Source organism: Silene latifolia, chromosome Y (assembly GCF_048544455.1).
Source record: "Silene latifolia isolate original U9 population chromosome Y, ASM4854445v1, whole genome shotgun sequence".
Taxonomy (NCBI): domain Eukaryota; kingdom Viridiplantae; phylum Streptophyta; class Magnoliopsida; order Caryophyllales; family Caryophyllaceae; genus Silene; species Silene latifolia.
This window is the reverse complement of record NC_133538.1, coordinates 226,665,636-226,737,724: the sequence shown is the minus strand read 5'-3', so window position 1 is coordinate 226,737,724 and position 72,089 is coordinate 226,665,636. Positions and strand designations below refer to the sequence as shown.

At 40.6% G+C, this 72,089-nt stretch overlaps 2 protein-coding genes and 2 non-coding genes across 4 annotated transcripts; 2 read left to right on the top strand and 2 right to left on the bottom strand.

Moving 5' to 3' along the window:
* Positions 1–9,901: 9,901 nt before the first annotated feature.
* On the bottom strand, positions 9,902–10,008 carry LOC141636281 (small nucleolar RNA R71). Its single transcript, XR_012540902.1, has one exon. It is a non-coding gene; the product is annotated as a small nucleolar RNA R71 (small nucleolar RNA).
* Positions 10,009–39,531: 29,523 nt separating this feature from the next.
* LOC141630166 (uncharacterized) lies at positions 39,532–40,404 on the top strand. The gene has a single exon (XM_074443031.1). The coding sequence runs from the start codon at positions 39,532–39,534 to the stop codon at positions 40,402–40,404; it is 873 nt and encodes a 290-aa protein (XP_074299132.1).
* Positions 40,405–55,200: 14,796 nt separating this feature from the next.
* Positions 55,201–55,307, bottom strand: LOC141636122 (small nucleolar RNA R71). The gene has a single exon (XR_012540756.1). It is a non-coding gene; the product is annotated as a small nucleolar RNA R71 (small nucleolar RNA).
* Positions 55,308–56,159: 852 nt separating this feature from the next.
* On the top strand, positions 56,160–64,915 carry LOC141630165 (uncharacterized). Its single transcript, XM_074443030.1, has 2 exons — positions 56,160–56,778; positions 64,218–64,915. The coding sequence occupies exons 1-2, from the start codon at positions 56,160–56,162 to the stop codon at positions 64,913–64,915; spliced, it is 1,317 nt and encodes a 438-aa protein (XP_074299131.1).
* The last annotated feature ends 7,174 nt before the right edge of the window (positions 64,916–72,089 follow it).

Sequence of the window (72,089 nt, the reverse complement as noted above, 5' to 3'; positions counted from 1 at the left end):
CGACACTTAGAAGAAATAGATTTTACTGTGCGAAGGCCCAACGATAATAAATGATCAAGCGAAGATATAGAACACTGAACAAGCTCATCAGCATCATCAGAATAAACCGAAGTAGAAGGAGCCAAAGGTCTTGGAATACCATAAATATGAAAACTGTAGAGGCCGTTAACACACTCCGGAGCAACCACAATATCACCCCGACTATGCCGACATCTAGCGAGAGTGGTACGGGTCATAAAACACACCCCACACAACCAGAGCCCCATCCGTCTCAAAACACTCTCGGCATTGGAATAAACAGTCAAACTATCAGTAAGAGTCTGACGCGTAAGTTCCAACGCACCATTATGACAATGTCGGTCCTGAAAATATTTCTGCCAAACTACCTTAGTAAGGCCCCTACCAAAACCATACAGGCACGCATGAAGACTCGAAAAAGGACAATGGTATCGCACAAGCTCGGGCATGAAGGAACACACCACCAACCAGCACAAAAAAAAAGAGCCACCACACACCACCCGAACAGAAACCACTTAACAGGCTCACGCACAAGCAGCTAGAAGCTCAAAAAGTACCCGCTACTAGAAACCAAAAGGGCAGCCCATCTGACCACCAACGCACCACCCACTCCGGTGGTGATCAATAATCAACCTAGAAACCAACACGGCCACAAAGGCCGACCGGAAAGGAACCCCAACTCCACAGCAGCCGTTGCCCGTATCACCCACACAACCAGCCCAACAGCAGCGACAGAGATGGCAGAGGTGGCCGGACAACGGAGAACAAAGAGCACCACAACCAGCAGCACGGGATGAAGAAAGGAAAAAAAACGGTAACCGAAAAACAAAAAGGAACGGGAAACACTTACCAATCAACAGGTCGTAGGGCAAAGTTGTCAAACCACCCCTTTAGGCCGGCGACGTGAGGTCTGGTAGCTCAACGGTGGTGGCGGAGGGGAGAACCGGCGCAGAAACGACAGGAAAATCCCGTCAATGACAAACTCTCCCAACAAACACCCCTGGCAACGACGGTAGCCGTAGGAACCACCAACAAACACCACCCTGACCGGCGGCGTGGTGTGGTGGTTTGCAACCTACAACGGCAGGAAGAAACACAATGCCCTAAACTCCGAAACCCCTGAAAAGAAACTACTCGCCAACCCTAAAACGACAATCACCGATGACCCCAAGGCCGACGTCCATAAAGGCCGGTGAGAGGCGGCAGTCACGATGGTGAAGGTTTGGGTGGTAGTAATCGTTGACGGTAGGGCAGTTAGGAATCGCGTTCACAACCGCCAGAAATCGCCACTCACCCCCTCTCTCTCTATTATTATTATTATTATTATTATTATTATTATTATTATTATTATTATTATTATTATTATTATTATTATTATTATTATTATTATTATTATTATTATTATTATTATTATTATTATTACTATGCCATGCATATACCGCGTCAAATCCACCACATTATCACACATGTGTTTCCAAACTCGTTCCCTTTTATCATCAACACTTCCGCTCCACGGAAGACTACAATCACAATCATGCAAATGATCACTATGCAACACATAATTTGCATATTTCCTCTTACTTTTACAGAACCAAATAGAATCACGTCGATAAACATACATCAAACAAGGTTATCATATTATTTCTATCATAAATCTACTCGTGTAGAATCAACGATTTCCATTACTTGCAAAATTCTACACCATATGGTCAAACGTAAACAATTCACATATATCACACATCTAAGGTCAATCATGGTCATCCAACATAAGTCAACTAATATAAACCGCGAAATGAGGGTACATGCTCAATATTTGGTTAAATATCGACAAAACAAGGGTCAAGACAGACCACTCGGTCGAGTGTAGGAAGCCACTCGGTCGAGTGCGTAGTGCACTCGGTCAATGTCACCTGAGTATAACATTTCCGTTCTCAAACCCATTCTCGAACTTTTCTATCCCATCACATAGATGCTAGAAAAGCCCGTGGGTGACTCATATACCATTAAACAACTGAATCAAACACAGTTGTTGGCCTTATGGCCATCACTACTATACAATCTAAACAAAACATCCAAGGCATACAGCAAACACAAACATACTATTTCATCACTAACAACTACACCGTGGTGCGACACTCTAGTCACATCGGTAAACACAACACTTACTCTAACTCAGGGGCACGACCTAATCACTTATCATTGTCAAGAAATAATAAAAACATCATCACTCACTTAATAGCTACAACAAAATCACTACGTACACGTGGGCGTTTCACAACAACGGTTGGGAGGTAATTTTACAAATAAAATCTATACTACAACTCTTAGGGCCAGAACCCGACACAACCATTTTCTCATATCATGCCTATGTGCTTAGATTAACGATTACATTACGTATAACAATGATCAAAATCATCAACCATAAGATTTAATCCTTAAGCATTAAATGCCCCACTCTTACTCTCATGCCCACAAAACCAAACTTGGTAATATCGAATCTACAATTATGCCACATCACACGGCTTCACTCGAAAATTACAACAAATTCCTTATTGAATGTCGGATTACAACTCGCAAAATCTCCAACTCATCCCTTGCTCTAGTACTCTATATCTAGTATTCCAGACTCCTAACTCTTATCACCATTTATTCAACTCACCTCGTTCCCTAAGCCAAATTTCACACCCTCCAACTACTTTTACCATCCATATTATCGTTCCTCTTTCAATTCTCAGAGTACCTCAACTATTCCCTCATCTTTCACAAGTTCTAATCCAACCATATGCTAACCAAAACATCTGAGTTGTGCTCAAAAGGTCATCGTCACATGTTCTGAAATTGCGCTACTATCTATGAGTCCACACAGCCGCTAAGTATCCAATTTTGATTGCACTCTACTCATCATTTGTAAGTCGTCTCTCATGATTAATTCGCCATACTTAAAACATTAGATGGGCCAACTACCGTCCTAGTGTTCCCCATTTATAAAACTTGATGACTATGTCCAAAATCACTCGTCTTGTCGGAAACATATGCCTTAGGCTAGGGTGAGAAAACACTGTTTTGGGGATCTCACGGAACTCTATGCCAGGATATCACGGGTTAAATCAATGGGTAAGGATGATGAGAATAAAAAAAAGCCTGAACGGATATGGAAAATATAGGGAATCAAATAACATACACGGGATAGAAATCCATGACTGACACCTTAAAATTTGCCCTAATAGCACACTTGGAATACGATGAACTTTGTAAGACGATGCAATTTCAAAACTCAACTCTAATGCAATTTTACTCAAACTTGACTCGATGTGAAATGCTATATTAAAACTTTTAGCATAATGGTCATTTATTTCAAATTCCTCGAAAAGTTTAGTATTAGGTGGTCCGTCATAGGACAGTACATGCCTCTATGGGCCAAATTCATAGTATTACTGTTCGATTGGTGCAAAACATAACTTAGAAAAGTCAAAAATCCGGGTAGGTATACCATTCTTTTTCGAAAAAAAAACTTTAAGGCGGAAAAATTCCTTATGCATGACTTCACAAAATTATACTTAAAGATGAATAATAAGGAGTAAATAAGGTGCATCACGAGCGGAAATATCAAAGCTTATGTATACTTTTCACAAATTTTTCAGGAAATTTGTCAACCTTCATGACGGAAAATTTCGGTTCACACCATTTTTATAGTAAAATTCCAAAATAATATTATTGTTTCACTTTACTATTAATCCATATTTGGGTAAAAATCAAATTTGTTCATATTCCTCCCTCGGTTCAAAATTTAGGCGAAAATTTACAACGAAATCTTCATTCTTAAAACAATGTACCGCACTACTAGGGATGATAGTAGTCTTTGTAAGATGATTAAAAACTATTTCCAACTATGAAAATCAAAGGTTAAGGTAAACTTTTAAGATAGAATTTTCGTATACAAGACAAAATCCGACATTAACACAAGTGTTAAGCCTTTCTTGTCCAACATGACCCAACAACGAACAAGAAAATATCGTTGTCGACTCCGAAGCACAAGTTTCCAAGCTTATCCGTGGTGGAAAAAAACATTTATCGTAAAAATCCGATTTTTAGCCACTCCAATGATATAGAAAATTAACCATTACTATGAAATTGAACAAAGTCATGCAATTATTTGATAAAACTCTAATAAACATGTGTATTTATAAAACTATTTCAAATTGCAAAATGAAGAAGATGACTGAACTACATGGTCGAAACTCGAGAAGACGGATAAGAAAAAGTGGAGAAGCAAAGTGTAATTCAAACAACAAATCACATTATGAAAACTTTGAATCATTTTAAGATAAATCGATGTCGAAGTTAAGAGGTTCGAGATAGAAATAAAAAGATAAGGTAAAAAATTTATTTTTACACGAATTTCTCAGCTAAACAAGCCCACTCGGTCGAGTTCAACTCCATTCGGTCTAGTGACAGGTTACTCGATCGAGTGGAAACCTTTTAGAAGTTTTCCAGTTTCTTAAATTAGCCCACTCGGTCGAGTGACAGGTCCACTCGGTCGAGTTATTCCACTCGGTCGAGTGAACTGCCCACTCGGTTGAGTGACTCATCCACTCGGTCGAGTGACTGGTCAACACGCTCGAGTACTACTGTACTCGATGGGGTTTGGTCTCACACTCACTATCTTTGATACATTACTCGCATAATCATATATACTCTACCAACAATTATTACCATTCATGCTTTAAAAGCGACACTAGCAAGCTTAAATACGCATATGATATATACATGCCAAGATTCGGGACTACCGTCCCTCATATCAACACACACTAATCATATCTATAGCATATTCACGTTATTCCACTCATTCATCAATCACATGTTATCATATTCTATACAAACGATTCTATCATATGATAAACCTATTACGAGTCACAAAACACATGTATGCATACCACTTTCACTAATGATCATATTCCATGCCATATGCAAATACACATTAAAACCATAACACATATGCATTCATATCACGATTCATGTAACGGTTCCCATACTCCTAACCACCCACGTAGTGACCAACTGAGACGATAGGCACTAGCTTTGGCATGACGGCGCCTACTCATCGAAAATCGATCTCCTATTGTATAAACGTCGGTTTCATTTTACTTAGACTCTCCTAAATTCATTTTTGGTTCATTGGTTTTGGTTCCAAAATCATCGCTCTGATACCACCTTGTAACAACCCAACTATCCGGCCAAGATAATAAGAGCGTTACCATCTCGGTTTCCCGAGGTAGGCTTTCAAAACTTCAATCTAAGAACATTTTATTAATGTAAAGTTTAATGATTTACATAAACGTAAACAAATGAATAAAAGTACAACTCAAGACATTTATACTCTTCTAGCCAATTAGACTCGTCTCGTGACTTATCAAGCTCGTCCCGTCTCCCACTTGCTATCCAAACAACCGGTACTTAACCTGCTCCCCATATGACCAAAGGATATCATATGGATCGACACAGGCCACCCCAAAAGAGATAGGTGACAATTACACAGACACAACAAACGTCAGTTTTATTAAATAAATAAAGTGTGACACGACTCTAGTGTGTGAGCATCCAACATGACTATAACACGAATGAACCACCATCAACAACCACCACCATGATACCGGGACACGCCCAGACATACCGACAACCACATTGGTACCGGGGCACGCCCAGACATACTAATAACCATAAACAGGTACTGGGACACGCCGAGACATACCGGGTCCGGAAGCCAACCGGATCCCCTGCCAGACGTCGTGTCTCAAGCACACGAGTCCCTGCGTAACTCAAGCCATTAATGTGCTCATACCTCTTTGAGTGGGAACCTCCAAGAGGAGACTTAAGGGCAACACGGTTTTCCAACCGTCTTACTTCTCGAAAACAACAACAACAACACGAATCCTCCAACCTATACAATCACAACCGTCACAATATGAAATGGATGATAGACAATATACACCATGACATGCCAAACATGCCATGGATACCATTTCCTCAAATCCCGACTCGTCGAGTCGACATAACCAACAACATGCAATACGACTCACTCAATGCAATTAAATGACAAAGGACTCATTTTAAAAACAAATACGATAATGAAAACTGAGTAGGATAACCTACCTCACAGCAAATCCATATAAGGAATCCGTCACACAAGCTAGGCCCGTCTCGTAAAGCCGTCTCACAAAACACATTTCCTAAAATACGATAATAATACAAATATGTATAAATATACCAGTCTAATACGTATACAAATACGTATAAATATACAAATATAATATGTATACAAATACGTATGCGACTAATTGAAACTCACCGTATACTCTTATCCCGAAACCCGACTCAACCAACCACCACTGTTCTCCCCAGCGTGACCACCACCTAGCCACAGTGGCCAAGTCAGCACATAAACACCACTCACCTCACGCCCCAACCACCACACCGAGATACAACACCAAAAAACACCAACAACATCAACAAACAACACCTCAACCCGACACCCCTCCTTTTCTCCCCTGAAACTGCTACTTTCGGCCACCATATCCACCACCCCTGACCACCACAAGACTCGCCCCCTCAACCCTCAACTAAACCACCCCACCACCGGACCAAGTCAGCCGACAAAAAAAGGGAGAAAGTCGAGCCCTAAACCGGTTTACCAAAAGCATAAAAACCCTTAAAATCTCTCTGTCAAACGCCCTTATGGTGGTCAACGGTTGTTGCCCGCTCAGTCAAGGTGGTCACACAGCGGGTCTAAGTCATGGGTGAGTCAACGGTATAAAAATAATAATATAAAGGCTAGAATAAGGCGGTCTTACCTTACAAACTCGAGGCGGAGGGACAAAATCTCCATCTCTTCTAAACTCTCTCTTTTCTCTCTTTTTCTCTCTATAATTTCTCTCAATTTTGTATGGTGGAAATGTGGTGGAAATGTGATGGATGAAAGGATAAGGATATGGTAGTATGGGTGGGGGTATGTATATGAGGGTAGAATGGTAAGTGAGAGTGGTTTCTAGAGACTGTTACAGGGAGACCTATCTTGGATCCTGGGGATTCCCCTCAAGATCATAATCAACATCGCTTCACCCTTAAGTCTTTCTAGAGACTGTTACAGGGAGGCCTATCTAGGATCCTGGAGATTCCCCTCAAGATCATAACCAACATCGCTTCACCCCTACGTCTTTCTAGATACTGTTACAGGGAGACCTATCTAAGATCCTGAGGATTCCCCTCAAGATCATAACCAACATCGCTTCACCCTTATATTCTTCTAGAGACTGTTATACGGAGAACTATCTATGCTTCCGAGGATTCCCCTCTGGCTCGAAACATCACACCTTAACCCTTAGGATGCAAACATGGAAATCAGATCCCGTATTATTTACCAACCGTTTCATGCTCGGGCCACATCAAGCTCGGGACCCCATTCCGCACCACATCGTAAGCCATAACCCATCAGCCTAAACGGCACAAAATACAAGCTCCAGATTTATATATGTCAAACAAACCTCTCATTATCAAGCTTCACATTCCAAAATGCCAAATTCATTTCCACCCTGACACGGATACGGAGTCTTCAAAACTTTGCTACCCAGAATAGGACATACCTAATGTACCCTTAGGGTCCACTTTTTAATGTGCTCACATGATGAGGAACATTTTCACAAAACTATATCTCTTCGACTCATAATCGAGGGGTGATACGTGCCTAATATATAGTCTTTTTAGCCTATTTCAGCACGTATTTCTATGCTTTTTTATACTGTTTTTATGGTATTTTGACCCAAATTGGCTACTTTGGTTCGTTTTTTCCATTTTGTAGAAATAAACGTGAAAGTAGTGGAATCGTACTCTTTATCGTCATTTTTGCATGCATTTAGAGGAGACGGGATTGTTCCAGAGTGAGATACTGCATTTGGAAGCATCATGGCATGGATTACGAGGCATTCGGTGACGGACTTGAGCTGATTTGAGTAGAAAGTTACTCGATCGAGCTGTTTTACCACTCGATCGAGTGGTTTTTACGTCCTCTGGTGGTCGATCGAGTGGTTTTCCACTCGATCCTTATCTTGCAAAAAGGCCAGTTACTCGATCGAGTAACTTTCTACTCGTTCGAGTAGATTTGCTGAGGTGTTTGCTCGATCGAGTGGTTTTAATCGACTCGATCGAGTGGCTTCGCTATTTATGGGCTTTAAACAGCCCGTGTTATGTTTCATTCGGCAAAACTTATTTACTTTGCTATTTAAACCAACATTAGTTAGGTTATGAGTATCAGATTTACTTATTGCTTAACATCTATCAAAACTTTTACTGCGTACTTCATTCTTCTCTACTGTAACTTTATTTCGGGATTCCTTTCGCTTGGAAATTGTGTTCTTTACGCCGGATTCGCATCGATTGTAATTCTTTCTCTTCCTTTATTAATAATTAATCTTTTGTTTGCTTTAATCTCTTGTTCCGTTACCTTTACTCCTTGCCCTAATTTCTCTTTATGCTTTTTACTTGCTACTTCATTATGTTTACTGCTGGAAATCTATCTGCTGTTAGTTTAATTAGCGATATGAGTAGCTAAACCCCACTCATGTTGGGATTAGGGGATCTGCGGTAGGATTGTGACGATGTACTAAATGAAACAGACGAAATAATTACGAGACTATGTCACCATAGCAATTTAATTGTATTTATCGACTTAGTTTAGTGCACACTTCTGAGTCACCTCTTTAATCTGGCTAAAATTAATCCTAGATCGAAAGATTGGACTAAATAGGCTTGCTATGAACAGTAGACTACCCTGACGAGAATGAAAGTTTAGTTAGTGGTTTTTTTAGGATAGAAAGTGGACCGTAAGGACCTTTCAACATCCGTCTTACATTAATTCGTCTGAGTCATTTACAGCTGAGTCACTGAACTAACGTAGTGAACCTAAATCCTCACATGTCTCTCTTTATCTGATAGTTTAAACTCATTTCCTGCCTTTATTGCTCTCGCCCTTTATTTCTCTTTCCTTTAAAACTCGTAGTTTAGATAAAAATTCAAACAACCCCCCCCCCCCCCCATTTGTGACCAAATAGACGGACTTCTAAAGATATTTTGCCTCCCTGTAGAGATCGACCTGACTTCCCTAGCTATATAGTTAGTCGAGTTAGTTTATTTTTGACAGGTACACGACAGACGTGTCAAATTTTGGCGCCGTTGCCGGGGAGGCAATTGCCCTATTTGTTTTCCTTCAGTTTATTTTATCCGTCTCAGGGAATTCCTATTCCTTGAGGCCGTTCTTATTATTTTCTTTCAGTGTTGTTTATGCCCAGGTCAGACAGGTGTGAATTAGTTTCAGCCGATTCAGAGCCAGAGATATTATTCAGGCATAGACTCCGTCTGATAAGGAAATCACGAAAGGAAGACTTGATTACTTTCGAGCCGGAGTTACATCATTATCTTTTCGAGGAAGATAGTCCGATTTCTACAGTAAAGATGCCTAAACTTTCTAGTCATTCAGTGCCTAAAGCCTCTTCTATTCCCAAAGGTTTCAATCTCCAAACTGAGGATGGGAACACCTTTGATATCCGTCCTTCTTATATCAATATGGTGGAGAGAAACATTTATAGAGGTGCAGCTGGTGAAGATCCGAGGAAGCATATGGAGACCTTTACCGATTACTGTTCTACTATCCCCGCCACTAAGGGGGTAACTCAAGATAAGATTAAGGAGGTTCTATTTCCTTTCTCTTTAGCTGACTCAGCCAGGGGAGTGGTGGCCGATTTGACTTGGACCACACATTTCTGCTGGGGTTACAGATTGGGAGTCTCTTGCTCTTGCATTTTACAAGAGATATTTCCCTCCACAACGCACCAATTTGCTTAGGGCCAAGATCACTAGTTTCAGACAGGCTCCCGATGAAAGTTTTTATGAGGCATGGTCGCGATTCAAGAAGTTGGCGAGGTCTATCCCTTACCATGGTTTTGACCCATGGTTTCTAGCTAATCAGTTCTACAATGGGCTGTATGACGACCAGAGAGCCATACTTGATGCGGCAACTAGTGGAAGATTTCAGGAGAATACAGATGATGATAAGGGATGGTCCCTTATTGAAGAGATGGCGAATCACAGTGCTGAATATGGTAACCCGAGGGATGGGATTAGGACAGTTCATGCAGTTGATAAGCAGGTTTTTGCTCAGCTGGAGACCATGAATGATAGGTTTAACAAGTTGGAATTACAAGCTTCTGGGGAGCCTCAGACGGTCCATGTTCTTACTAGAGGAGAGACCGTTTCTTGTGAGAGATGTGGGAGTAATGATGGCCACACTGCTGTTGGCTGTCTTGTAGAGAAGGAACAAGTCCTTGCCTTTCAGCAATATAGGCAAGGAGGAGGTTCCTATTACAATAATCAAGGGGCAGTCCATCCCAACCTGAGGTGGACTAGTCAGAATGTGCTCAATCCTACACCTCCTCCGCACCAGCAGCAGCCTTATGTCCCTCCATACAAGAATCAACAAGGCTTTTAAAAGCCCTCTTCTTTTACTCCTCCTAACCATGGTGCATCATCTTCCGGTGGGGTGAGTGAAATTGGTGAGCTTAAGTCTATGTTTCAAGCCTTCACGAAGCAGTGGCAATTGAGTGATCAACAGAAAGATGCGTCCATAAAGGCACTTAAAACTCAAGTTGCCCAATTAGCCACTAATCAGTCCACAAGAAAGCAGGGTCAATTACCGACTCAAAATGAGAATAATCCACACGGGACGGTAAATTTCATCAATATGAGAAGCGGTCGTTCATATGAGGGACCGGAAATGCAGAAAACAGACCCAAGGAGAGCTGTAAGTGATGAGGAACATTGTTCTGGCGAAGAAAATGAGCTCACGGCAAAGAAAGTGGTCGATCGATTGGTTTCAGGTGGTCGATCGAGCAGATTTGGGGACGAAAGTAGTCGATCGAGTGAAAATACCACTCGATCGAGTGAACAGGAAATGTAGAATGGTCGATCGAGTAGTTTTTCTACTCGATCGAATGAAGAGCAAAGTGGAGTTGATCGATCGAGTGGAAATTTTACTCGATCGACTGACATTGATGAGGAAACTGCTCGATCGAATGGGTATATTGGTCGATCAAGTAGTTTTGATGAAGGGAAGCTTATTCGAGAGCCTGCTAGTGCTCGTTTAAGCGATAAATCACCGGAAAGACCTCGTTCGAGAGGTAAGAAGCGTCCAAAGGATACAGAACTTGCTCCGGAAGATACATTGGAGGAGAGAAACAAGGGATTTGAGATACCTATTACAGTTCCCTTCCCGAGGCGTCTGCAGAATACAAAGGCCAATCAACAATTCGTTAAATTTGTTGAACTTCTGAAAATCTTGAAAGTCACTGTGCCATTCACCGAGTTGCTGACAAAGGTACGCTCTTATCATAAGTTTATGAAAGAAATTTTGAGTCGTAAGTGTTGGAGCTTGTGTCCTCCAGTTAGTGCGGATAACGTCATTGCACATACACTTGTACGGACAAGTGGGAGCTTGTTGGGGCTGGTGTCCTCTACAGTTAGTGCAAGGACATATAAATCTCTAAAAGGATCAAAGGGTATACTTTTGTATTATTATCAGTTGGTCCACGTTTATCAATAACGGTTGGCTTGCTAGATAAGTTTGACGTTATTGTCATACTGATGGCGGTGATCAACTGGTCCCTAAAAGTCACACCTATAGGATACGTTTGAGAGATGTGACGGTATGAAAATACAGTCATGTTGATGCCTAATTTGACTAAGCAGTTAGTCGGAGTTATTGACTAATAATTAGTCAAACGCGATGTTGAGATATTTTATTTAATACGGATTAAATAATAATGGCTAAGGCGAATTAAACAGTTAATTCGTAAATTAAATATAAACGATTATATTTGATTAATGTATATTGAATTAATTATACAATATTGTCTTTGTCGGACATGTATTAATATTTCGACTAATCCGTGTTATTAGTCGATGTTTTAATAACCGATAACCGATGACGATTTATAATAAAATCCGTCATATACATTTTAGCGGAATTAATCGGACCACTAGTTAAAAAATGAGGAGGAAGTGGAAAAGCCCACTCCCTCCCCATGTACACGGTTCGAACCAAGGAGGAACAAAAACGAGAGCCTCTCTCATTTTTGACCTAAGCATTTTCATTTGAGAAAAAAAAACTAGGGTTTTTGAGAGCAATTTTTCTCTGAAAAACCTAGAACTCACATCTAGCAAAACTCACACAAAATTCTCTCAATATTGCAAGGCAATTAGAGAATACTTTCTAGCACAAGGGGCATAGTCTCAGACGGTCTTGGGTGCAACAATTAGGTGGAAATCTACGTTGATTTCTGTTCATTTTGCCAAATTGCACTAGGACCCGAGGTTGATTCTTTACCTTTATCGTTTCTCTTGTATTTTAGTTTTATGACAATAATCACATGCTAAATCTACGTTATAGTCCTAAAATTTAAGGGAATTTTACGGATATTTCCCTGCAAGTGGTATCAGAGCCAGGCCACGTATATTTTTCAATGTGATTTTCAATAAAACGATTTGAAACGATTGCTTTTGTCTCGAAAACCGTGCGGCCTCATGTGTTACACGGCTGTTTGGTGTTTGTTTTCGATTTGGTTTTTGCATATTGTTATTTTAAACGATAATCATAACAATATGTTCATGTATTTTCAATTGTTGATTTGATTTTATTCGAATTAGATCAATATTGCCATTGATTTTGCTTTATCAAATGTTTTCACGAGGGTTTTAAGTTTTCAGATATGTTTTGTTCTCGATCGAGCATGTTTCTACTCGATCGAGAGCTTTTCTGTCTTGTTTTTACTCGATCGAGTCCTTGCAGTACTCGATCGACCACTTTTAAAACCCTGACTGCTCGATCGAGACCTCCTTGTACTCGATCGAACAGTCTTGCTGATATAAGTCCTTGATCGACCTCGAGTTTAGTCGATCGAGCACTTTCTCTTTGGCAATCCTCTCGATCGACTTGCAGTTTCAGTCGATCGAGCCCTTTTTGTTTTGGCAGCGCTGAAAATTTAATTTTTGTTGTTTAAATTTTCTTTTGGCCATAAACTGTACTTTATACGGATATTGTACGCTCGCTTGATTGTGAAACGGTTCACACACGTACCATTTAGCACATTTTAGCAATTTAAAGTAATGGATTATCATGGATTAAAATTAAGTTGATAGAACCGGTTTTGTCACATAATTTTAATCGTTAAAAGGTGGTTTGGATAAATTTAACATAATTACGGAATTATGTCACGAATAAATTTGTTTTAGTTGATGCATTTTATTTATCGTTATTGTTGAATGCCTTGAATGCTTTTAATTACGTATTTAATTTTTACAAGCGGTTGTAACTTAGTGTGCCCTTAGTAGAACGTGTTACCGTAATGATGGAACACGGTCTTGGTTGTATTTTGAGATCTCGCATCTCCGTTTTGGTTTTTCCTTGTAATTACAGTTTTTTTTTTATTATTTAGAATGTAAATAGGTTTATATTTTGTAATATTTAAATTGTAATTTTGAGAAGACCAAAGATGGAGAATCGGATGCTCACTCCCGCTGCATGGATCAAGATGGAACATCAAGACAAGCTTTTCGGGTCCAACGGTGGATTCCAAAGTTGTATTATGTTCATTTTTACTAGGATAGGCCACACTAGGACTTTTATTTACGTTTTGCATTCTTTTATTTTTATTGTAATGATAATTTGCATCATATTCCGCCTAAAACCAAACCACCTAATATTTGCATGAAAACTGACTCATATAGAGGTCACGCGTTAGTTTTCTATGACATTCTTATGTCACACGATCATTTTTAAGCCATCGCCTAAGTTAATTCATTCACGTAATGCTAGTTATTCGTTCACTTAAAATGAATTAAAACTAAGTTGATGGGATCTTCCTCGTATAAACAAAAATTGAGAATAGTCTTTATAGGTCAAACTCTAATGAATCCCTTCTTCGTCGGTAGGCATAATATGACGCCTTCTACGTCGGGTATGTTGGAACTGATTGACCTATTTTATCTCAACACTATGGTCACTCGTACGATCCTGTGATTATGGTTGACTATAGATAGGATTTACGGAAATCTATCGACCAAGAGTTCTTACGGAAGAACTAGCTAAACAGTTTACGGAAATTGAGTATTGGGATCACTTGTATAATTCTTGAGGGAGATCAATTATGCAAGTGCAATGAGTCTACACAATTAAAATGAATTTTAAATAGACTTAAATCACCTCGATGAGTTGCTTATTTCGTTTTGTTTTTCCTTTCTTTTTCAGTGTAGATCACGATAATTTAAACTGCTAATAACATAATGGTTGGCCGTGCTGACGACCCAATGCCAAGTGCCACATTGGACCGTGAGTCCTGGCTTCGGATCTTCATGAATCAGATGAATCAGTCAACTCGACTGAAGAATGATGGATCAAACTTCACGGACTGGGAGGCGGCATTACGGAATGCCGCGGTGACGGAAGCTCAAATTTCTGACAGAGCCCATCCCGTCAAACCCAGGTCCCACGGCTGGCGCTAACGAGATCGCCAAGTATAACGATTTCGTCATGGAAGCGGGTGCGATTAAAAACGTACTCATTTTTGCAATGGAATCCAATTTGCAGAAACGCTTCATAGCCCTAGGTGCAAACAAGATTTTCACCACGCTCACCAAGGAATTCTCGAAAGCACCGAGAATCGTGACCTATGAGCGTACCACTCGCTTCTTTGATGCGAGACTCCAGAAGGGCCAACCGGTTAGCCCACACATTCTCAGCATGATTGAGAATGTCGAGAGACTGGAGGCGCTTGATTGTAAAATCAGCGAGAACATCGTGATTGACCGCATGCTTCATTCACTCCACGATGGTTTTGCGCTCTTTAGAGCGAATTACTATATGAATGATTTGAAGAAAAGTCCTCATGAACTACACTCCCTTCTCGTACAGACCGAGAAGGACATGAAGTTCAGTGGGAGCTTGAAACAGGAAGTTCTCGTTGTGTCAAACAAGGGCAAGGGTAAGGGCAAAGCTCAGGCAGACCTAGCGGTAGCTAAACCGAAGTTTAAGAAGTCGGGATCAGGTAAGAGTGGGCCTGGTGAGGCAAGTAACTCATCAGGCGCGACAAAGAGCAAGACCGAAAACATGGAATGCCATCACTGCCACAAGACTGGGCATTGGAGGCGTACATGTCATGTTTACCATGAGGACATAAAAGCAGGTCGCGTTAAACCTGTTGGTATGTCTTCTTCCTCTTCTACTTTTATTCATATGATTGAGATTAACCACGCAAGTTACGGAACTTGGGTACTAGATACTGGTTGTGGTTCTCATCTGTGTAATCATGTGCAGGGGCTCCGAAACATCGAACCCCTCGTAAAGGGTGAGGTGGACCTGCGTGTCGGGAATGGAGCACGAGTGGCTGCCGTCTCGAGGGGAACATACGTGATCCAGTTTCCTAGCGGATTTGAGTTATTTTTATATAACTGCTATTATGTACCCAGTCATTCTAAAAACATTATTTCAGTTTCTGCACTTGACAAACTTGGTTTTTCATTTGTAATAGAGAATAATACTTGCATTTTCTCATTACACGATATGATTTATGACAAGGCAGTCTCCATGAACGGAATTTATGTTTTAGATCAGACCACCGAAATATTACACGTAATGAATAAAAAGTTAATGGTTGGTGACAAATATCAAACGTATCTATGGCACTGCCGTATGGGACACATTAATGAGAAACGCGTTAAACAGCTCATACAGAATGGAGCTATCTCGGCCTTTGATTTTCAATCATTTGGCACGTGTGAATCATGTCTCATTGGTAAGATGACTCGAATTTCCTTCAAAGGTGTTGGAATGCGCGCTACTGACCTATTAGGACTCATACATACGGATGTCTGTGGACCTATGTCAATCACCGCACGAGAAGGCTATAGGTATTTCATCACTTTCACGGATGATTTAAGTAGATATGGCTATGTCTACTTAATGAAGCACAAAAGTGAATCCTTTGAGAAATTCAAGGAATACCAGAATCGGGTACAGAACCTACTGGGTAGAAAGATTAAAACACTGCACTCAGACCGTGGTGGCGAGTATCTTTCTCACGAGTTTGATCAACACCTCAAAGACTGTGGGATTGCCTTGCAGTTAACTCCACCTGGAACACCTCAGTTGAATGGTGTGTCCGAACGGAGAAATCGAAAACTACTTGATATGGTTCGATCCATGATTAGTCACACCGTGTTGCCTGACTCATTGTGGGGTTATGCTCTTCTGTCAGCTGCTCTAATACTTAACCGAAGTCCATCTAAAGCTGTTGACAAGACTCCATATGAACTATGGAAGGGAACGGTCCCTAACTTGTCCTTTATACGGGTTTGGGGCTGCGAGGCTTATGTCAAGTGGAGACACGAGGATAAGCTTGGCCCGCGATCGGTCAAGACATACTTTATAGGTTATCCTAAAGGAACACTTGGTCATTACTTTTATTCGCCAACCGAACAACGTGTATTTGTTGCGGCTAGTGCGACATTCTTAGAGAAGGAATTTCTCGAGAATGCAAAGAGTGATAGAACCTTCGAGCTGTCGGAGGTTCCAGAACCAAATACCGAGCAACCATTGGAGGAACCTATTCCTTCAATCCCGGCTGCGGTTAATATTCCTGAGGAACCTAGGAGGTCGGGAAGAGTCTCTATTCCTCCGGACAGATACATTGGTATGGTCGAGGAATATGACATAGATGACATTCTACTCTTAACGAGTAGTGAACCCGCAACCTATAAAGGTGCCATGACCAGTTCTGACTCAAAGCTATGGCTTGAGGCCATGCAATCCGAGATGGACTCCATGTATGAGAACAACGTATGAGATCTTGTTGACTTACCTGCTAAGATTCGTCCCCTTCAATGCAAATGGCTTTACAAGATAAAGCATTCTGTAGAAGGTCAACAAGACATCTATAAAGCACGACTAGTTGCTAAAGGTTTCACCCAAGTTCCAGGTTTGCACTATGATGAAATTTTTGCACCCGTAGTCATACTGCGTTCCATTCGGATTATCTTAGCGATTGCCGCTTTTCATGACTATGAAATTTGGCAGATGGATGTGAAAACCGCCTTCTTAAATGGCTTTTTGGAGGAAGAGTTGTACATGGTACAACCCGAAGGTTTCATCGATCCAGAACATCCTAAGAAAGTGTGCAAGCTTAAGCGTTCCATCTATGGACTTAAGCAAGCTTCTAGGAGTTGGAATCATCGTTTCGTCCAAGTGATAAAAGAAAATGGATTTACTCGATCGGTCGAGGAACCATGTCTATATATCAAGTCGAGAGGGAGCAAGATTGTCTTCCTAATATTGTATGTTGACGACATACTCCTGATTGGGAATGATATACCTCTCTAAACTTCGGTAAAAGTATGGTTGAAAAAGCATTTCCAGATGAAAGATCTGGGTGAGGCACAAAGAATTGTGGGCATCCGTATCTACCGAGATAGATCACGTCGGATGTTATCTCTCAGTCAAGAGTCTTATATAGACAAGATACTAGAGAGATTTAGCATGACTAACTCCAAGAAGGGGTTTCTTCCTATGGCTCCAGGGGTGCATTTGAGCAAGTCTCAGGCACCAGAGACACCGGAAGAGAAAGAGCGCATGACACGGATTCCTTATGCCTCGGCTATAGGATCAATCATGTATGCCATGATATGCACACGTCCAGACGTGGCATATGCATTGAGTATGACAAGTCGATTCCAACAGCATCCAGGTGAATCACATTGGATGGCTGTCAAGAACATTCTTAAGTACCTACGGAGGACTAAAGATTGGGCATTGACTTATGGAGGCGAACAAAAGCTATGCGAACCGATTCTGTGAGATGCTATCTTCCAAACGGATCGAGATGACTCGAAATCTCGACCTGGATTCGTTTTTACTCTTAATGGCGCTGCGATCGGTGGAAGAGTTCCAAACAAAGTGTTACAAAGAGATTCTACGATCGAGTCCGAGTACTATGCCGCGTACGAAGGCGCAAAGGAAGCGATATGGATGCGTCAATTCTTACAAGGATTATCTGTAGTGCCTAGTTCGAATAACCCGATCACCATCTATTGCGACAATAGAGGTGCCATCTTCCAAGCTAAGGAGCCTAAGTCTAGCAACAAGTCTAGACATGTACAATGGAAAGCTCATCTAATCCGAGATTACGTGGAGCAAAAGGAAGTAGTGATAGAAAAGATTGCTACAGATGATAATATAGCAGATCCTCTCACTAAACCATTACGACAAGATAAGCATGAAGGGCATGTTAATTCCATGGGAATTAAACGTGTTCCTGAGTTGTAGTACTCTTTTATGGATTAGATTCATTCTCTTTTGTACTCTATACGACATCGTCGTTCTGATATTTATATATTTTGTTTTTCATGTGGAATTGTACGACAATTTTTGAACACCACAAAGTGAACTGAACAAACATTATATTTTGGTCCTTAATTGCCCACATGAGCTGATAACTCTGGCAATTATTTTGTGATGTTGGTTGATGGTGGGTTCAACGAGCCATAAGTCAAACGGTTGACTGACCAATCACAGAGGCGAGTTATACGGATATCTCGTAGGACACAATTGTGACATCGACGTGGAGTCCTAAATGTTTTATAACATTCGATGCCAGGTCGTGGGTAGGACCTCCATGGTGATCCTAAGAGTCGATTCTTTTGACTATCGACTGTCTCTTGAGATTAAGGCAGATTTTGGGTGACTTTGGTTTCGTTCTCACGGTCATCCGTAACAGGGGGCCAAGTAGATTTTTTCTGGGTCATTTCATGCTGTGCTTAGATCGGAAGGAGTCGAGTTGAAGGAAATATTCAGCCTTTATCAGGTACTCGATATTTCTCAGGTCCACTCGAGGAGTTGTAACTGAAATGCATGGCCATGCTCGAATACGGATTCGTTTTATCAGTTAAGTTACTCTCTAGTCGGGGAAACCACTCTTGATACAGATCGATTGTAAAATACGACCTTTGCGGATCCGGATCTGCAAATTGTTTTACATTGAGTGGGAGAAATTTTTAAATGAATATGAGAATCGGTTATCGCACATACACTTGTACGGACAAGTGGGAGTTTGTTGGAGCTTGTGTCATCCAGTTAGTGCGGATAACGTCATTGCACATACACTTGTACGGACAAGTGGGAGCTTGTTGGGGCTGGTGTCCTCTACAGTTAGTGCAAGGACATATAAATCTCTAAAAGGATCAAAGGGTATACTTTTGTATTATTATCAGTTGGTCCACGTTTATCAATAACGGTTGGATTGCTAGATAAGTTTGACGTAATTGTCATACTGATGGCGGTGATCAACTGGTCCCTAAAAGTCACACCTATAGGATACGTTTGAGAGATGTGACGGTATGAAAATACAGTCATGTTGATGCCTAATTTGACTAAGCAGTTAGTCGGAGTTATTGACTAATAATTAGTCAAACGCGATGTTGAGATATTTTATTTAATACGGATTAAATAATAATGGCTAAGGCGAATTAAACAGTTAATTCGTAAATTAAATATAAACGATTATATTTGATTAATGTATATTGAATTAATTATACAATATTGTCTTTGTCGGACATGTATTAATATTTCGACTAATCCGTGTTATTAGTCAATGTTTTAATAACCGATAACCGATGACGATTTATAATAAAATCCGTCATATACATTTTAGCGGAATTAATCGGACCACGAGTTAAAAAATGAGGAGGAAATGGAAAAGCCCACTCCCTCCCCATGTACACGGTTCGAACCAAGGAGGAACAAAAAAGAGAGCCTCTCTCATTTTTTACCTAAGCATTTTCATTTGAGAAAAAAAAAAACTAGGGTTTTTGAGAGCAATTTTTCTCTGAAAAACCTAGATCTCACATCTAGCAAAACTCACACAAAATTCTCTCAATATTGCAAGGCAATTAGAGAATACTTTCTAGCACAAGGGGCATAGTCTCAGACGGTCTTGGGTGCAACAATTAGGAGGAAATCTAAGTTGATTTATGTTCATTTTGCCAAATTGCACTAGGACCCGAGGTTGATTCTTTACCTTTATCGTTTCTCTTGTATTTTAGTTTTATGACAATAATCACATGCTAAATTTACGTTATAGTCCTAAAATTTAAGGGAATTTTACGGATATTTCCCTGCAGTAAGGGGACCATTAGTGATAGTGAGACCGTAGCTTTGACTGAGGTGGGGTCAGCCCTATTTCAAAATAAGTTACCTCCTAAGCAGTCAGACCCCGGTAGTTTTTCGATTACGTGTCATATCGGTAACTATTTGATTGATAATGCGCTATGCGATTTAGGCGCTAGCGTGAGTGTCTTACCGCTGTCTCTGGCTAAGAGATTTGGTTTGACAAAGCTGAGTTGCACTAACATGACAGTCCATATGGCCGACCGTAGTATATCACGGCCACTAGGTATAGTAGAAGACGTACCTGTAAGGATCGGGAGGTTCTTTATTCCCGTTGATTTTGTTGTCTTAGACATCCCCGAAGATGCACACACCTCTATTATTTTAGGGACACCATTTTTGTCTACTGCTCGTGCAGTTATTGACGTCGGGGGGATGACTTTGACCTTTCAGGTAGGGGATGAAGAGCTGATTTTTAATCAGTCTAAGTCCCGGAGGGCTCCCATGCAGGCTCAGCCTTGCAATGCTCTCTCTTCTATTGACCCTATTATTGACACTCCAGTTGAAAAATTGGAGTATTGTGCTGCAATTGTTATCCCTCCGCCTCAGATTGAGAGCAAGAAGGAGGAAAGTTCGTCTGTTTTCCTTGCTGCAGGTACAGATGAAAGCAACGAAGGAACTGTCAAAGGGTGTTATGCAACTGCTGTCAATCAACTTGGAAGTAAGGATGCTAAAGACGGTGATAGAAGAGAAAGGACGAGGAAAGTTCGTGCCTATGTGGATGAGAACTATTCCCCTCCTACTGTTATGAATGACCATTCATGCTCATGGATATTGAAGAGGACAGTCAATGTTGCTGAGATGACGTCCTCCAGTCAGGAGCCCTTCAAGGGGCTACTGAATTGCATTGGGAATCAAACGGGGAAATGCCCCGTGTAACACTTTGTAATAGATAATTTTGAATTTTCCGTTGAATTTATTTTATTGCTTTTAATTAGGACAATTAGTTTTTAGACTACTTTTAGCGTAGATTTAAGACTATAGACTGTTCTTATGCGTTTTGGTATTTTGGGATATTTTTGCACGTGTTCTTATGCAGGTTTGGGGAAGTTTTTACGCATTCCAAGGAAGAAAAGACGAAATTCAAGAGCTTACGCGAGAAAAGAGCTCGATCGAGTACTTTTTGTACTCGATCGAGTGAAAATTTGGTCGATCGAGCACTTTTTCAGGTCGATCGAGTAAAGCAATAAGTGGGACTTCTCGATCGAGTAGATTTCTACTCGATCGAGCAGATGAAGCATCAGAGTGCTCGATCGAGTGGTTTAAAACCACTCGATTGAGTGAAATGAACAGGACACAGGGAGTTTTTCTCACTTAAACGCTTTTTCCTAATTCCCATTCATTTGTTCCCCTAATTTCGTCTACTCTACCCTAATTGCGATCAAATTCCCCCAAATCCCCATTTTTCTTACCCAATCTCCAAATCCGCCACCTACAGTCCCTTGCTTGTTAATTAATCTATCAAAGCCCCATAATTTCCCCTTAATTTGTGCTCATCTACACGGTTTTAAAGAAGGGTTAGGGTTTGCGGTTTTTAGCTCGAAAAAATCGCTTGTTTGCTTGATTTTTTGAAGATTAATTGCATATTGTAGGTTTCTCTCACCACGTAAGTGATTCCTCGAGCTTCATTGCATTTTGATTTCATTATTTTTGCATTTTCATGAGGAAAATTGAATTAGGGTTCGAAAATCCATGGTTAGTCGATTTTTTTAAACTTAATTTGTGTTTATTGCCCTTGTTTCTCTTGCTTGATGATCAACCCCAATTCCTCGATGTTTGTTGCATGTCTTAATTCGAATTTTACATGATTTTTGTGATACGGGTTAAAGACAGTCGAGATTTTCGACTGTCACTTGGGTTTTTGCTACTGTAAATCGTCTAGTTAGCATCTTTGTTGCGAAATTGCTGCTGCTTTTTGACTGATATCGCACCCCCGTTGATGCTTAGACATGCTTAATCTGAACCCTTGCACAAAATTTGCAATTAGGGCTGTTTAAGTCGAATTTTTCGACTGTCAGACGGTTATTATGCTGCATTGCTTTAATTAACCCCAGTTACTTGTTACTCGTTACTGTTATTAACTGTTATTCCCTTTCCCTATCGCCAATTGCATTCTGTAATTCGAAGTTTTGAGGAATTGTTGGAAATTATATGCTGTAAGTCAAAAATTTTCGATTGGTAGGGGGTTTCACATGTTGTTTCTGCTGGTTTTTCATGCTGTTTAAGATCTATTAGCCGCTGTTTCTTATCGTGTCCCCTTACCCTCTGTTTACAGGATGGATTCTAGTTCTTTACCATCTACTAGTTCGTCCTCCAGTCCGTCTTTGTCTGAGACAGTGGCCCCTGCTGTTGCCACTGTCTCCACTTTAGTGACTAATGCAGCCCCAGTGTTTCTAGTTTCAGCTGCAGGGACAGTTTTTGCTCCAGCTAGCTCAGCTGCTAGCTCAGTTCAGGCTGCCACTTTCTCTACGGTCACCACCATAGCTAGGACTGCTGCTAGTCCCTCTTCAGTGGTAACCACAACATCCACTACCTATGCACCAGCCTCTACTTTTACACCTGTGGCGGACTCGCCAGCAGTCGCAGCTGCCTTCGGAGCAGCCCTGGTTCCTTACACCGTCGCTTCACGGGCTTCTGCTTTGAGTTCTAGAGGCCGGGGTCGTAGACAGTCCTGAGCTACGCCAGCTCTAGTCACCTCTACTTCCGCTCCGAGCACTTCCACAGCTGCTGCTTCTGCTTCTACTTCTGGCACAGTCGCGGTCCGAGGGGACACTTCCCTCGACCCTCACCCAGACTACCCACAGGTACATTTCGTTAATGTTTTACATCGCAAGAAATTTTATCATTTAGTACGCTGTGTGCATGTACCTTCCCAATTTCCAGAGAAATCAGCACTTGAGAGACTCGGTATTAACGAGTCGGTTTGTGACTTACTTCGGGGCACGGGGATGGCTGGGCTCATCACTATGAGTGGCCGCACTTTTCTGGAGTCGAGCCTTGAGTTTCTCAGCTCCTTTACCTTCTCCTCGGGGGTTTACGAGACTGACCCCGATTGTTCATCAGTGTCCTTCCGGTTATTTAACAAGACTTTTCCGATGACCCTAGCGGAGTTTGGCAGGTTACTTGGCCTTTCCTCTACGGGCGTGAGTGTTGCCCCTAGGAAGGTCCACCGCCAGCTGTGGCGAACTTTAGCTCAGACCACCTACCAGGAGCGAAAGATCCATCAGGTCCACCTTCCTCCTGTCCGTGTTTTCCTTAGACTGATGGGGAGCACTATTTACGGCCGAAAAGAGCCGAACAACATGACCAACACCGAGCTCTCCATCCTGGGCGGTTACCTAAACATTGACTGTGGAGGTCCTTTTACCTTCAACATTGCCTACTTGACCGCCCAGTACCTTCATAGCCAGGGGCTGAAGGAGACGGGAACCATTGCCTGCGGTGGCATAGCCACCATTCTTGCCCGTTCTCTTTCCCCCGATTGGCCGCGTAACTTGCAGTACCTCAAGGGAGAGAGGCTACTGAGTCTGGAGGCCATGCATTCTCAGCATTGGATGACCCCAGACTACCAGACTTGGAAGATAGACGGCTCCTTGTCTGTTGACTTACCTTGTGACACTCTCCCCCGTCTTGAGCCCTCGCCCACTGTTGCTAAGGACCACCGTTTGCCGTCACTGCCTAACCTTCACCTTCCACTCTGACCACGACCATCTCCCACTGCACGTGCCGCTAAAAAGCAGCGTCTTGAGACCGGAGAGGGGTCTACACCTTCAGGGAGTGCCCAGCCTTCCACAGCTACTCCCGATCCGACCCCTACTCCCACTACTACTACCACTCCTACCCCTACTCCCACTGACCAGACACAGACTGAGCCGGTCTTACCGGCTACTTTCGTACTACATCCTCCCTTTGTGGCGCCCGCGGTCCCGGACCAGGGGGCGCCGTTTACGGTTTGTTGCATGCAATTGCAGAGCGTCAGGCTCGTATGGAGAGGGACATGGCTTTAGCCTTGCACCCTCTATACGAGTACCACTTGCGGAGACACAGACCGATTCCGGAGGGTTGGCCACACCCTTCCTTCTTCCGGTTCCCACCTGAGGGGTACCCGGAGTCGGCTGACGAGGAGGAGGAGGAGGACCCAGAGGTGGCAGTGGAGAGAGCTCGTGCTGAGGAGCAGAGGAGGAGAGATACCCGGAGTTCAGGGTGGAGGAGATTCGTGAGAGCAGTGACGACGACGACGACGAGTAGCTACTGGTCTACTCACTTCCCCGGTTTTCTTGCTGGTGTGGGGAAGTTCGTATTTTGTATGTATCTTCTACTTTTTTATTTTGTCTCCTTTTATTTATTTATTTTTTTAATTTCTTATTGGTTGTATATTCTCGTTCCCTCGTATATATCTGCTGGTGTATGCTGGAGGACAACGAGGGCGTTGTCCGTTTTGGTTTGGGGAGGGTATTGCTTCCTTTTGAGTCTGCATTTGCATTTGTTTTGCATTCACGTTTATTTTTCAGCTTGCATTGTTGTTTGTTTTCATTAAAAATCAAAAAATCCAAAAAAATTAGAAAATTCCAAAAATTCAAAAAAAAATATATTCACGTTTATTTTTGCATATAGGTTGAGTCGGAACGGTAGATTTCCGTGATGATAATGCACTATAACTTGTCTTTTTGCTTAAGCCTTGCACTTCTTTTGATGGTTATTAGCTTTGTCATACGCATAGTCTACGAGTTTCTATTCAAATATAGCCGACTGTCTAGACTTGACCTGATAAATTGGCAAACTACTTGAAAAATTCTGAGCTTTAGAGCCATAACTGGTGACATTCATGACCAGTTCATTAGGAATTGAGAGTAGTACTTCTTGCATAGCATGTTCATCATTTTTGCACATTTATGACATTCAATTTCTCGTCAAATGCACATATTCGGGTTTGTGGTTGGTGTCACATGCAGGGAGGTGCTTGCAAATTTCCCTTTCCTTATATTTTTCACCCATTTAGCTCCACATTAGCCAAATTTGCCTTTTTGACCCATCAGCTACATCCCAAACTGAGCTTGATTTGAGTTAGTTCTTTCAGACGGTATTAAAAAAGGGAAGTTTGTGACCGTCTGACTCCTCCGTTTTATCCCATACTTTTTGAGGAGATTGTGTTTGAGTTTAGTGAGTTATGTGCCAAATGAAGGGGCACTTGTTCTTAGTTTTTCAGTCAGTTGAGATTCGGATGGTTTTTTTATGGTCCTGTTAGGAACTAGCTTGACGCTTTTACCTCCAGATTTCCATAACATGTTTTGCCTTTTCTCACATGAACCTCACTATTCCCATATTATTTGTAAGCCCTCGGCTGTGACGGGCATTATCGGTTGGAGTGTGTACATTAGTACTTGAATTGTCTTTCATTTTTGTTGCATACATGCTATGTAGGTCGTGATTAGGTGAGTATTTGTCTTTTCGTACCTCTTTTACATATATCATTCACCTTTGCTTCATGAGAGAAGAGTGACCACGAGAGAGTCCTATTTTGTTGGTCTTGCAAGGTCGATAGGTTGGCTATATTTCTGAACAACTTATAATTCGTTTGCGTATTGACTGCTTAGCTTTAACTGTTAGTTTTTGTTGCATTAAATTGGTTCAAGTAGACATGTTAAGCTAGCTCTGAGTTATCATTTCCGTTCCATTAGTTTAGTTTTGAGTTTACTCGAGGACGAGTAAAGGTTCGGTTTGGGGAGATTTGATACGTGCCTAATATATAGTCTTTTTAGCCTATTTCAGCACGTATTTCTATGATTTTTTATACTGTTTTTATGGTATTTTACCCCGAATTGGCTACTTTGGTTCGTTTTGTCCATTTTGTAGAAATGAACGCGAAAGTAGTGGAATCGTAATCTTTTTCGTCCTTTTTGCATGCATTTAGAGGAGACGGGATTGTTCCAGAGTGAGATACTGCATTTGGAAGCGTCATGGCACGGATTACGAGGCATTCGGTGACGGACTTGAGCTGATTTGAAGTTAAAGAACTCGATCGAGCTGTTTTACCACTCGATCGAGTGGTTTTTACGTACTGTGGTGGTCGATCGAGTGGTTTTCCACTCGATCCTTATCTTGCAGAAAAGGCCATTTACTCAATCGAGTAACTTTCTACTCGATCGAGTAGATTTGCTGAGGTGTTTGCTCGATCGAGTGGTTTTAATCCACTCGATCGAGTGGTTTCGCTAATTATGGGCTTTAAACAGCCTGTGTTATGTTTAATTCCGCAAAACTCATTTACTTTGCTATTTAAACCTACGTTAGTTAGGTTATGAGTATCAGATTTACTTACTGCTTAGCATCTATCAAAACTTTGATTGCGTACTTCATTCTTCTCTACTGTAACTTTATTTCGGGATTGCTTTCGCTTGGAAATTGTGTTCTTTACGCCGGATTCGCATCATTGTAATTCTTTCTCTTCCTTTATTTATAATTAATCTTTTGTTTGCTTTAATCTCTTGTTCCGTTACCTTTACTCCTTGCCCTAATTTCTCTTTATGCTTTTTACTTGCTACTTCATTATATTTACTGCTGGAAATCTATCTGCTGTTAGTTTAATTAGCGATATGAGTAGCTAAACCCACCTCATGTTGGGATTAGGGGATCTGCGGTAGGATTGTGACGATGTAGTAAATGAAACAGACGAAATAATTACGAGACTCTGTCACCATAGCAATTTAATTGTATTTATCGACTTAGTTGAGTGCACACTTCTGAGTCACCTCTTTAATCTGGCTAAAATTAATCCTAGATCGAAAGATTGGACTAAATAGGCCTGCTATGAACAGTAGACTACCCTGAAGAGAATGAAAGTTAAGTTAGTGGTTTTTTTAGGATAGAAAGTGGACCGTAAGGACCTTTCAACATCCGTCTTACATTAATTCGTCTGAGTCATTTACAGCTGAGTCACTGGACTACCGTAGTGAACCGAAATCCTAACATGTCTCTCTTTATCTGATAGTTTAAACTCATTTCCTGCCTTTATTGCTCTCGCCCTTTATTTCTCTTTCCTTTAAAACTCGTAGCTTAGATAAAAATTCAAACAACCCCCCCCCCCCATTTGTGACCAAATAGACGGACTTCTACAGATATCTTGCCTCCCTGTGGAGATCGACCTGACTTCCCTAGCTATATAGTTAGTCGAGTTAGTTTATTTTTGACAGGTACACGACAGACGTGTCAAGGGGAATACTATCAAATTAATTTTTTGAGTCACCAAACGGAATTTACTGTCGTGACCCTCACACTTTAAGGTCCTAATAGCTACCTTAGGCACACACTCAGAAATATGATCTGGTTTGATTTCGCAACACGCGAATACGTAGGCAGTCCTATTATAAGGACACAACCACACCCCGAGACACATTCAATTTTCATACACCTCAATTTCAATTACCAACACACAACTCTAGAACTAAGAGCATGGTTTTATTTCACTTCACGTGAATACGTAGGCAGTCCTTCAAGGACGCAACCATACACCTCAAAGTCAATTATCGCACACAATAATAACTACGATCTGGTTTGATTTCGCAACACGCGAATACGTAGGCAGCCCTATTACAAGGACACAACCGCACATCCCTCTTCATCCATCAATCCCAACTCACTCAGCCGCACGCTCAATGTTATACCTCTTTACTAGGGGCTCCTTCTTGGATGCGTAACATAATGCTTTCTTTTGCCAAATTCTTACCTTCTCACTCTTGGGACTTCTCTTCCGAGATGGTAGTTGTCCTTTATCCCTTGAGTCTAACTAAAGTTCAAAATAAACCACCTTTAACCGCTCTCCAAATCATAAAAACTCGAGAAGGGGTCTCAAACAAGCAAACGGAGGCAAAGATGTCTTGAGAAGATAATCAATTCGGGCTCCCCAGCCGCGCGGACCTTCTACTCCAAGGATCTGATGCGCGTTGTCACCCGTTATTGGCTAAGGAGTCTCACACACATAAGCAAAGTCTGTCAGAGTCACCCCTGTGTCATGTCGATACCGAGTTTGTATCACGTTCACGACCGTCTGTTTGTTAGTCGTCAGTATGCGTCCGTGTGAGTCAATGTCGTAACAGTCACGTGTCTCTAATATATCAAATCACGGAACTACGAGCTACAAGACTAAAAATTAAGATTCACAACTTTTGAAACTCATATCTCCCTTCATGTGAGATATTACAAGCTAGTTGCTTATATGGTAATTACTCATATGCTTATGTGCGTAAGTGCTTATATGCTTGCATGCCTACCTACTTGTTTATTGTGGAGTCACTAACCATGCAGACCATAACGATAAGCAAAACACAGTGTTGGGTTCTCCCCAGCAACTCAATTGACACATCAAACCTCATGAAATGAGCCCGAGAAATCAGGCTATTTCCCGTAGTTGATTATACGACTCTCAATGGCTGGCAAGCCTCTACGCATCTTCAATGACTGGCAAGCCTCTTCGCACCTTCGATGGATGGCGAGCCTCTAGGCACCTTCGATGGCTGGTGAGTCTCTACGCACCTTCGATGGTTGGCGAGCCTCTACGCATCTTCCATGGCTGGTGAGCCTCTACGCACCTTCAATGGCTGGCGTTCCTTTACACACCTTTGGTGGCTGACGAGCCTCTACGCACCTTCGATGGCTAGCGAGCCTCCACGCAGCTTCAATAGCAGGCGAGCCTCCACGCGCCTTCAATGGCTGGCGAGCCTCTATGCACCTTCAATGGCTGGCGAGTCTCTACGCACCATCAATGGCTGGCGAGTCTCTACGCACCTTCAATGGCTGGTGAGCTTCTACGCACGACAAGATGTAATTCAAGATATATCCCGAAGATGCCTCGGGTATGACTCCTTCCTATGGCTGGCGAGCCTTTATACGTAGTCTAATGGACTTTAAACGAGCCGCATCGTTAGTCGATAGACTCTAAACTATTCCCGACGACAGGTCTTTGACTCGAATCCCCGAGTCGCCTCGACGCCGCGCTTCCTGAGGCAGGACCTTGGCTCAAACCTTCTTTAGTCGCCTCGACATCGCATTGGTCTTCAGGTTGTAATCTTCGATTGACGTGAGGGCTATATTTTGACTTTCGCCTTGTCTAAACCTCAGTCAAAGTGGGGGTCTATAGATACCCAGTATCTGTACCTTCCAAAAAACACCCGATGATAATCGGACTACAGCATGTTCTTGACATATGTGTGTGGATTGGCTATATATGAGATGGTTTAATGCCTTAATCGGATATGAAAAGTGATTTTAAAAATGGTTTTCTAACTTCATTTGCATTGAAACAACACTATTTAGAATAAAACTGTCTTCGGACCCAAACCCGACTCAGAAACCCATAACCTGAGTCAACCCGAGTCTCGAGTGTCAAAAATAATGCCATAAATCATTTTATCATGAAATTTGCATTAAAATGAAACTAATTAGAGTCAAAACCGGCACCGGGCCATAAACCGACTCAAAATTCAAATCCCGACTCAACATGGGTCAAACCCGAGTCAAGCACACAAAATGCCTACCCCCAAATAACACCCAAGAGCAAGGTCACACGGCTAAGCAATCACATAAAACCACAAATCACCTCCAACCAAACATAGGTTAGAACAAATGGAAAATCCAAATTTACGAAAAGGACAGGACACCCCATTGAGGCACTAGGTGGTAGTGCCTCGCGCCTCTTTAGGCTTCCTCCTTAGCCTCTAAGCAAACTCAACCGACCTACCTTCCGACAATCCTCTATAAATACCCACCTTCACATACAAAAATAATAGTGAAAATTCAAAATTCGCTATTTCTTCAAATTTCGAACGACGACAATTAAAACCTTCATTTTCAAAAATAATAGTGAAAATTCAAAATCACTATTTCTTCAAATTTCGAACGACGGTAATTAAAACCGACATTTTCAAAATAATAGTTGGAAATTAAATTCCACTATTTTCACCACACATGTCAACGGCGGCAACATAAACCGTCACTTCAAAAGTAATAGTGAAGATTCAAAATTCACTATTTCATTCACATGTCAACGGCGGCAACATAAACCGTCACTTCAAAAGTAATAGCGAAGATTCAAAATTCACTATTTCCTCCACATGTCAACGACGGCAACATAAACCGTCAGTTCAAACGTAATAGCGAAAATTCAAAATTCGCTATTTCCTTCAAAACTCAAACAAACGGCTATTAAAACCGCCACTTCAAATTCAAAAACGAGTAGTGAAGATTTAAAATTCGCTATTCCTTCACATGTCGACAGGGGACTTCCTCGCGGAACCCGCTTATGTCAAAAACAATAATAGTGAAATTCAGAATTCACTATTTCCACGGCGGAATCAAGAGTTCGCTATTTCCAAAACAAGCCCATCCAAAGCGGCTATTCTCACGGTTGATCATCCAACCGCCCCCATGGCTGGCGAGCCATACTACGTATCGCAGCTGGCGAGCCCTCCTCATATACGCCCCATGGCTGGCAAGCCTTACAACGCACCGTGGCTGGCGAGCCCTCCTCATATACGCACCATGAGGCGAGCCTTTCAATGCACCGCGGCTGGCGAGCCCTCTTCATATACGCCCCATGGCTGGCAAGCCTTACAACACATCGCGGCTGGAGAGCCCTCCTCATATACGCCCCATGGCTGGCGAGCCTTACAATGCGCCGTGGCTGGCGAGCCCTCCTCATATACGCCCCATGGCTGACGAGCCTTACAACGCACCGTGGCTGGCGAGCCTTTGTCCGCAAACACGCAAGGACATATCCGAAGATGCCTCAGGTATGACTCCTTCTTATGGCTGGCGAGCCTTTGTACGTAGTTTAACGGACTTTAAACGACCCGTACGGACAGTCGACAGACTCTAAACTGTTCCCGACTACAGGTCCTTAGCTCGTACCCTCGAGTCGCCTTGGCGTCGCCATTCCCGACGGCAGGTCCTTGGTCCGAATCCTTTCGAGCCGCCTTGACGTCGCTTGGGTCTCCAGGTTGTAATCTTTGATTGACCTGGGGGCTCTACTTTGACTTTCGCCCTGTCCAAGCCTCAGTTAAAGTGGCGGCTCTGTAGATACATAGTATCTGATGAGACTCCAACAAACACCTGATGATTATCGGACTATAAGATGCTTTGGAATCGCGGCGTTTGATCGCCAGTTCGTGTACAACTTTACGTCGGAAAACATAAAACGATTTCAAAAATATAACATTTCAAAACTTTTCAAAAGTACCGGGAGTGTTTAATGCATGACGACGGGGTCGCAATGACACTAACTAGAGTCAAAACCGACACCGGACCAAAAACCGACTGAAAAATTTAAATCCCGACTCCAACAACGAGTCAAACCAAGTCAAACACAAAAAACAAACCATTCAAATGCTTCCATGTTAAGATTTCCCGGATTCATGTATGGACAAGTACCAAACATATGCATACAAATCCTAGGATAGAACAAATCATGATTGCATTTGTGTGAAAGCGACAAGACACCTCGAAGACCCGCGACGTGGCTCGCGCCTCTTTGAGCAGCCCAGGTGGCCACGACGCTCAAAACTCACACAACCACTCATTTTCCTATAAATATCCCTCAAATGCCCCCATTTGAGAATTTACGCGAGTGTCCGCCCCCTCTTTCTCCCTTTAAATTCTAGACTCGACTTCCTAAGTCACAATCCGACGCGTATTTACGACCCACTGATCGTAAATACAAGCCTTACACATTGTTTGGTACCGTCATCATGCATTAAATCACTTGACCGACCATCTCGACCACTACACCATCACTAAACTTAACAAAACACTCTTTTTACTTACTAAACCGGTTTTAAACCGAGTCTTTTCTGACCAAACGAATTGATACACTTACGTCGGTTTCTCGCCATAACCAAGCATGTAAGTATGAGGGTGTAAAAATCCTTCTTTTATCATGTCTTTACTTGTTTCATGACTATAACATGCTAAATCATGCATAACATGGTCCAAAACATGGGAAGAATGAGCCAAAACCGGACTTTTTGGTTGAGGCAGAGGCTACTTACGTAGCACACAGGCTCGTGCCTAAAGCAGCCTGCCCAACCTTAAGTCCAATCCGTGTTTGGTCTCTTCTTTCCCTCTATTTTTCATTTTCATATTTGTAATCGGTTTTTACCATTTCAAGTATTTTCAAACCCATTTCATTTTCTTCTACAAGTTTTAACCATAAAGCATTTTTCACCCGTGGTTCTTAATACCATGACGGTTTAATCCGTGTTTTGGTGATAATATTTGGTTAATTACATTTAAAAGGTATTTTAAAACTTTTTATTTCATTTCTTTACATTTTGGAAGGTATTTTAAAGCCTTTCATCATTTCTTTACATTTTCAAAATAAATGTATTAGTCACCAACACAAAGTCATCCTTGGTTCTACATACCATGTCGGATTTTAACCCGAGTACGATGATGAGTATCGACTAATTATACTCAAATGAACTTAAAACAATTAGTTCATATTCATTTTTCAAAACTATTCATGTCAAGCTCATAAAGTCGAACCCGACACCGAATATCATCAAAATAATGATGATTATTCGAGTCTCGTTCCTCAAATCAACAAATACGGTCTAAATGACCCTTTTAAACCAAGATGGGTTCAAATACCCATTTTCAATAAGTTTTACAAACGTTTTTTTCAAATGGTCAGAATGCGTCTTAAACCGTTGACTGACCCGCGACTAAACAGGCCATTTCTTTTCTATTTTCAAACCAGGGGAGACCCCCTTACACCGCCAACAAGTCGCGCCTCATATGGCTGCCTGGTGCAGGGTCTGTTCCCCTTCCAGCATTAGTCTAGGACGACCCCGACTCCGGTTAACCCGGATATAGGACGGATCAGATGACTAATTTGTTCATTCAAAAATCATATTTGCAAAATGCCTTACTAAGACAAATGGATCGCGTTATACACCATAAACCTAACTCGGTAAATGGATGTTTAGTTTCCGTCTTGCATGCAAATCAATCATAAATCCAACTCGACATCTTATACTTGATACTTGGATTAAATCAACCGACTTAGAAAGCTCTCACATGATAGGTTTAAATTATTGGATGCGCATTCATGCATTTAAACCGTTTTATCAACTTTTGCATTCAACCAACCAAGATCGATCAGTAGAGGCCGTTACCGCGGGCGGGATTGGGTGTCTGATTAAAGAGCTTCCCAATATGTACCTTCACCTCTTACTCAGAAACTTTGGATAGTGGACGACCTTATCCAGGGCGTACGAGAGTCATTCTAGAGATAGGATGCTAAAGAGGGACGATTCCTTATCTTTAGTACCTATGTCAAACACTGCATTGTGCTTCGTTTGACCGAGGTATAAAGTGGATTCGAACGGGTTCCGAGCATCCCACAAATGCTTGGTGGCGACTCCGAACATCTCTTATCGTTTCGAGACCCTTACCGAGACGAAACCGACCGATCTAAAACGATCCGGTCGAAAGCATTTTTACGCCGCCGAGCGTGGCTTTCAAAAGACCGCTGCCATTGTCCACAGATCGGCTGGGCATATGCAGGTGGGCCCATGTCCACATAACTTTATCATTGATTTAACTCGGTTGCATTTGCTTATGTACTTTGGTGTTAGTTTGTCACATTAAACGGGTTTAGGCATGTAAAACCGTAGTTAGCTCTGAGCTTATCTACCGTTCCATTAGTTTATTTAGTGTCTCTAGTCTTTGCTTGTTTGGGGACAAGCAAGGGTTTGGTTTGGGGAGGTTTGATGCGTGCTGTATTTATACATTTATTCTACCATTTTGCACGCATTTCTATGCCAGTAGCGTAAGCTATTATTCTCCCTTGTTTCCGCTAATTTGGGTTGTATTATGTTTCATGACGGTTAATGGCCCACGTGAGTGAAAACAAGCCAGATCCCGTCCTCGGAGTTGCATTTTGGATACTATTAGAATTGAGCTCGGGAACCATCGCCTTGAGATGCGTGAAGACGAGAAGGAACAAGCTGAGTGAAGGATTTATGCGCCGCTGAACTGCTGTTTTGGTCGATCGACAGGTTTCATTAGTCGATCAACTAATAAATTCACCTATGTTGTTTTGTTTTTTGGTCGATCGACATCTACAATGGTCGATCGGCTGGTTTTTTGTATTAGGCCATGTTGTTTAAGTCTTAATCTCGGCCCATTAGTTGCTTGATTAATAATTTACTCATTTTGTTATTTAAGGAGTACTCAGTAAACATTATTAGGTTATCTATCATATTGTTAAAACTCTCTTTTACGTTTCTTGGCTCTAAACTTTGGATTTGAAAGCTTGTAATCTTTCTTTTCCTTTCATTCGATAATTCAATTTACTCTTGTTCTTCCTTTATTCCTTTTTCTTGTCTTAACTTTTCTCTTTTAATCTCGTTTATTTCATACTTATTTATTCTTGTCAATTACATATCATGTTTGAATCAATCATCATATTTGCTATTGTTATTATAGATTTAAATATGTGTAACTAAATTTCTATGCTAGGATTTAGGGAAGCTATGGTTGTGAGACGATCCTAATTAGGTTATTGGATCTGACATAAATATGAATTTGTGTTGTTAATTGTATTAGTTAATAGCGATTAGTTTGTAGCATAATAGTAACGGAATATCGAAATGATAATAATACAATTAAATGTTCTAGGTCTGGTATTGAAGGGGGTAATGCACAAATGTTCTAGATCCACTTCTATACGTGATTATGTGTATTTGATATATAATGTAGTTACTCATAATGTTTTTATGGAGGGCCAATTGTTTGGCGGGATTCTCTCTATTTCCTCAAAAGAAATGGACCTATATTTTTTATAAACGGTCCGGATCAAAGCTTGTGATGATCAAATGGTTGTAATCCTTTCATAAAAATAAAATTTTAATAAATAAAAAAAGGAAATATATTAAAATATGAGAGTATTAAAGAGAAAATTAAGAGAAAGTAATGGAGAAGATCCAAATTGCTTGGTCACTCACCAGGCCCGTTGCCTTCTTTGTTTTATCTTTTTCTTTAATTTCCTGTTGAAGCATGTGAAATGGTGGTGAGAGAAACTTGGGAGGGATCAACCCATTAAATTATCTTCAATACCCCAAAGAAAATTGCTCCAACTGTCGGAATACTTATAAAAAAAAGGTGGAGAGAGAAATTGCAAAGAATTAGACGACTAAATCAGAGTGTTATTTCACGTGAAGGCCAACAATGTAGGATGTAGTTGGCCTTGGCTTTATTTTGCTTCTGTGGCGGAGCTGGGTGACTATGATTAATTGTGAAAAATTCTGTTTTTTGGGCATTCCTTTATTTATGGCAATAATTGTTCAATAATTTCTCCTAGCTGGAAAGCCTTACCCAGGTTTTATGATTTGAGATATAGTTGGAGGAACGCAAAGTAAGCTTATGCATATAGATGAGGCTCTCTTTCAAATAATTCTATCATCTTTTAAGATAATTTTTGTGGACCTATGATATTATAGAGGACTAAATGAAATTCACAAATATAAATATGGCATCATTTTTTAAATCATGTATACTTATATTTTTTTTTTGTTTTTTGACAGAAGGGTTAGGAGTATTCATCACATAGCAGTAGTCGCTAGGTGATGAGCAATCCTATTTAAGATTCTAGGACAATGACTAATCGAGCAACAATAACAAGAAGCAAGTAAGTGACTAATAGAGCATAAGACTGGTTTAAGCTCTTGTTGGGAGTAGCATTGTACTTGTGTCTTATCTACCTACTTGAGTATTACTTGACCCGTCTTCAGCTTGTCATAGATATACCCGTCTTCAATGAGAATTTATGTATTAATACACAAATTCTCATTATAGACGGCACATATCCGTCTATAGTTATAGACGGGCCAAATATCCACTCACTTTAAGCAAAACAGGTCAAATGTCACCACCTTAACGCCAAATGTCACTACAACAGGTAGTTTATCACATGGAAATGATACTGGTGACATTTGGCGTTAAAGTGGTAACATTTGGCCTGTTTTGCTTAAAGTAGGTGAATATTTAGCCCATTTATAACTATAGACGAATATCCCCATCTATAATGAGACGCTTTGGTATTAATATTAGTATGGATAAATATGATATTGTTTGCTATAAACCAAATCTTGAGGATTTCTTTTTCGGCCACTTTCCAATGATGTCATGTTAAGAGCAACTCCAATGTTGCATTTAGTAGAGGTGGCAAATGGGTCAATCGCATCAGTTTCTGTTCGGGTTCTTTTGAATCGGGTTATTTTTGTTTATCTTTTTTTTTCAATTTCAGTTCGGTTCAATTCGGGTTGGATTCAGTTTTGACTTTTAATCGGTTGTAGATATTTCGAATCGGTCCAGGTTCGAGTTGGGTTAATATCGGTGCAAATAAAGTTCGAGTCGGGTTAATATCAGACCAGATGAGATTCGAGTCAGTTCATAATCGGATCGGATGTCAAGGGATTAGGTCTTTATTCAAAACATAGGATATAATACGAATAATTTTTTTTAAAAAAAGTAATAAATAATGTTTTTTTGTATAACTACGATATAATATTAATTCATTGACGTCAAATGGGTGACACTCATGTACAAAAGGACACCCTAGATGTGACGCCTAGGTACATTGGGGTCATTTCGGGTTTCAATGTTTGGTTTCTATCATTAATGTACGGGTTAAAATCGGTTCAGGTATATATCGGTTCGGATTAAAACAATTCAGATTGAAACAGTTCAGGTTCATTCGATTTTGGGTCTATTTTGGATATTACAAATTCGGTTCGATTTCGAATCAATTCAGGTCGATTCAGGTTTCGGGGTGAAGTTCAGTTATACTTTCGGGTGTACGGTAAGGTGTCGATTCAGGTATTTTCGATCGGTTTTTCGGATTCGGTATACTTTTGCCAGGTCTAGCATTTAGGGACCTGCTTGCAAATATTCTAAATATTCAAGCGGTATGCTCACCATTGGAGTATCGAAATACGTCCCTGCTTGTAAGCAGGTGTAGCTTTGTCAAGCTACATGCTTGGAATAAATTAGTATTTAAAAAAAAAATTAAATTAAATTAAATTATGATATTTATTTGTTATGTGAGCCCTTTTAAGTTATATTTGTTGTAGTTTACTATTGGTTGACGTTGTAGCTTAAAAGTCGTGTTGCTTGAAAAAATGATGTGTCAAGGCAAGCTACAAGATCTCGTAGCTTGCTATTGGAATTGCTCTAATATAGGGGATGAATATTTGGCCCGTCTATAAACAACATAAGTCTCCTCCTCTTGGTCGATATGAGGCATGAGCTTGTACCCCAACACTTCCTTCAATTTAAGGACCATATAATCTTGACCCCGAGGTCTCATTAGGGTCTGTTAGTGTCATATAGACAATCATTCTTCCTTAGGTTCCATCAAACAGTAGACTAATCTAAGTCATCGGCTTTAGTATTGCATGTTAGGAATGCTGCCACCAACGACTCTTATTAGTAAAATATTATCCGCTTTTAACCAAATTTGCACGAATTAATTTTTAATCTTCTTACCTTGATGTCTGTTCTAATTTTATTGGTGCACACTAATAAAATTTAGCAAGTCTACTCCGTATGTGAGATACAAGTTTGTACCCCTCTTTAAAGGACATTGACTATGAAAACAGTGATGGTACATTGTCAACTGTGGTATCCATAAGGGCATTAGCAATAGATAAACCTCTTTTGAGGTTCATTTTATGCCAAATCATCTAATATACAAACATTTTTAACAATAAACCTCTTTATAACAATAGATCAAAAAATTGAGGGTTCATAATATGGGGCCACAAACAAAGAAAATACATACATAACAATAAACTATTACACATAAAGTGTCACTTACTATCAACAAACTTGGATACAATATTGTAACCATTCTCATAGATGAAACTTCTTAACTTTATCCAACAATAGAGAGGTTTGTTGAGAAACCTCTAAAATAGTGGACAAACCTCTCTTTGAACCCCTTATTGTTAATGCCCTGATCTTTGTCGACATCAATAATAAATAGTTCTAAAAGGCTATCATCTATGACTTGCTCAGCCATTATACGTATTTAATTCCTCACAAGTGACTAAATGTCACCCAAGCCTAACGACAACTAGAGTTTCGTATGGTTTACATTCAGTTTCAATTATATTGAATTGAATTGATTTTAAACTAGGAAGTCGGAACTTAATAGAAGCCAAAGGAAAGACATGCCAAATCAAACTTCTTTGGGAGTTTGACTGTATTGATTGCCCTTGAATAATAAATATCAAATACAGAGAGGAAACTGGTCCACTGCTACCTAATGAAGTTATTATCTCAAATATTTTTGATGTACTAGTACTAGTTATTATTAAGATAGACTGTGATAAGGGTGTCACAAACTACACTTTTTTTTCTCGTATTTCATACTATCATTAATTTTAATAGGAATAAATATAATAGTTGGGTCTCAACCATCACTTTAAGATTTTGATTGAGATGATTCATTTATAATGGTATCAGAGGCAGTGTGATCAAAGGTCACGAGTTTAAATCCTGACAGCCTTCAATAACTTACGAAGTGAAAATTCAGCACATCGTATGAGGGACCTCCGTACTCGAGTGAGGAGGCGTAATAGGAATAAATATAATAGTTGCACATCAACCATCACCTTAAAGTTTTGGTTGAGATGGTTCATCTATCATGGTATTAGAGCCAGTGTGATCAAAGGTCACGGGTTTTGGTTGAAATGGTTCATCTATCTTGATATTAGAGCCAGTGTGATCAAAGGTCACGAGTTCAAATTCTGCCAGCCTCCAATAACTCACGAAGTGAACTTACAGCACATGGTATGGGGGAGCCTGTGCACTAATATTAAACGATATTATGTAAAATATCTTAGATATTAATTGGTTGTATTATTTGTTACCTAATACAAGTTGGATGTAATTAGGAAAGTATCCTAGGTTTAAGGTGTATATATACACACCCTTGTATGTAATTCAAGATCATTAATATACAAGAAAATTACACTCCTCTTTTGTTCTTCTCTATTATTTGTTTTTCATAGTGTCAGAGCTGATTGTTAGAATATAAATCTGATCTTGGGACTCCAACCATCAGCTTAAACTTTTGGTTGAGATGGTTTCTTGACATGGTATCAAAGCAGTAATTGATCCTGAAGTTTTTTACACAATATCAAATGACGATTGGTGATGGAAAAGGAACTGGCAGTGGTGATAATAAAATACAGCAAATCGTGCCGTCTTCTCAATTATACCTTCATCCTTCAGATAGTCCAAGTTTGATGCTAACACAAACGATTTTTAATGGTGAAAACTATGAGCTTTGGGCAGATGCGGTACGTAATGGACTCGACGCCAAGAATAAGTTGGGTTTCGTCGAGGGATCTGACAAAAAGCCGGTTGAGACCAAAGAAGAAGAGAGTCTTGAGAGCGTAGCATGGCGACAATGCAACGCCATGGTCAAAGCATGGATACGGAACGTCCTCGAACCAAGGTTGCATCTGAGCATCACGTTTAGTGGCATCGTGACAGAAATTTGGAAGGAGCTTAAGGAGTGTTTTTCGACAGGTAATGCCCCACGGGTACACCAGTTAAAGGGTAAACTCAACAAATGCAAGCAAGGCAAAGATGAATCCGTAGTTGAGTATTATACCAAATTGAAATCAATTTTGGATGAATTGGAAAATTATAGCCGTTCCCAATGTTCGGGTGGAGCAGCGGCGACATTGTCTAAGGAGCGTGAAGAAGAAAAAGTACACCCGTTTCTCATGGGACTAGACACCATCAAGTATGGCCACATTCGTTCTAAATTGCTCATGAAGGACGACATCACATCCCTGAGTCGAGCCTATGCCTTAGTCTTGCGAGAAGAAAGGCATAAATTTGTGACAAAAGGAAAAGAAGAGATGAATGAAGCGGCCATGGCAGTTCGTGTTGGTGTTGATTCGAAAGACGCTCAAGAGGAAACAAAACCTAAGACTTGCACGTATTGTAAGAAACCTTGGCACACTGAAGAGAATTGTTACCAGAAACATGGTTTCCCAAGTTGAGGCAGCGGACGTAGGCGTAGAGGAGGCCATAGACAGGGACGTGGAGGCCGAGGTAATGGAGATAATTTTTAGGTCGTCAATGCAGCGTCAACGAGCGGGTTAGAATAACAGAAGGACGCGCTCACAGGTGATGAGGTCGTGGCTCTGCGAAACCTTTTGACGAAGTCGGAAAACAACCAGAAAGTAACAGGTATGAATAATAAGAATCTTGGTAGTTGGCTACTTGATAGTGGAGCATCGCACCACATGACGGGACGACGTGAGTTACTTGAAAACGTGAAGAGAGAAGATGCCTGTGGGATTTATCTGTATGCATCCCTTTAATTTAAGGACTATAACGAATCTCTAAGATGATGAAAGCTAGTCATAAAATTAAATTGCATAAACAATATTGTAAAAGATTAAGAAATAACCTTTTGTCCTAGCAAAAACGGCCTAAGAACAATATCAAAGTTGATATTCGCCTATCAGTTGCACCCAAGACGATATGAGAAATGCCCTTTGATTTTGCTAGAATCGTTCCAAAAATCACTGATTAATTTTTAGGTTTTTTTTTTTGTGTTCTTCTGATGAGAGGAGGCAAGAATTGGGAAAAGAATTAGTTTAAGAAAATTCCCTCATCTCCCCTTATAACAACCGAGTATATGGAGAAATAGGGTGGATTTTCTTTTCCATAATTTCGGCCCAATTTACCGAAATTAAGAGAGTTATTTCTCTTATTTTCGGTTATTCGAAAAATGTATAAAATGTGTAAATTGTCATCTACTGAGGATCGAACCCATGACCTCTTGGTTTGAGTACCCTCACTATTACCACTATGACACATTCATCTTGTTGATATTAAATATAACCGATTACATTTAATTACGAATTAACAGATTAATTCGTCCAAGCTAGCATTACATACATTTAATTAAATATAACTTATTATATTCAATTTACGAATTTCTGATTAATTGTCTCAACTAATATTATTTAATCTTCATTAAATAATTGTCTCATCAACACATTGACTAATTGTTTAGTCATATAAGGCATCAATGTGATTATATTTCTATAACCACATCTCTCAAACACATCCTATAGGTGTGACCTTTAGGGACCAGTTGATCACCGCCATCTGTATGATAATAACGTCAAACTTTCTAGCAAGCCAACCGTTATTAGGTAATCGTTAATCAACTGATTAAAATACGAAGTATACCCTTGTGAACCTGTAAGAGATTTACAAATGTTATCACACTAATTTGTGGAGGACACAAGCTCAAACAAACTCCCACTTGTCCTCACAAGTGTATGTGCGATAACCGATTCTCATATCCTAAAATTTCTCCCACTCAATGTAAAACAATTTGCAAATCCGTATTTACAAAGGTCGTATTTTACAAGCGATCATCATCAAGAGTGGTTTCCCCGACTAGAGAGTAACTTAACTGATAAACGAATCAACATTCGAGCATGGCCATACATTTTAGTTACAACTCCTCGAGTGGCCCTGAGAAATAACTATACCTGATAAGGGTTGGATATTTTCCTCAACTCGAATCCTGCAGATATAAGCACAGTATGAAATGACCCAGAAAAAATCTACTTAGCCTCCAGTTACGGCAGACCGTGAGAATGAAACCAAAGTCACCCAAAAACTGCCTTAATCTCAAGAGACAGTCGATAGTCAAAAGAATCGACTCTAGGAACACAATGGATGTCCTATCCACGACCTGGCACCGAATGTTTTAAACAGTTTGACTTATGGCTCGTTGAACCCACCATCAATAGACTGCACAATATAATAGCCAGAGTTATCAGCTCTTGTAGGCGATTACGGACCAAACAAAATATAATGTAATTCAGTTCACTTTGTGGCGTTCAAAGTTGTCAGTACAATCCATATGAAAAACAAAATATTATATTAAAACGACGAAGTTATAAATAGTATATGAAAAAGATAACGTATCGAATTCATAATCAACTACTATAACTCAGGTACACGTTTAATTCTCATGAAAATAACGTGCCCTCCATGCTTATCATATTTCAATGGCTCAGTAGTAGAATCTGCTACAACTTCCTGTTTGGAACTATTCCAGCTGACCGCAGCACCATTAAGAGTAAAAACGAAACTAGACTGAGATTTCTAATCATCTCGATCTGTTTGGAAGCTAGCATCTGCACAACCAATTGCGCATCGCTTAGTATCGCCTCCATAAGTCAATACCCTATCCTTAGTCCTCCGTAGGTACTTGAGGATATTTTTAACAGCTATCCAGTGTGTTTCACCTGGATTCTTTTGGTACCAACTCGTCATACTCAATGCCTATGACACGTCTGGACGTGTGCATATCATGGCATACATGATTGATCCTATTGCAGATGCATAAGGAACACGACTCATGCGCTCAATCCCTTCAGTCGTCGTGGGTGACTGAGACTTGCTCAACTGCATCCCAGTCGTCATTGGAAGGTTCCCTTTCTTGGAGTTGGTCATGCTGAACTTCTCAAGAATCTTATCCAAATAAGACTCCTGACTAAGTGGTAACGTCCGTCGTGATCTATCTCGGTAGATACGGATTCCCAAAATGCGTTGTGCCTCACCCAGGTCTTTCATCTGGAAATGGTTCTTCAACCATTCTTTAACCGAAGATAGGAGAGGAATGTCATTCCCAATCAAGAGTATGTCATCAACATACAATATCAAGAATACAATCTTGCTCCCACTTGACTTGATATATAAGCATGGTTCTTCGACCGATCGAGTGAAACCATACTCTTTTATCACCTGGTCGAAACGATGATTCCAACTCCGAGAAGCTTGCTTAAGTCCATAAATGGAAAGCTTAAGCTTGCATACTTTCTTAGGATGTTCAGGATCTATGAAACCTTCGGGTTGCACCATGTACAACTCTTCCTCCAAATAACCATTTAAGAAGGCGGTTTTCACATCCATTTGCCAAATTTCATAGTCATGAAATGCGGCAATCGCTAAGATTATCCGAATGGAACGTAACATGACTACGGGTGCAAAAATTTCATCATAATGCAATCCGTGCACTTGAGTGAAACCTTTTGCCACAAGTCGTGCCTTATAGGTATCTGGTTGCGCGTCTATAGAATACTTTATTTTGTAAAGCCATTTACACTGTAGAGGTTGTACCTTATTAGGTAAATCAACTAGATCCCATACGTTATTCTCATACATGGAGTCCATCTCGGATTGCATGGCTTCGAGCCATAGATTTGAGTCGGAATAGGCCATATCACCTTTATAGGTAGCGGGTTCATTACTCTCAAGGAGTAAAACGTCATTCTCCTCGATCATACCAATGTATCTGTCCGGAGGATTAGAGACTCTACCCGACCTTCTAGGTTCCTCAGGAATATGAACCGTGTCATCAGTTGGAGGAACAACTTCCTCCATACGTTCCCATGGTTGTTGGTTCTGGAATCTCCGACAGCTCGAAGGTTCTATTACTCGTCTAGTTCTCGAGAAATTGTTTCTCTAAGAACGTCGCACTTGCCGCAACAAAAACTCGATGTTCGGTAGGCGAATAGAAGTAATGACCAAATGTTCCCTTTGGATAACCTATAAAGTATTTCTTGACCGATCGCGGGCCGAGCTTATCCTCGTGTCTCCACTTGACATAAGCCTCGCAGCCCCAAACCCGAATAAAGGACAAGTTAGGGACCGTTCCCTTCCACATTTCATATGGAGTCTTGTCGTGACTTTAGTCGGACTTTGTTAAGTATAAGAGCAGCTGACAAAAGAGCAAAACCCCATAATGAATCAGGCACTACCGTGTGACTCATCATGGATCGAACCATATCAAGTAAGGTTCGATTTCTCCGTTCGGACACACCATTCAATTGAGGTGTTCCAGGTGGAGTTAACTGCAAAACGATTCCACAGTCTTTCAGGTGTTGATCAAACTCATTTGAAAGATATTCGCCACCCCGATCTGAACGGAGTGCTTTAACCTTTCTACTCAGTTGGTTCTTACCCTGTTCTGGTATTCCTTGAATTTCTTTAAGGACTCACTTTTATGCTTCATTAAGTAGACATATCCGTATCTACTTAAATCGTCCGTGAAAGTGATAAAATATCTATAGCCAACTCTAGCGGTAATTGACATAGGTCCACAAACATCAGTATGTATGAGTCCTAATAGGTCACTAGCGCGCATTCCAACACCTTTGAAGAAAATTCGAGTCATCTTCCCAATGAGACATGATTCACACGTGCCATATGTAGAAAAATCGAATGCGGGAATAGTCCCATTATCGACGAGTTTCTTCACGCGTTTCTCATTTATGTGTCCCATTCGACAATACCATAGATAGGTTTGATCTTTGTCACCAACCTTTAATTTCTTATTATTCACGTGTAATACTTCCGTGGTTTGATCTAAGATGTAAATTCCATTCTTGGAAACTGCTTTGCCATAAATCATTTCATTAAAAAGAAAATACAGGTATTATCTTTTATTGAAAATGCAAAACCGTCTATATCGAGTACGGAAATAGAAATAATGTTCTTAGATAAACTGGGTACATAGTAACAGTTATATAAAATAACTCAAAACCACTAGGGAGTTGGATTACATATGTTCCCTTCGAGACTGCAGCAACTCGTGCTCCATTCCCGACTCGCAGGTCCACATCACCTTTTTCGAGAGGTATGATGTTCTTTAGGCCCTGCATATGATTACACAGATGAGAACCACAACCAGTATCAAGTACCCAAGTTCCGAAACTTGCATGGTTAATCTCAATTATATGAATATAAGATGACATACCAACAGGAACGATGCGGCCTGCTTTTATGTCCTCACGGTACACAGGACAATTCCTCCTCCAATGTCTAGTCTTATGACAATGGTGGCACTCAATGTCACCGCCCTTGCTCTTTGCCTTGCCCTGTGAGCCACTAGTCTCACCGGGCCCACTCTTACCGTTTCCGGGCTTCTTAAACTTTGGCTCACCTACAGCTAGGTCGCCATGAGTCTTGCCCTTACCTTTACCCTTGTTGAAAATCGTGAGAACATCCTGCTTCACACTCCCACTCAATTTCATATCCTTCTCGGTCTGTACGAGAAGGGAGTGTAGCTCATGAGGACTCTTTTTCAAGTCATTCATGTAGTAGTTCGCCCTGAAAAGGGCAAAACCATCATGAAAAGAATGAAGCATTCGGTCTATGACAATGCTCTCACTGATTTTACAATCAAGTGCCTCCAGCTTCTCGACATTCTCAATCATGTGAAGAATGTGTGGGCTAACCAGTTGGCCCTTCTGGAGTTTCGCATCAAAGAAGCGACAGGTATGCTCATAAATAACGATTCTCGGTGCTTTTGAGAACTCGTTAGTGAGCGTGGTGACAATCTTGTTTCCACCCTGAGCAATGAAACGTCTCTGCAAATTGGTTTTCATTGAAAAGATGAATACGTTCTTTATCGCACCCGCTTCCATAACGAAGTCACTATAAGCGAGTGACTCGTTAACTCCTGCATTGGGGCTTGGGTTTACCGATATTGGCTCGATTAAATCATCGGAGCTTACCGTCAAGCAATGGCAAAGCATTCCGTAGTGCCGCCTCCCGATCCGCAAAGTTGGACCCATCATTCTTGATCGCGTGGGTGATCGATTCATGTGGTCCATGAAAGCTTTCAGCCAGGACTCGCGATCAAGTGTGGCACTAGGCATTGGGATTGCGTTATTTCCAGCCATTTTGTTGTAACAGTATTATAAAAGTAAACGTGTTCTACACTGCGAGAAGAAGAATAAAACAAAATAAGCATGTGCATCGTTTATGATTTTTAAGTCTAATGAACTACTGTCATAACGCGAAGACTCAAAACATTTATACAATTGACCTCCCTCAAGAATTATATAAATGATCCCAAGACTCAATTATCTGCAAATTGATAAGCTAACTTTCTAGCTAATTCTACCGTTAGAATTCTTGGTCGATAAATTTCTGTAAATACTATCTTTAGTCCATCATAATCACGAGAAACTCTTCAGACTATGATGTTGAGGTAAACTAAGTCAACACAACTACTTACCCAACGTAGAAGGGGTCATATTATGCCTACCGACGAAGAAGGGATTCATAGTTGTTTGCCCTTATAAAGACTAATCTTAATTTCCGTTTTAGAGAAAGATCCCATCAACTTAATTTAGATTCATTTTAAGTGAACTAATATCTAGCATGCGAGATTGAATAAGCTAAGGTGATGGCTTTATAAAGTGTGTGACATCTGTATGTCCATGAAAACTAACATACAATCTATATGAGTCAATTTTCATGCATTTTAGTAGTAGGTGGTTTGGTTTTAGGCGGAATATGATGCATAAACTACCATGTGAATGAAAAGCAATATGAATGAAAACGTAAAACAATAAAAGTCCTAGTGTGGCCTATCCTATCAAAATGAACATTAAATACAAGTTTGGAATCCATCCTTGGACCCGAGAAGCTTGTCTTGATGTTCCATCTTGATCCATGTAGCGGGAGTGAGCTCCAATCTCCATGTTTATTCTTCTTTTGAAAAATACAATAAATAAAATTTACATAATAAACCTATTTATTACATTCTAATTTCAAAACCCAAAACTAAAGAAAAAATAAAGGAGATTCGAGATCTCATAATTACATAAAAATTATGTTTCCTTCATTACGAAAACATAATTAACTAAGGTCACACTAAGTATTACAAATTACAACCGATTGCAAAAAAACGTAAATTAAACCATTCAATCGATTCATTCAACTAAAATAAAATGCATCAACTAAAATAAATTAAACATGCAAGACATAATTCTTTAATTATGTAGATTAATTTTCCAAACCACCTATTTAAAAACAAATTAAGTGACAATTCCTCAATTAATCACATTAATTTCAATCTTAATTCATATTAAACTTGTAATATGAATTTAATCCATCAATATTTTAAACTGCTTTAAAATAATTAGGTATCTCAAAATTGTGAACCGTTTCACAACAATTAATCATACATTGTAAAGGTAATGTATAATTAATATTGGCCAAAACAAACAAAAACAAAATCCTTTTTTTTTTAATATGTCTCGGCTAAACCAAGAAAAAAAACAAGCCCTTTTTTTCGGAAAAAACAGCATGAACAAAAAAAACAGCCCGTTTCTCATATTGTTCACGGTTTTTATCTGTAAAAAACCGAAACAAGACAAAAAAATTTTTTTTTTTTTAAAATGTCCTCTGTGAACAGTAACGTGACGTGAACAGTAACAGAAAAAAAAAATTTTCTTTTCTCGGATGCTTTTCAAATCGGCATAAACAAAAACAGCCGCAAAAAACTTTAATCGGTTTTTCAGGATAAACCGAAAAGAAAAAAAAAGTATTTTTTTTTATTTTGTAAAAGTACTGTTCATCTGTGAACAGTAACGTGACGGAAAGAAAAAAAATTCCACGGATAAAAAAAAATCCAGCCGATTATATATTTTTTCCGCAAACCCTAATTATTGTTTATAAACAATTTTATGAAATCATCAAAATTAAAATTCGTAACCTGGCTCTGATACCACTTGTGGGATTTATCTGTATGCATCCCTTTCATTTAAGGACTATAACGAATCTATAAGATGATGAAAGCTAGTCATAAAATTAAATTGCATAAACAATATTGTAAAAGATTAAGAAATAACCTTTGATATTCGCCTATCAGTTGCACCCAAGACGATATGAGAAATGCCCTTTGATTTTTCTAGAATCGATCCAAAAATCACTGATTAATTTTTAGGTTTTTTTGTGTTCTTCCGATGAGAGGAGGCAAGAATTGGGAAAAGAATTAGGTTAAGAAAATTCTCTCATCTCCCCTTATAACAACCGAGTATATGGAGAAATAGGGTGGATTTTCTTTTCCATAATTTCGGCCCAATTTACCGAAATTAAGAGAGTTATTTCTCTTATTTTCGGTTATTCCAAAAATGTATAAAATGTGTAAATTGTCATCTAGTGAGGATCGAACCTGAGACCTCTTGGTTTGAGTACCCTCACTATTACCACTATGACACATTCATCTTGTTGATATTAAATATAACCGATTACATTTAATTACGAATTAACAGATTAATTCGTCTAAGCTAGCATTACATACATTTAATTAAATATAACTTATTATATTCAATTTACGAATTTACAGTTAATTCGTCTCAACTAATATTATTTAATCTTCATTAAATAATTGTCTCATCAACACATTGACTAACTGTTTAGTCATATAAGGCATCAATGTGATTATATTTCTATAACCACATCTCTCAAACACATCCTATAGGTGTGACCTTTAGGGACCAGTTGATCACCGCCATCTGTATGATAATAACGTCAAACTTTCTAGCAAGCCAACCGTTATTTGGTAATCGTTAATCAACTGATTAAAATACGAAGTATACCCTTGTGAACCTGTAAGAGATTTACAAATGTTATCACACTAATTTGTGGAGGACACAAGCTCCAACAATGCCACCACTGTCGGGCTGCCAAACGGGACCTTCATAATGGCACAAGAGTGTGGAAGTGTGACAATACGCGCTAATTTTGTCTTAAAAGACGTGTTATATGTCCCTTCGTTAAATTGTGATTTAATTTCTATATGGCAATTGATTAGAGAAAATAATTGCATTGTCACCTTTTATCCCGACTTTTGTGTTATACAGGACCAGTCTACAAGGATGCAGATTGGATGGGGTGAGCACAAAGAGGGGGTCTATATAATGAAGCATGACCAAGTAACAGTGGCAAAGGCAACGAGTAATGGTGATGTACGTCTATGGCATAGAAGGCTAGGTCATCCTTCAAGTAGTATTTTATCGAATTTTTCGTCATTAGTTGGTAATAATTTAATTTGGAACTCGAGTAATGTTTGTGATTCGTGTTGTCGTGCTAAGCAGATACGGTCTGTTTTTAAGCTTAATAATAAAAGAAGTAATGTTTTATTTGCGCTTATTCATTGTGATATTTGGGGACTGTATACTACTGCTAGCCTATCAGGAGCCCATTATTTCCTGATTATAATAGATGACTTTTGTAATACCTCAGATTTATGAGCTGTTGGGTACTCTATTGGGTAGGACTTACTTTGTCGAGTAAGTTAGTTTTGCATTCTGGAGTACGTTCTGCATGATGGGTACTCGATCGAGTAAGGGCAACTTGATCGAGTAGGCGGTACTCGATCGAGTACCTTAGTTACTCGATCGAGTATGTCGAGTTTTGTGGTTTTTCGGCCGGGTTTGATAGTAACTTGTGAAGAGTTATATAAAGAATTTTCGTCTGTTCCTTTTTAATTTTAACTTTATTTCTCTAAACTTTTACAAACAACGACGTTCTTCTCTTCACTCATTGCTATCAAATCAAGGGCTAGGGTTGTCTTATTTCGGAGTTCTTTATATCTTTGTGAGCGTCGTATTGTGGGTAAGATCTTTCTACTGTTTTTATGTCAATTAGTTAATATTGTTTAAAACCCTAATTGGGTAATTTGGGGGTTATGGGGATTATTTATGCGATAGATTTTAATTATGTGATTAATTATTTACAGGAGGTGATTTCATAGAAGAATGTTTTTGATCTGCTGGTTGTGGTTGATTATTGGTGATTCATCTTAGGTAGGGTTTCTCTACTCAGTTATCGGGTAATTTATATAAGATGGTTGTTTGATTGATTTGTATGTTGTTCTATCATTAATTGGTATTGGCATTGTTTACATTAGTATTGTGGTTGGTTGTTGTTTGTCTGTGGTTTGCGAGGTGTGCCCTCGGCTGAGTGGAGTCACTTGCGAGAGTGGCTTTACGCCCTTAATTCGCCTCTTGTGGTTCCCGTCAGAAGGAGGATGTGCACATTAATGGACATGAGTTATTCGCTCGATAGAGATGAGCGGGGCTTAGGTGGGAAAGGTTGTGGTCCCCCACTGGCGGTGTGGACTATCTGTTGCGATGGAGATTCTGGCATGGCTACACACTTTAGTGTGTAGTCAGATGTTTGGTGATGTGACGGTGTTGGAGGATTGTGATTGTGTAACTATTTGTTGTATTGTCTTATATTGTTTATACAGTAACTGACCCCGCTTAAATGTTTTTAAAACTATGGTGATCCATTCGGGGAGGGTAAGCAGTTGTTTAGCATGTATATCTTGGATACACGCGGAATCTAGCTGGGGATGGAGTCACCACGTGTCAAAGTCGTAGTCTTCCGCTGTTTTGTAATAACACTTTAACATTAGTTGGATTTTGGTTTTGAGACTTTGTATTTTACTTTTCAGTCGGTTTTGATGTACGTACATTTAAACTTAATTACTTAAATAAGTTTATTGATGGTCACTTTCGATTACTATGCCTCGGGTAACCGAGATGGTAGCATTCTCATGTGCTAGGTTGTCTTGATAAGGCACCTTGGTGTATGGGGGTGTTATAAAGTGGTATCAGATCGACGATTTTGGAACCTGTAACTAATGAATTCAATGAATGTAGAGAGTCAAGTTAAAATGAACCCGGGTAGGAGTTGTTAGGAGCTAATGCAAAGGCTTGGGAGACGTCCTAAAGTCGCGAACTCGCCCTACAACTTTGACCCGGTCACTATGGGGTGTCATGGGATTGCTACTTGTTTACTGTTATTTCATATGCATATGTTGGATGAAGTGTATGATGGATAATTTTGTGGAAAAGGTGAAGTAATGTTGCATAAGAATATGATTTCATGATTTAAGCATGTTTATGCAATGGAGGTGGAATTTATAATGTGGCTATGCTAGTAACATGTGATTAGGGGATGTGATATGGTTTATTCATGATTTTGTTTTACGTAAAGTTATATAATAAAAGCATGCGGGTAGTATGTATCATGAGTATGACTCGATCGAGTGGGGGTAACTCGATCGAGTAGGGTGGACTCGATCGAGTAGGCTATGCTCGATCGAGTGGGTAGGTGTATACGTTGGGCAGTAGCTACTGGAGTCGTGCTACTCGATCGAGTAAGAGGAGTACTCGATCGAGTGTCTAGTACACGACCGAGTACGTATGTGACTCGATCGAGTACGTTTTATGTCAGTTCTGAGCAGCTTCTGGAGTTGGGGTACTCTATCAAGTGTGTAGCTTACTCGGTCGATTATGTGTGGTTACTCGATCGAGTACGTCTTTATGCGGGTCATATTTGTTTTGAGCCGTAGGCTATGGGCTTACGTTTATCTCCCTTTTATAGCTCAAAGATATGCCGCCAAAGAGATCAGCTTTGTATGTTAAGGCTCAAGAGATGAGCATCGAGGATATTTCCAAGATGCTTGAGCATCAAGACGCGCTTATTGAAACCCTCAAGAAGATGGGGAGGGATAAGGAGGCCGGGGTAGACTTTGCCAAGATGAGCATTACGATATCTCGCTTCAACCGCACTACCTATGTGGGTACAGGTGCGCCGATTTTGCTCGACAACTGGCACCGTGAGATGGAGAATATCCTAGGGGTAGTACATTGTCCGGAAGAGTTTAAGGTGGAACAAGCTGCATTCTACCTAAGAGATTCAGCTAGGAAATGGTGGGATAAGGTGAAGGACAGTGTTTTGGACAACTATAGGAAGCAGGGTAAGACAGCAATCCCGTGGTTTGAGTTCAAGAGAGCTATGAGGCAGGAGTTCGTTCCGGAGCATGTTCGCAACAAGCTACGTGATGAGTTTGATTCTTTTAAGATGACCATGGACATGATAGTGATAGAGTACTATCACAAGTTCAACGAGAAAGCAAGGTATGTTGAGGATATGGGGCTAAATCAGGAGAACTTAGTGCTTCACTTTGAAAAAGGGTAGACTTATCAGATTATGGAGAAGCTACCGACAAGGACTCTTACCGACGTGAAGGAGGCTTATGAGAGGGTTGGACGGGCTTAGAGGTTGGTCGAAATAGCCAAGGAAAATAAATAAAAGGGCTCGGAAAAGAGAAAGGCTGAGAGTGAGGGCGGTGTCCAATCTAGTTACAAGCGGGGTAACCACAATCAAGCAAGGGCTTATTCTTCTGGGTCGGGCTTTGGTGGAGGATCTTCTTATGGGCGTGGTTGTGTTAATAACAGGAGCTGGGGTATCTGATATATGATTAATTTACGCCATTTCACTTCCCGTTTCTCATGCATTTTGCCCTCTTTAGCACGCTTTTAGCTCACTCTCGCTCATGTTTTGCCCTTTATTCCATGTACCTCGATATTATGACTCCCCATACTCTTTTGTAGGGGATTAGCCTAGAAAAAAGGAAAGACGGAATGAAAGCCGAGTGAAGGAGCTAGCTCGTGTTGGCTTGAGAAGAAAAAGGGTTGGAAAAGGCTGAGAAACGTGTTCTGCCGATAGACCGGCAGCCGGTCTTGCCACCGGCAGAACACCCCCCCGACAATTCCAAGAGAAGAAGGAAGGAAGCTGAAGGCTGTGTTCTGACGTCAGGCCGGCAGCCGGTCCACCGGCAGAGCACACCAGCACAAGTCAAATTTGAATTAGAAGAAATTAAGCATTTAGCCTCGCTACCGGTAGGCACACGGCAGTCGGTCCACCGGCAGAACACACTTACCAGTTATTTCCAAAAATTTCAAGACAAATTTCAAATGACCTCGCTATCGGCAGGCAGACCGGTAGCCGGTCCACTGGCAGAACGCAACAGGCTGCGAAATTGGGCTTTGTTGCTCTTCTTTTCTAAATCCAATGAAAGACTATAAATACCCCCTCCCTTAACCATTTGTACACACAACCCTAGATCTAATTTAATTCCATTTTCCAAGTTTCAAACTTTACTAATTACTTTGTTAATCTTTCCTTAATTGGAGCAAGTTCTTCAATAATTAGACTATAATTAGTGTTAGAAATTGAGTCATAAGAAGATTGAAGGCATCTCCTTTCTTATTTTAAATCCAAGTTCTTCTCTTTGCTATTGAGTTGGTATAATTTCTCTTCCCAATTTCATTTGTTTACATTTGCTTTTCTTTCAAGTTTTGTTTTATTGTTTATGTTAGAATTTCAATCGTTGTTGTTTGATTGTTGTTATTCTCTCTCTTGTTCATCTTTTCTTTGTTCACCATTGTTGTTTAAACCCAAAGATTGAGTCTTTGATTTTCTTTTGTTAAAGATTGAATCTTTGAGTTACTTGTGTTAAAGGTTGTGTCTTTTAGTTTAATCATTATCATTTCTTAGATTAAATTGTCCTTCTTCATAATTTATGTTGGATTATTGCATGATTAGTAGTAGAATTTATTCTTCCACCATGATTATGCCTAAAGAATCCATCTTTATTATCTCTATTGCTTTTAGAACCATGATTAGTGAGTAGTCTTCTACTAGGACTCAATTTGACCCGACATGAGTAATTTCACTAATTGATTCTCATAAAGGCTAATTGTTGGGGGAAATTGTTGAGGGTAGTTTAGAGGAATGACATGGTTTATGGACTAATTTTGGGCAGCGTTGATTTGTAACTCTTGTCCACCAACGAGAGTTGGTTAGGTTGTAAATTGGATACCCGGAAATTGGTCTTATCACTAACCTAGGTTGAGACCGAAAGGGAGAACCAAGGGAGGGTACCTCTAGGCTAGTGTTTGAAATCGACCTCCGAGAGGAGGAATGGGATGACCCGGAATACGATGATTGCTTAGTGACTTTGACCAATTACTTGACCACCTTGGAAAAATGCATGTTTTTGGAGTAGTTGGGTATTGAGTTAGGGATTACGACCTTTGAACCTGAGAGGGGGGTTGGTGGGTAGATCTAGTGTCCTATTATGAGCCCGAGAGGGAGTTAGTAGGCGAATTAGAGCCATCTCCCCCTTACCTTTCTACCCCTTAATATTAGCCTAGGGAATTGCTATGTGGAATTACGAATAGTCGTGGGAGAACCGAGTTCTAGCCTTTCCTATCATTTGATTATCTCTTAATCTCTTTTAGCTTGATTTTACTTGCCTTGTTTAATTGCCTCTTAATTTGCTAGTTTAGTGTTAGATTACTACCATTACCCTATTATCGTTTGACTTAGCTAAACTCGGGAATTAGAACGATTAGTAGTCTACCAACTCCTTGTGGGATCGACCCTCAAAAGTGTACAACGATGAATCGTGCACTTGCGAGGTTTAATTTGATAACCATCAAGTTTTTGGCGCCATTGCCGGGGAGTATGGCTAGATATTATATGTTTTCATTCTAGTTTAGACTAGGTCCTTTGTTACTAATCCTTTCTTTCGAGTGCTTAGGTCTTTTGCATGAGTAGGCGACAAAGAAGAGGTCAACCAACATATCCTATTGATCTTGAATTGAGGCTACGGCAAGAAGACTTAATTCTCTAAGAAGAAGGGGTTTTCTAGACACACCACCGATAGAAGAAAGCGATCGACAAGAAAATATTGATCAATTTGAGAATCCTTTTGGAGTATTAGAAGAATCTAACACCATGGTCGCGGTTCCTATGCGGGATAATTTGGCTCCGAAGAAGGTGGTGAACCCAAGTATTGTCAAGCTACCTATTCAAGCCAACAACTTTGATGTGAAGGCTACCTTATTACAACTAGTCCAAGGAAACCAATTCGGAAGGGGGGCTACCGAAAACCCCAATGAACATCTCAATGAATTCTTGGATAGTTGTGACATGTTCAAAGCAAATGGAGTGTCGGAGGATGCTCTCCGCCTTAGGCTCTTTCCTTACTCTTTGAGGAGAGTGATAAGGAGTGCCTAAAGAGTTGTGAACCCAATTCTCTTCGGACTTGGGATGATGTCACCAAGGCCTTCCTAAACAAATACTTCCCACCACAAAGAACCGCAAGGATAAAGAGTGAGCTTCAAGGCTTCACTCAACAAGATGATGAAACCCTTTACGAGACATGGGAGAGGTATAAGGAACTCTAAAGGTTGTGTCCTCATCACGGGATTGGAGATGATGAGTTGATCAACAAATTTTATGAGGGGTTGAGCAATGAAATGAAGATGAACCTAGATTCCGGCTTGGGAAAGGGGGTATTAGATAAAATTGATCACAAGACGGCCAAGGAGCTTATTGAGGAAATGGCCTCTCGTACTTTTGATTGGAATAATGATAGGCACAAGAGAAAGGGAAATTCAACTGTTTAGTCGGCCAATAATGTTGAGGTTAAAGGGTTAATAGAAGAGCTCAAGCAACAAGTTGCCTTGATGAGTTCAAACAACACATCTAGCAACTCTTCTTCTATGAGGAACCAAGTTTATAGTTGTAAAATTTTTGGAGATCAAGGACATCCACCAAATGAGTGTCCTTTGATGGTAGGAGAGGGCAATTGCATGGAGCAAGTGAATGGAGTGTGGGAGTCTAGTCCGGCAAAGCAAGCATTTAACAACAACCAATACCACCCCGGAATAAGAGCCCACCCAAACTTTTCCTATGGCTCACAAAATGTCCAAACGCCACAATTTACACAAAACTTCTAAGCTCAAAAGCCAAATACAACATTCAACCAAGGTCCACCGGGTTTCCAAGGAAGATCCTTCCAACCAAGACAACAATTTCAACCACTCAACCAACCAAACAACCCACCTTTCCAACAAAATTCTCAACCTTTTCAAGAAAATTCTCAACCCTTTCAACAATCCACCCAACCTAAATCCAACATGGAGCTCATGATAGAGCAATTGATGAACTCTCAAACACAATTCATCACTCATTCCAACCAAAAACAAGAGGAGACAACATCCTCTATCAACCAATTGAGAACTCAAGTGCAAGCTTCTCAACGAATGACGCTCAACGAATGACGGACAATCAAATCTCCAAATTGGCTTCTCAAGTGAGCCAATTACAAGCCTCAAGTGGGAAATTTCCGGGTAAAACCGAGGAGAATCCAAAAACTATAAATGCTATTCATTTGAGGAGCGGGAGAGAGTTGGAGGATCGAGTATTCATCAAGAAAAGAAAGAGTAGCAAACCGGATGATGTGGTTGAACCACCAAAGATGATGGAAGAAAAAGAGGTTGATGATAATATTGTGGAGATTGTTGTGGAGACTCCAAAGGTAATTGATGAACCCACAAAGATTGTAGAAGAGCCCAAACAACAAGTTGTGAGAACTTATGAACCACCAATTCCTTTTCCACAAAGGTTGGCAAGGGCAAAGCTTGAACAAAAGTATGGAAAGTTCATGGACATGATGATGGGAATCAACATTACCATGCCCTTCATTGATGCCATCAAGGAGATACCAAGCTATGAAAAATTCTTGAAGGAGCTAATTTCAAGCAAAAGTTCAACGGTGAATTTATCCAAGGAGTGTAGCGCCATTTTAATGAATGAGGTTCCTCAAAAGCTTGAAGATCCGGGGAGCTTTTCCATACCATGTGAAATTGGGATCGTGCATATTGAGAGAGCCTTGTGTGAGTTGGGGGCAAGCATTAGTCTTATTGTAACACCCCCTCATACCAAGGTACCTTACCAAGGACTACCCTAGCATGAAAGGCTGTTACCATCTCGGTTTCCCGAGGTTAGTATATCAAAGTTACCAATTCCAAACAAGCTTTATTAAAGTATAAAGAGTTAGCGATTACACGTTTCCAAGACCAAACCAAAGTATAACTGTGAAATGTCTAATAATTATAAAGAATGCAAACTAAGTCTCTTGACGGTGGAAGCTAGACTCGAGTGATGACTCCCCATGACTGTCCCATAGCTAAACATCTGCATTACCTGTCACAATCTGCTCACCATCCCCGAATGGATCACCGCGGGTTTTATAAAACAACAACGGGGTCAGTTCTGCATAATCAAAATAAGACAAGTGCACAAACAATGTAACCGGCTGATCATGCTCCACAGTAACTGACTACACACCGAAGTGTGTAGCCCTGCCGGATTACCCATCGCAACAGGTAATCCACTCCACCGGTGGGGGACCGCAGCCCATCCCCACCAAGTCCATCTCATCAACGAACGACAATCAATCCCCGTCCCTTAATGTGCACATCCCTCCCGTGACGGGTTCAATGGAGGGTGAACTAGGGTGTGAAGCCACTCCCGCAAGTGACTCCACCACAATTACACACACCACAGCATCACAACTGTCACAACACCACAACCGTCACAACACAACCACATCACCACCGTCACCACAACAACCATACTCCGATGATCAGCAGATAACAACAATTACAATACAAACACAATCTTAAATCAATTAACAGTAACTGAGTAGGGACACCCTACCTTTTCGCAATCCGCTATACTGAAATCAATCATACAATATGCATAACAAATACCACATCGTCACCTACAACAATTATAATTAATAATCCCTAAATTAACCCAAAACAATAATTAGGGCAAAACCCTAAAGACAATCTATTAACTGATTAGAAGGCATAAGAGACTTACCAACGAGGAAACGAAGGAACGAATGTACTTGTTAAAGACCACACACACTTTAGGGAGAGATTTAGAGAGAATTAGAGCGTCGTAGAAGTGTTTAGGCTTTGTAAGATGTAATTAGAAACTACTTAACATATTTTATATCGCCCTAATCATCTCTAAATCAAACCGCGGAAATAACACTCGACAAACCAGATACTCGGTCGAGTATAGAGTATACTCGGCCGAGTATTCTCTACTCGGTCGAATATTCCACATACTCGGCCGAGTGTTCCTGGGCAGAAGCCAAACAGGATACACGACACACTCTACTCGACCGAGTAGGCCATACTCGGCCGAGTACAAGCTTAGGAAAACCGTAGTATTACAGTCTTCCCTCCTTAAAAAGAACTTCGTTCCCCGAAGTTCCAACCCAACCTATAAAACATGGACACCTAATACTAACTCCACCAACCACGCTCCCTTCCACAACATGACTCACGATATCGTCCCAACTACAGCATAGTCTCTCAATACTAACTCCATAGTACTATCGAATAACCATAACATAAGTGTTGCCAACTCTTTCTTACTTCCATAACGCTCACTAGCACCCTAAATTACCAAGACAATCCATCGGACAAGATCAACCATTAAAACGGAATGTTACATTCTACCACCCTTATAACGAACTTCGTCCTCGAAGTTTACTCACACACATAAACATCATCACCTAATCCGTTAACACTATCGAAGTTTACTCACACTCCTAAATATCATACTACTATGAGCACTGCCATTACCTGTAATAAAATCAACCACAACACGAATCCATCCTTTACTCTACACCAACACTCAAACTTCCGATTGTACTATAACATATACAACCATCAAACTCTCTTTTCCCTTTCTACTCCTCTTAAGATAAATGTTACGTCCTCGTAACTCACTAATACTAGCTCCTTTGCTATACCTCCCATAAACCTCATTACCACCGCATGTCAACGGTAACCCACTATAACCTCAAGACCTACAACCATTCCTATATCCAGAGCTCTCTTTCTCTAACAGTTCTCGTGCCTCCAATTCTTCTGTACTCACATAACATATATCATAAAATCCTCAGTATAACCACCACTCCATCTCTTCCACATTACCGCAAAACAACCTACTCCTATATACTTACACACTCATCTCCACGATCTTACCTCACAATCCACAATTGTTACACATACTCACATTAGCTTCTCAAGTTCATCTCTTTTATTACCACAAAACTCACCCTTAACTTGACAAGATACTAAGTCCCAAAACTCCGTACTCACTATCCCAAGAAAAGGTGCTAAACCACATGTAGTTCCAGTTTAATACCACACATGCTCCACAATTCTCTTGCCACAACTATGTCCACCAATGCTTCATCTAAACAAGATCAAAAGTACTCCAACAACCTCTCACCACTGTCTCCCATTAACAAATTATTACTATACCATGACAACAACAGAACCATACCCAACTCTCTTTCATATCATACTCTATAAAACCAACAGAACCATGCCCATACCGACACTGGTAAGAAACATCAGGAAACAAAACAACGGTTTATATGCCCCGACCGACACTGACAGGAAATAGCAGTAAACAAACAACAATCTATGACAATAAAAAAATACTCGTATCACAACACGAATTACCGTGCCCAGATCGCCACTCGAAGCTCAACAACCATATCGATAGCCATCACAACTTTTATAATCTCATAACACTGACTCAGCACAACTTCCTTGACCACAAGACATTCTTAAAACTGCTCTACCAGATCACAACGCAGCATATTATACGGGATCACAAATACCAATCTTATGAATATTATCCATACCATGACTCTTGAGGCCGGAACCTCACACCATTACTTACAGATATCATACATACACATATAAGAATAACATGTGATGCGGAACACTCATATAACGACTCTTAACTATCACGCCACACCATTACTCGTGAGGCCAGGACCTCACAAAAAGTTTTACACACCTCATGGACCCATAATCGAATCTAACTAGCCAATTCTGATTACGTAAGTTACCACTTGATAATGAATACCTCTCATCCGTATTTAACTCAGGTGTCCTACATAACATATCCTCCCATACATACAATTATCACCATCCGGCGAACGTATCCATATCATCAGTACCCAACTTCTAGCGAACACCTCGTATATCCACCTCTTATACTCCCCCACAACCATACATACTGATCAGTCTCCACAAAATCAACCCCATTAGAACAACTAACTTCCCTACTGTAACATCGTCCTCAACCGCCAGTGACAATACTATGACACCAACATCCTTCCTGCGACTACTCTCTTACTATCACTTCTTAATATAACAATTTGTTTCCTCGCTTTGGTTATCATCCCAAATAACGAACATCAAATCCATCAACAAAATCTACCTCATCATTATTTCCAATCTATCCTTTATTGCGTCGTAACCTAACCCTCCACCAAAATCTCACATCGCATAAACACTCTTCCAGCTTCTTACTCCCTTAATACCTCAAAACCGACGGCTAACATGTCGTCCTAAATTCCTATATCACTATTAACTCACATCCTCACATAATGCTATTTTGCCTATTCCATGATTCCTTTTGTCCATGTCCCATAACTTTGTTCAATGTTCTCCCAATTTACCTCCGCCCAGTAACACCACTTAATAATTTATCTTCTACCTTCTTCTACCTAACTCCTTAATAATCCGATTACCTTCTTGTAACTCCACAACTCAAATTCTATTAATTCATATCGATATCTTCTCTTTCTTCCTTATCACTGGTCCTCTCATCATACTACTCACTCACACTTGTCACCATCAAGTCCCCACAACTAACGGTTACCCTTTAATTAGTTGTATCTCTCTTTCGTGTCCCTAGAAAACCAACAATTCACCTCATACCGTTAATTGCCCAAAGAATTTTACATTTGACTCACTTCTTGATAATCCAAATTCCCAAACTGGGTCACTATCTACAAATCCACATCGCGACATAACTCCATCTAAGTTCACTATATACCCCTCGTCTCCATCCCTCTAAAGCAGCATTTCATTACATACATCCTTAAGCAACACAATGCTAACCGTCTCCCTCCATAAGTTCTTACACATCCCAATATGCCACTATTCCTTACCCTCATCTCAATCGTTCATTCTCACGTTTTTTTAAACTTACATCACTTTTGCCCATATATACTTACTTTTATATTACTCAACTCACGACTATATCACTCACCATATCTCATAAAACATACTCTTTACCTCAATTAGCTCATCATTCTTCCCTTTCCTTTTTCCAATATCTCTCACAACCACATTAACACATGTCTTCCTTATCCAACATATGTCCCTCATAAGTCGGCATTCTCCATATCATAACATTCGGTAACTTACGTATCAAAACCGTCACATATATAAAAGAGTGCGTTAAGACTCAAGACATACGTGTGCACATACCCCACGACTCAAAAAAAATGTAAGAACATAGCCACCGACTCAAAATTAAGGTAAAAACATAGCCACCAACTCAAGATGGCCGCCCACTGAGGTACTCGGTCGGGTACATGGTATACTAGGCTGAGTACAGGGTACTCGGTCGAGTAATAACACTACTCGGCCAAGTTAACGACTCCAGAAGCTAAAAAGAATTATCACAGAGAGATTACTCGGCCGAATATGGAATACTCGGTCGAGTATAAAAGATACTCAGCCGAGTAGGGACTACTCGGTCGAGTATCAGCGCAGTTCTCAGCACCGTCCAATTTTCGTAAAACAGTCATATCCCACTCGTTACTTGGTCGTTTTGGGCGTGTGACCTATAGTTAGAATCTTAAGAAGACAAGGTATCACCTCCAACTAGAATTACAGCAATATCGTTTATAGAACTCAACTTATGACAGTTTTAAGACAGTCCTTCCATAAACGGTTTTCGTACAAATCAAATTTTGTAAACCAAAACTCAATACTTCATGAAACCAGTACATAATTGAACTCTTATCATACCCACATGAAAATTAAACTCGACATTCGTAGCCTACACATGCTTTTCTATCAAAATATACACGTGCGCAACTACCCTTTTTAAATGCCACGTATTAAACATATAACATGCTCAACATACTTCAAACTAATATCTATCATATACAATTTTCACAATTCACCTTTCATATACTACCATGTTCCAACACTGTCACCATTTCATCCAACCATTTCACAAGGCTCAAGTTACAAGTATTACACACACACGACTCAAACATACAACATTGACCAAGACTCCCCCATGTGACCGGTTAAAGATCGTAAGGGCCTTAGTGCGACTTCGGGACGTCTCCCAAGTCTTTGCGGTAGCTCCAAACAACTCTCCCCGGGTTCATTTTATTTAGACTCCCTAACTTCATTGGATTGATTAGTTTTAGGTGCCAGAATCTTCGGCTCTGATACCACTTTGTAACACCCCCTCATACCAAGGTACCTTACCAAGGACTACCCTAGCATGAAAGGCTGTTACCATCTCGGTTTCCCGAGGTTAGTATATCAAAGTTACCAATTCCAAACAACCTTTATTAAAGTATAAAGAGTTAGCGATTACACGTTTCCAAGACCAAACCAAAGTATAACTGTGAAATGTCTAATAATTATAAAGAACGGAAACTAAGTCTCTTGACGGCGGAAGCTAGACTCGAGTGATGACTCTCCATGACTGTCCCATAGCTAAACATCTGCATTACGTGTCACAATCTGCTCACCATCCCCGAATGGATCACCGCAGGTTTTATAAAACAACAACGGGGTTAGTTCTGCATAGTCAAAATAAGACAAGTGCACAAACAATGTAACCGGCTGATCATCCTCCACAGTAACTGACTACACACCGAAGTGTGTAGCCCTGCCGGATTACCCATCGCAACAGGTAATCCACTCCACCGGTGAGGGACCGCAGCCCATCCCCACCAAGTCCATCTCATCAACGAGCGACTATCAATCCTTGTCCCTTAATGTGCACATCCCCTCTCGTGACGGGTTCAACGGAGGGTGAACTAGGGTGTGAAGCAACTCCCACAAGTGACTCCACCACAATCACACACACCCCAGCATCACAGCTGTCACAACACCACAACCGTCATAACACAACCACATCACCACCGTCACCACAACAACCGTACTCCTTTGATCAGCAGATAACAACAATTACAATACAAACACAATCTTAAATCAATTAACAGTAACTGAGTAGGGAAATCCGACCTTTTCGCAATCGGCTATGCTGCAATCAATCATACAATATGCATAACAAATACAACATCGTCACCTACAACAATTATAATCAACAATCCCCAAATTAACCCAAATTAATAATTAGAGCAAAACCCTAAAGACAATCTATTAAATGATTACAAGGCATAAGAGACTTACCAACGAGGAAACGAAGGAACGAATGTACTTGTTAAAGACCACACACACTTTAGGGAGAGATTTAGGAAGAATTAGAGTGTCGTAGAAGTGTTTAGGCTTTGTAAGATGTAATTAGAAACTGCTTAACATATTTATATCGTTCTAATCATCTCTAAATTAAACCGCGGTAATAACACTCGACGAACCGGATACTCGGTTGAGTATAGAGTATACTCGGCCGAGTATCCTCTACTCGGTCGAGTATTCCACATACTCGGTCGAGTGTTCCTGGGCAGTAGCCAAACAGGATACACGACACACGCTACTCGACCGAGTAGGCCATACTCGGCCGAGTACCAGCTTAGGAAAACCGTAGTATTACACTTATGCCTCTCAAGATTTTCAAGAAATTGAAGGATTATGAGCTTTCCCCAGCAAGGGTTTCTCTTCAACTTGCGGATAGGTCAGTAAAATACCCAATTGGTCTTGTGGAGGATATCCCACTCAAGGTGGGGAAGCTTGAATTCCCTTGTGACTTCTATGTAATGTATATCCCCGAAGACTCAAACATTCCCATCATATTGGGGCGCCCTTGTCTTTCCACGGGGGTGCCATGATTGATGTGAAAAATGGGCAGATTTCTCTTCAAGTTGGTGAAGAAAAGGTATAATTCTCCTTGAACAAAGCCATGAAGGAGCCTTCGGAAGAAAACTCTTGTTACATGATTGACATGGTAGGGGAATGGGTTGACATGAAGAAATTTGATGAAGGCAAGGGTTTGCAAGGATTCCTTGAGGGCAAGGTAAAAGATTTCAAGGAGTATCGGGAGTATGCTTTGGCCATGGAAGCAACAATTAAATAAGACCCGGACAAGGAATTTGAGAGCATGAGAAGGGATGGTAAAAAAGAGGAGAGATCTACGCCTCCTCAAGTGGAGTTGAAACCTCTTTCCTCTACTCTTAAACATGCTTTCCTTGGCCCTAATGACACTTAACCCAATATTGTCAATAGTGCAGTCAATGACACCGAACTTCAAAAGTTACTTGATGTTGTGAAAAAATTTAAGGATGTCATTGGGTACTCAATTGATGATATCAAGGGAATTAGCCCTTCTTTTTGCACTCACCGCATTCACTTGGAGGATGGGGGTGCATCTTCTATTGAGCCTCAATGTCGCCTTAACTCCGAGGTCTCTAACCGGGAAATTAATTCTATTCTTGAGAAAACTGTGGCAAGATCTCGAAAAGATTGGTCAATGAAGCTAGATGATGCTCTATGGGCGTACCGTACCGCCTACAAGACTCCTATTGGCACTTTGCCTTTTAGGTTGGTTTACGGTAAGCCTTGTCATCTCCCCGTTAAGTTGGAGCACCGCACCTTTTGGGCGGTAAAATTCTTGAATTTTGACTTGAAGAAAGCGGGAGAGAAAAGGCTTCTTGACATGAATGAGTTGGAGGAATTTCACCTCGATGCATATGAGAGTTCAAGGATATACAAGGAGAAGACGAAGAAGTTCCATGACAAGCCAATTTTAAGGAGGGAATTCAAGGTGGGAGACTTGGTTCTCCTCTTTAACTCAAGGTTCAAGCTATTTTCGGGGAAGCTAAAGTCAAAATGGTCGGGACCTTTCACCGTGGTACGAGTTTTTCCCCATGGGTCGATTGAAATATCCGATGGGAGACCAAGCTTTCAAAGTAAATGGACAAAGGCTTAAGCATTACACTGCCATAGCACCCATCATGAAGAATATAAGCTCCATCGATACCTACCTTCTCCATACTTGATTGTAATTCATGACTTCGTCGAGCCTACGACATAAAACAAGGGCGCTACATGGGAGGCAACCGATGCAATTTGTATATAACATGCATTTTAGGTAGATAATGAGAGATTTAGAACCATATTTTGTCAACTTTGGAGACAGAGGTCACCTATGAGGAAAACAAGCTTCATTTCGTTTGACCCAAAATCCCGACATGATGCGTCGGCTTAACTGTGGAAAACACGAATCCCAAGGTCAAATGAAAAGTCTCGATTTCCGAGTTAATGAAAATTGAACAAGTTGAAGGAAAACTGTTGAAAAAGAGCTGAAAAGTGGGTTCTGGCGGTAGGCCGGCAGCCGGTGCCCCTACCGGCACCGAGCCCAATTTATTTCTGAGAAAATAAAAGTGTATGTATGTTCTGCCGGTAGGCCGGCAGCCGGCTCAACGGCGGGGACAACATTACACTTAAGAAATTTGAAGAAAGGAGATCAAAGAGCGTGTTCTGCCGGCAGGCCGGCAGCCGGCCCATCGGCATGGCACGCATCAAGAGTTGAGAAAGTTGAGAAAATTGAAAATGGGATGTGTTCTGCCGGTAGGCCGGCAGCCGGCTCACCGGCAGGACACACAAGTCAAAGGGTCAAATTGTGCAAAAATTGAAGAGGGGAGTGTTCTACCGGCGGACCGGCATCCATTTGGTCCATCGGTAGCAAGGACAATTGAAAATGAAGAGAAATTCGAAAAATTTGAAAATTGGGGGGTGCTCAGCCGGCAGACCGGCACAACGCACACGCAGACCATGAATTAAAACAACTTTTAACCCCAAATTTTCCTCATTTCGACACATTCATCCTTCATTACTCCTTCATTTCTCCCTCATTTTCCCTCAAAATTCCCTCAAACTCCCTCTAATCTCAACCAATCTTCAATCAAACTTCACCAAATCCCCTCTAATCTTCAATATGGCGGGAAGGAGAATAAGAGTTGGTGTTTCACGGGCCCAAGCAGAGCTAATCGAGCGTGCTGCCAACGACACCAACCCCGACCCAGATTTTCAATCAGTGGAATTTGCCACCCAAATTCAAAAGGGTAAGTTTATCCTCTTTAAAAATCGTCCCCTTACCCCTATAAAGTTTTTACATCATCCGTCTTTATCGGCCCTCGGGTTAGCTAGGGAGACGGAAGCTCTTTTCACCGGGGTAGGAATGAGGGGAATGCACCACATGCATGAATATACTTACCCTCGACTTACATGGGAATTTTTGAGTAGCTTAAGAATTAGCAAGCACCGTCAGACAAATTTGGTGGCTACCCTTAGTTTTCGTCTAATGAATCGGGACCACACAATTTCTTTGAGCCGGTTGGCTAATATGTTTGGGTTACAAAATGCCTCATCCCATAACCCTCTCACTACATTTCATTATTCCCAAGTTTGGATGGCCATTTCCGGTCTAGAGGATGTCGTTGGGGTAAAAGGGCCGCAATTAGTTGCCATAACCCCGTCATTCGGGTTTGGCACAGATTTATGGGATGCACTGTTCTTGCGGTGGATGAGCTGTGGGTATTTAGGACTAATGAATTGGAAATTTTGGGGGTCCTATTTGTTTACAAAACCCACCGCCTTCAAGATTAATGTGGCTCACCACCTTGCTATTCATTTGTCAAAAATTGCCAATTCTCCGGGGCAAAAAGTCCCGATCCATGTGGGTGGCATCATCACCCGAATTGCTCGATCATTAGACCGTCCGGTGGACCTTTCCACCATGAATTGGATACCCGGGGATACATATTTGACCAAACTTTACTTGACCACAAAGCTTGAGTGGCTTAAGGTCAATCCCCTTGACGGACGTGAGTATTGGCAAATCAATTACCGGAACTTAGTCTCGCTCCCCAATGTCACCGCCATAAAAATTAAGCAAGACAAAGACGACTACCTACTCCCGATTGAAGCGGAGGTATCCACCGATCAACCTCCCTCTAACCCTCCACGTGTGTATTCACGGGATAGTAGACTGGTCACTCCTTCCTCACTCCAATATAATATACCGCAAACCCACCAACCCCCACCATGGCAATTCCAACCCGGTGAGGGGTCTTCCTCGGGTCAACCTTCCTACCCTCCCTTACCACCTTCCCTTACCGAGTGGATGGAGAGGATGGACATTTCTACGGCTAAGGCCGCGAGTGAGAGAGATGTGTTGGGGCAGAAGTTGGATCGCATCTACTACGACCAATCCACCGGTTCCTACCCGATCTACGATGATTTTTGTAGACGGGAGTACATGCCCTTTGACGCCCCGCACCCTTCCTACTATACTTGGCCCGACGGGAACTACTCTAGTAAGGACGGGAAGATGATTCACGGGGGTCTTAACCTCCAACCGGACTACTTCTCCGCTCCCATATTCCCCCCAGGCCCGAGTATCAACCGGAAGGGCATGACGCCCATTGGGTGAGGGGCATCCGCCCTTACTTTGCTAGTGACGTGGTTGCTTTGGGGTCCGGTGGCGTCTTTATGGGGGATCCTTCAACGGGAGGTGGCGCTGGCGTGATGATGATGAGTGGAGACTTCACGGGAGGTCTCATGGGTACCGGCGGAAGTGGAGGTGACCACACCTTCAACCCCGATGACTTGATTCAAGGCTCCGAGTATGGAACCGGAGAGAATGATGATGATATGGACTCCGAGTCTTGACGGCCGCGTTGGTGGCCATCTTCCTCCCGATTCAATCCAAAAGACAAGTATGATCTCTCCCTTAATCCAAATGCTCTCATTCATATTTAAATTTCGCATGCATTTAGTGTACTTGTATCATATGTAGATTAGTCGTATTAGATGCATTCATATACTTTGCTTTAGATTTCATTTCTAGTACAAATTGTCACATGTAGCTTGCATTCATACATCTTAGTTGCATTGTATCAAATTCTTGCATTTAGATTAACTCGCGCATTGCATCCCCAAATAATGCTAAAACGAAAAAAATTGAAAAAAATTGAGAAAATCATAAAAACATGCATTTTTAATTTCCGAATCTCCTCCACACATTATGCCCATAGATAAGTGTGGACAGCAGATTCCAAAAAAAACAGAAAATCACAAAAATATGTTCTTTTTATTTCCCAACATGCCCTCCCATGTTTATAAATAAGTGTGGGGAGGGCCTAAAAAAACAAACTTTCCAAAAACTTGCATTTTAATTTTTATTTTCCTCCACACATTTATTTCCATTTGGAAGTAATGTAAATAAATAAGTGTGGGGAGGAAATTCATATATTGCAAAACTCCAAAAACATGTCATTTCATTTTCAAAAACAAAAAAAAAATACAAAAACATGTTATTTTCATTTCAAAAATTAAAAAAAATACAAAAATATGTTCCTTTCTTTTTCTTATTCACTCCTTATGCTTTTGTCCATTGAGGACAATATACATCTCAAGTGTGGGGAGGGAAATATCCACTCTTGTGAATATTTGTTTTTATTTTTAAATTTGATAAAATTTCAAGAAAATGCCTAAAAATTGAAAAATTTCAGAAAAAATTACAAAAACATTGTATTGTATATATATGTTGTTTGTTGGCTAACTTTTGGCATAGGCATTGACCGTTTGAGGCAAAAAGGAGACTAGAAGACCGCTTGGTATACACGTTCTCATATCTTTCTCCTTTTCCATTCTCTCTCTTTTTATATTGTTATGTAATATGGAGGAGGACGGGTTTTTGTGCCTTGGATGTTCCTGTGGGGAACTGTTGGATTGTTGGTGTTGGTGTGCTGTTAGGCTTAGTCATCTTGTTGCATGTCTCTATTTTTGTTTTGTTCAATTTTAGCATGCATATGTTATTGTATATACATGTTTTTCAATTTTAAGTTTTACATCCGTTTGTAAATAAAGGTTTTGAAGAAAGAACACGGTCTAGGAAGGGAACCTAGTTCCCCCATGATGAGCTTTGTCCAATTGTGCCTTTCCTCTCCCCGTGTCTTGCACCCGTGGCCTCTTAGTTAGCCGAGGGAGGTGGGATTAGCCAATGAGTTTAGACCGATCTTGTGAGACCTAGGACCGTAGACCAGACCTAGGGCTCGACTTAGCCACTCAAAAGTAAGGGTAGAGCGTTCTAGGGTGGGTACATTCATACCCCGCCCTCATCTAGGTTTGAGAGTAGGCCTCCTCGCGAGGCGTGTCACATCAAGACGCATAAGTTTATCATTTCGTCCTTAGACCATGAATTTGCATTACATTTTTGTGCACATGATATGAAACAAAATCTGTTTGTATGAACCTCACATAGCCAAATTAGCTTAATTTCGTCCCTTGCATTGATTTCCTTTTTGATTCACCCCTCCAAGCCTTAGCCTATTCCTTTTGGCAAACCCACTAAAATAGCTACATTCCATAACAACCCTTCCCTGATCAAGAATTCGTCGGTTTTGTAGTAGTGTTGTAGGAGGTTATTTGGGTCATAGTGGTGGATAGTATATATATCCATTTGGGTCGGAATTTGGTATGCATTTGGCATTGTATATAAATAAGAGGTTTTGAAAAAGAAATGAAAAACAAAATAGAAAAGTAAAAAAGTCATTAAAAGTCCAAATAAAAAATGAGTTACTTGTATTGTATATATGTTGTCAAGAAAAGAAAGAGGCAAGCAACCCCCCCCCCCAATCATTAAACGGGGTAGAAAAAGTCGTTGCTAAATAAAAGGGGCAATTTGATGTTTTTCCAAAATGAGTCGGGTTTACACATTTTTCGCATGACTTGGGAAACCGAGTCGTTGTTAGGGTGTAGACGTTACCATTTGTTGAAATAAGAGTACTACTTTTGAATTTTTCCAATTTGAGTTGGGTTTATGCAATTTTTGCATAGTTTTGGTGATCCATGCTATGTTAGGGCATAGACGTGTCCCATGTATTGCAATAAGAAATGGGTTACGATGTGTCGGCAATTCTTGATTTGAACTCCACATATCCAAACGGTGCCTGCACCAATCCCATTTTGTCCTACTCCCTAGCCCCATTACAACCCTTGTTTCATATTGTGTGCGTTGTACCATTGTTTGCATTTCATTGGACATAGGACGGTCTTACACATTAGATTGCGGGCACGTTTTCGCTAGTCGAGTTAGGAGAGTGATTTTGGTTACTTATTGTCAAAAAAATCACCTTGTTTTTTCATTGAGTGACGAGCGAAAACCGTGAGGATGTCGTTGCCTAGGTTACCTTAGTCATGGGTCTCTTGGTTGAATCTCGTGTCGGTTTTGTAATTCTCGGCGTACTTGCCTATTTCCCCTTACCCCGCTCTTGAATGTGTTACTTGAGCATTGGTCACGCTAAGGGTTGCTTGAGCCATGCTTAGGGGGCTGGCACCTCCGTCGGAACTTCTGAGATGGTACTCCCGACCAAGACCATGTTTAGTTGTTTGAAAATCCAGCCACTTAGATGAGGAAAGTGGACTATTTTTGTTAGATGTATTATATTGCTTGATTACGTGCTTTCATGATAGATGCATCGCAATTTTGTAGCAAGACCCAACTTGCCTTGCAATAAGGCACTTTTCCCTCATGAGTGTCAAATTGTAAGTTAAAGGCGCGTTGAGTGCGCTAACACTCGTTCGGCTATTAATTTAGAATAATTGAGTGATGCTTATATTGTGCACACACTCTTAACGCTTAATATAGTTTTCTCTTGTGCATTGGTTTTGGACTTACTCGAGGACGAGTAAGGTTTTAGTGTGGGGAGATTTGATATGTGATTAATTTACGCCATTTCACTTCCCGTTTCTCATGCATTTTGCCCTCTTTAGCACGTTTTTAGCTCACTCTCGCTCATGTTTTGCCCTTTATTCCATGTACCTCGATATTATGACTCCCCGTACTCTTTTGTAGGGGATTAGCCTTGAAAAAAGGAAAGACAGAATGAAAACCGAGTGAAGGAGCTAGCTCGTGTTGGCTTGAGAAGAAAAAGGGTTGGAAAAGGCTGAGAAACGTGTTCTATCGGCAGCCAGTCTTGCCACCGGCAGAACACCCCCCGACAATGCCAAGAGAAGAAGGAAGGAAGCTGAAGGCTGTGTTCTGTCGGCAGGCCGGCAGCCGGTCCACCGGCAAAGCACACCAGCACAAGTCAAATTGGAATTAGAAGAAATTAAGCATTTGGCCTTGCTACCAGTAGGCACACCGGCAGCCGGTCCACCGGCAGAACACACTTACCAGTTATTTACAAAAATTTCAAGACAAAATTCAAATGACCTCGCTACCGGTAGGCAAACCGGTAGCCGGTTCACCGGCAGAACGCAACAGGCTGCGAAATTGGGCTTTGTTGCTCTTCTTTTCTAAATCCAATGAAAGACTATAAATACCCCCTCCCTGAACCATTTGTACACACAACCCTAGATCTAATTTAATTCCATTTTCCAAGTTTCAAACTTTACTAATTACTTTGTTAATCTTTCCTTAATTGGAGCAAGTTCTTCAATAATTAGACTATAATTAGTGTTAGAAATTGGGTTGTAAGAATATTGAAGGCATCTCCTTTCTTATTTTCAATCCAAGTTCTTCTCTTTGCTATTGAGTTAGTATAATTTCTCTTCCCAATTTCGTTTGTTTACATTAGCTTTTCTTTCAAGTTTTGTTCACTTGTTTATGTTAGAATTTCAATCTTTGTTGTTTGATTGTTGTTATTCTCTCTCTTGTTCATTTTTTCTTTGTTCACCATTGTTGTTTAAACCCAAAGATTAAGTCTTTGATTTTCTTGTGTTAAAGATTGAATCTTTGAGTTACTTGTATTAAAGGTTGTGTCTTTTAGTTTAATCCTCATCATTTCTTAGATTAAATTGTCTTTCTTCATAATTTGTGTTGGATTATTGCATGATTAGTAGTAGAATTTATTCTTCCACCATGATTGTGCCTAACGAATCCATCTTTATTGTCTCTATTGCTTTTAGAACCATGATTAGTGAGTAGTCTTCTACTAGGACTCGGTTTGACCCGACATGAGTAATTTTACTAATTGATTCTCATAAAGGCTAATTGTTGGGGGAAATTGGTGAGGGTAGTTTAGAGGAATGACATGGTTTAAGGATTAATTTTGGGTAGCGTCGATTTGTAACTCTTGTCCACCAACAAGAGTTGG

Coding starts and splice junctions, on each gene's coding strand:
- LOC141630166 (XM_074443031.1), top strand. CDS start 39,532: ATGACGATTGGTGATGGAAAAGGAACTGGCAGTGGTGATAATAAAATA.
- LOC141630165 (XM_074443030.1), top strand. CDS start 56,160: ATGACGGACAATCAAATCTCCAAATTGGCTTCTCAAGTGAGCCAATTA. Junction 56,779..64,217: donor GCATATTGAGAGAGCCTTGT/GTGAGTTGGGGG, acceptor TCAATAGTGCAG/TCAATGACACCGAACTTCAA.